This window comes from Paramormyrops kingsleyae, chromosome 11 (genome assembly GCF_048594095.1).
Source record: "Paramormyrops kingsleyae isolate MSU_618 chromosome 11, PKINGS_0.4, whole genome shotgun sequence".
In the NCBI taxonomy this organism is placed as follows: Eukaryota; Metazoa; Chordata; class Actinopteri; order Osteoglossiformes; family Mormyridae; genus Paramormyrops; species Paramormyrops kingsleyae.
Genome location: NC_132807.1, coordinates 22,826,477 through 22,898,565, shown reverse-complemented (window position 1 = coordinate 22,898,565; position 72,089 = coordinate 22,826,477). Strand labels below are relative to the sequence as shown.

General features: G+C 42.2%; 2 protein-coding genes across 2 annotated transcripts in view; both read left to right on the top strand.

Annotated features, from left to right (window-relative positions):
* The window catches only part of gcshb (glycine cleavage system protein H (aminomethyl carrier), b), a 7,546-nt gene extending 2,223 nt beyond the window's left edge, over positions 1-5,323 (top strand). The window contains exons 3-5 of the mRNA XM_023790881.2: positions 3,254-3,317; positions 3,401-3,532; positions 4,786-5,323. Coding sequence (XP_023646649.1) covers positions 3,254-3,317; positions 3,401-3,532; positions 4,786-4,883 — 294 coding nt within the window. The 3' untranslated portion in view covers positions 4,884-5,323. The remainder of the gene's footprint in view (positions 1-3,253; positions 3,318-3,400; positions 3,533-4,785) is intronic.
* Positions 5,324-14,493: 9,170 nt separating this feature from the next.
* cpne7 (copine VII) lies at positions 14,494-53,224 on the top strand. The gene is made up of 16 exons (XM_072718251.1): positions 14,494-15,107; positions 17,305-17,866; positions 29,638-29,820; positions 30,129-30,203; positions 31,696-31,770; positions 33,894-33,977; positions 34,192-34,281; positions 34,862-34,960; positions 35,408-35,494; positions 35,990-36,049; positions 36,734-36,867; positions 44,183-44,237; positions 47,693-47,744; positions 47,984-48,117; positions 49,517-49,753; positions 52,947-53,224. Exons 2-16 carry the CDS (start codon positions 17,681-17,683, stop codon positions 53,082-53,084), a joined length of 1,689 nt encoding a protein of 562 aa, XP_072574352.1. The 5' UTR covers positions 14,494-15,107; positions 17,305-17,680; the 3' UTR covers positions 53,085-53,224.
* Positions 53,225-72,089: the final 18,865 nt, after the last annotated feature.

Below are 72,089 nucleotides of genomic sequence, written 5' to 3'. Positions count from 1 at the left end.
TGTGATCAGGCTAACGATCAGAGCTGGGAGGAGCTGAGAAGAATCAGAAAGTCTTTTTATGTACAGCTCCGATATTACCCAGTCTGGTTTACATAGACTGTAACATAATCACAGGGACATGCATGACTCTACACATGTACTTTGGTGTATGTGTTCATGTTTGTGCATGTCCATATATACCCTGCTTGCTCTTCACATTGCACACCTTGTTTGTTCAACTCTTTAGCACCTGGGCCTTCTTCCCATCTCGTAGGCCATCCTGTCACTGGGATTTTTGGCGCTTTTTCACTGCCACCTAGAATCATGCTGTGCCCGAGCAGTACTGTGAAGAGACGGTTTTCCATTGTAAATTATGTGAGTCGTACCCGAGCCGCGCCACGGCCCTGCGCACCAGCAGCGTCGAAAGCGTGACCGAGCCGAGCTGGTTGGTCGAAATACAGGGTGACACTGGTGATCTGTGTCAATATGCATGGATTATCTGAAGAAAAATGGGCATATTCTATATGTCATTCATTATTAGTAGTATTTTAAATTCCGATTTATTGCTGCATTCCCGATAACTCGGAACATGAAAATTTCCAACCTTCTGTTTAAAGAAGTATTATAGAACGAACAGAATTTACTCAAGCGGAAGCTAATTCTGCTAGAGTTTGATACTAACATGACATGGAACCTTTCAAAAACATGCTAGCGGAAATTAGCAGATAAGTAAATCATGATGTACTCTGTGTGAACAGTAAATAAGCATCTTTTTGGTTTTATGTCACTGTTGCTCTCCAAACCCAGCAATGCCTGTAGCCCGCCGACCCAAAGAGGGCTGGAACCATGCTGTACCTAGTCTCTTTGCGGTACGGGTCAGGTTCCTGTATGTCAGTGGAAAAGTGCCAATTGGATTCACCTCCCTGGTCAGGTTGTCTCCAGACGCATAGAATCCCTGTCTCCCCACTGCCTCTACTGAGTGAGCTGATTAAATGTCTATTTAAAGCTCACTGGGCCACACTATACACTCACAACAGATCTGCTCACCATTCACGATGGTAACACCTAGTTCAAAGCTCTCTAGTCTTATTTGCCGCCTTAGAAAAGGTGCAGCGTAGAGCCACAAGAATGATTCCTGGTCTTAGAGGAATGTCATACGAGGAAAGGTTATTTGAGCTAAATCTGTTCAGCCTCAAGCAAAGGAGACTGAGGGGGTACATGATCCAGGTCTATAAGATTCTAACAGGTTTGGATGCTGTTCAACCAAATAGTTACTTCAGCATTAGTTCAAATACAAGAACTTGTGGCCATAGGTGGAAATTAGCGGGAGAACATTTCAAACTGGATTTAAGGAAGCATATCTTTACACAGCGTGTAGTCAGAGTATGGAATAGTCTTCCTGATAACGTAGTGCAAGCTGAATCCTTGGGTTCCTTTAAATCAGAGCTAGATAAGATTTTAACAACTCTGAGCTATTAGTTAAGTTCTCCCCAAGCGAGCTCGATGGGCCAAATGGCCTCCTCTCGTTTGTATAGTTCTTATGTTCTTATAGTGAGAGCTACTTCTGCCAAGCAAAATATTGCCAACAGAACTACTTCCAAGAGTGAAAGAGTAGAAAAGTTTGCAGAAAAGCCCTGTTCACACCTGGTATTAACACAATGTAATCACAAGGTCGCCGGTTCAAGCCCAGCCTCAGCACATCTGCAGGTCCTTGAGCAAGACCCTCAATCCCCAGCTCCCTGGGCGCCGCTACGGGTGGCTGCCCTTCGCGGACAGCTTGCTCTACAAAGAGCAAGTTGAGGGAGGCATAAAAACAATTTCCCCACGGGGATCAATAAAGTATCAATTAATTAATTAATTAATTTAATTAAGTGACAGCGCTAAATACTATGCATAATCTCAAAATTGTGTTTCATAATAAAGCTGCGATTTTCCGTTGTTATAAAATATAATTTCACATAATGCAAACGTGATTTCTTAATTCAAACTATATTTCACAATCAAGTCCAACTTTTCACATTGTAGTCATGAATTTTTATACCACGTCAACACAATACAAATGTACGTGTTAAAAAGGTCTTGCAGTACTTAGGTTAATACTTTTCTATTCAAGGGCAAAGGGTTCAGTCTGTAGTGCATCATGTTGGTTGCCAAATGATAATATATCGAAAATTTCAACGAAGAGGTTCATTGTTTTGCCTGATATCCTCCTGAGACCCAAGGAAAAAAAATGTCCTTCAATTTTAAGTTATTTGTCTTTGGAGGAAATGACATCTTACAATTTAGATTTCTTCAAATGTATTTTTATTTTTAATTTCACAGCATGTCCTCTTTAGTGTACAACAGGAATAAATACTTTCCTTACATCAGTGAAAAGATAAATGCAAAAAGAAAATGTCCACTACAATGAACGTAAATGAATGGGTGGGGTCTCAGGAGGTTACGCTGAGTTACGTCTGACTCGGAACAAGTTAAGTAAAAGAAGCAAAATAGTCCGGGTCAGAGTGGGACTGAATTTTTGGCCCGGAGTTCAAGCCCCCGGACAGCCCAATATAAAACTATATAAACGATTACATTATTATATGTTTCTATTAACGCATCCATTATCTGGCCTGTTGAATGCGCATCCTTACTTACACGCTTTAATTTTGCATTTCATGTAATTCTTACCGTCACCAATATTAATGAAGCATGGAGCAGCTTTGACCTAAATAAGGAAGCTTGATCAAAGTGTGCATTAAATCTGTGATCTATGCAAACTTCAAAACATCTTTAATAAATCACTTCGTACACAATTTTTTTTGGCCGAGTAGGCGGTCCTTCTATGCGGCCCGAGACACGTTCGCGTTCACGCTGCTATCAGAATGTGGCCGAATGCATCCCAGACCATCTCCGTATGTGGTTTGAGCGCTCGGGTCTCGATGCGTTTTCAATCCGAGTTCACACCCGTATTTAGCGCTGTCCGCTTGCGATCGGATCATCTAGGACGCATGTTACTACCAGGTGTGAACAGGACCAAAGAGATGTCTTTCTGCACACCACAGTTGTGCTGAGCTGTTATTTCTGCACCTGTGAGGCTTTAACGAGTCTGGCCATTCTCTTCTGACTTGTCCCTTTTAAGAAAATGTTTTCACTTACAGAACTGCCACTAATTCAATGTTTTTTTGCATCCTTTTCCATAAGACATTTTTTGCTGGACTATATAATCAGTGTAATTTTGAGTAGAGGTGTAGGCCTGTTCCATTTTAATACTAATTATTGTACTGCATTCCAGGAGGCACTAGGAGATGTAGTGTACTGTGGGCTTCCAGAACCTGGGACAAAACTTAATCAAATGGGTGAGTTGTTCATTTAGAACATTTCCATGCACCTTGCGCTGTTTCACCAATTGCATTCCCTTTTTGTGTGTCCCGTATTTCAGATGAGTTTGGGGCCCTAGAAAGCGTAAAGGCTGCAAGTGAATTGTACTCTCCCCTTACGGGGGAAGTGACTGAAATCAACCAGGACCTGGCAGACAAACCGGGCCTTGTCAACAAATCCTGCTATAAGGACGGTGAGCTAATTCTTAAGCATCTTTCACAGGGTGTTAAAGATGGAAGAATTTAAAGGTTAAGCGACACCCAAAATTCTCAGAGAAAAACAAATGAGAAAATGAATAATCTTCATTAGGGCTGAATGATTTGGGGAAATTATCTAATCTCAATTTTTCTAACAGATATTGGGATTGCAATTTGATTTGCGATATTTTTTTTTAAGTCAAGCATCAGTTCAACACTATGTGAATTAGGTTTAAAACATATGACCCAGAATTACCACATGAGATAATATTTTGATTTTAACTGGTCTATATTCTAATGCAAGGATGAAACTTAAAGGTATGAATTGCTTAAAACATGTATTTATTACTTTTTTAAACACTTGTGTACATACCTCTTTGGGTTTAGTGACCTGGCATATACATATTCAATCAAGCCACAAGGAACTGCAAACTTTTATTGAATACCTCATTCCTGAACACTAAGAAGAGTTTCTAAACAAGCTGAACCTTTTACAGTGTCATATAATAGTGATGGTCATATTATTTGGTGTGGGCACTGTCATTTATTTGCCAAAAAAGTGCCGGGTCACTAGCGACCCGAACATGGTAAAGTGACTGTATTTTTACATGCACATTTTTTGCAAACAGCGTTTCCTGAAAGTCCCATGTACATAAGGGTTAAATTAGTAATTTAAATTAGTTAACTGATTTATGTTGAATTGTTCTAATTTATCACAAAATTACTGTGTTAAGCCAAATAAATTAATAATAATATAAATAAAACAATTTCAGTAAGAAAAAAAACAATATGGATCCTGTACCTAACACTGCTTGGACCCCTGATAATGGGACATTTCTGTAAACCATCGCTGACCATGAAGTAGGCAGGTAATTCAGTGGTAGCTCAGCAGCAGAGTCGACATTTCACACGTTAGCTATTTGTGGGCGTATATGCAGTCACCTTGGGTCACGTCTGTTTGGTGGGCGTGACAGGCACGCGAGGAGCATGGTGAGAATCAGTGTCACACGAGGAGGACGGCACAAATTTGTTAAACTACTTTGAGTTTTAAACCCTGGACGAGCCATATATTACACATTACAAATTGCAGCCTTTGTGATTTGCCTGTTGTGTTTTTCCAAATCGCGATCTCAGTTTGAAATTGATATTGTTCAGCCCTAATGTTCATTAATGGACACCTGTGCCAACATGACCCTATTTTGTGAAATATCACCAGCATGGATTTTTGTGTTCTGATTTTTTTTTGTAGGCTGGCTGATCAAGATGACTATTGACAAGCCATCGGAGTTAGATGCCCTAATGGATGAGGCAGCCTATGAGAGATATATAAAATCAATTGAAAACTAGGAGCACCGCTGGAGTCTGCTGCATTTCTAACAATAACGATGCCTGAAAGTCTTGCACTAATCCTTACCCTATTTTAACCTCTTATCACGTCAGCGATGGGAACCTCCTTTGTAGAAAGCTCCAGCAAAATGAATTCTGGGGTTTTTGTAGCTGGGTTGCCACGTATGCCATTTATTTTTATTTTTTTTTTAATTTTTGTGGATTAGTTTCAGAGAACAGAAATTGTAAAGCCTTAGAGGTTTAACAAGTGTCAAAAATAGTTCGTAGGAAGTTATGTGGGATGGAAACTGGAAGCCCCCAAATTTTCCTTGGGTCTTTCCCAAAGAGAAGAAGACTGAGACATTTCCAATCTGTTCAGAGGTTCTGCTGGAGCTGGAGAAAGCCGTATTCTGGCATGTTAGACTGTAATGGCTGGGATAATAAAATTCCAGAAGTCATAACTGTCTTTATTTCAAAGTGCATCATGTTGTGTTTGTTTGGACAGGATCAACTGGGGAAAGCAGCCTACAACTAGCCTTATCATGGAAGGTAGCTAGGATGGCGTGGTTTCAAGTACTGTCTTCCTCAGAACTATTTTCATACCCTTGCAAACCTGACGGGTGAGAATGTCTACAGTTCTGGTTAACAGTAACCTTGACACATGCAGACACAATTGTACACTGTGGGCACCCTAGCGATGCCATTTGTGCTGCCCACTGAGTCACTGTGCCTCTTATAGTCTCCATATGGTCTCAGGTTTTTGTTTGTTAAAGAAAGTAAAGGTTAAAAAAAATACTGTGACACAGCATCTCACTGAATTTGAAAAAGGCACCACCTGACACATATACCTGTAGGGTTTTTCTTCCTTCGGGTTTCTCTTCGGCAGGCAAGATCACAGAAACTGTCAGCTTCTAGGTTTGTGCAGTCAGACCTTAGAAGATAAATCTATTTATAGTAATATGTAGCATTCGTTACATACGTGCATGTTGGATGTTTGACGTAATTTTAATTGATTTAGTTTGTGTCTTGCACTGTATGTAGTATAAGGAAATACTTAACCATCACTATACTAGGTGCTGTACTACAGTTATAGTAAGAACTTAACACCAATTACGACTTTGCCTGACTTGAAATTGTGTAAAGGATTCTTTTTACGATGGGCTCTGGCGAATTCAGTTGTTATGGTGTTTGTGATGTTTAGTTAAAACGCATTCAAATCGTTTAGTGATTTATAAAATTCCATACACCTGGAGAACAACAGAAACTAGATTTTTGGTTGATGTCCATCTACTTCTTTGTACATTACCTCCGTTGTTATACATTAAGCCGAAAAAAAACATTCTGCAAAACCTATACTGGAACGTGCCGTGCCTTTCTTTCGTCCGCGAGTGCGGGTGGATTTTGCTAACTGTATAGTCCCTTGCTCACGATAAAAACGGTTTATTGATATTTACTGCCACCTTGTGGTCGGAAATGCTCATTGTTTTGGGAAGACATACATTTTCTTAGTGAAAAGTTAACTTGTGTTGGTAATATGTGAACGCGAGCAGTGAATATTGGAGGTACAGAAACTAAAAATCCCGACGACGTCTAACCTCTAAAATGTAAGTACTTCGTATAATAAAGGAAAAATATTTACAACGATTCTTCAATTTCAACTTTCAAAAATTATTTATTAAGCAATAAATAATTTTAGTGCCTTTGTCACACTCAAGTATGTTTTTAACACAGGCCGATATAATACAATACAAAAGCAGTGCACACACAACAGCAATGAAACTAGACATATAGGTCTACGTATTACATACGCCATTGCAAACATCTGTACGAGACTTCAATTAAATTACAATTGGTTATGCACATGTGTTGCAGACTTTGCAGACCATGCACCTCCTATGGAAGGTGTCCATTTAATCTCAGCACTCATTGTCGTGGTAATGCAAATGAATCATCGCAGCTGTATAAAATAAATATATAAAACGGTTTTTAATATTGGGTGTGTGCCCTAGCAATACAGTTTAGCAAAGGATTACAACAATAACACCATCAAAGCGATTATCCTGACACGGAAAAGTGCCGCCTATATGGTCGCTAATTATAAAATGCACTTCCTGACGGTACTAATCAATGGCGCGCCACACTCCTCCACACTACGCAGTATAGTCCGTTTTTAAAGATTCGTGTAATTATTTCACCCATCAGCGGAGCACTGGATTTGTCAGGCTTCATGGAAGGTCATATATCTTTTGTGACTGCTGCTATAAGGATTAGCCGTTAAGGGCTTGTATATACATTTTCTTTTTAAAAAGAGCAATCTTTATTACTAAATCGTAAATACATTGCATGAGGTGGGATGAAACAGGGGCCACCATCACAAAGCAGGATTTCTTATTTAGCCGGATAAGTACCTGGTAAGGTAATCTGGGGTAGATGCAAGGTGATGAATGATATGGACAATGATCGCTGCTGATAACAAGTCTGCCATTTTTAAGTACCATAGGCCTAAATACAGTACCGGCGCTGTTTTTAATTGTTGAGAGACGCGCAAATTAATGTACTGATGCCTGTACTGGACTATGTGTTATTTTTGCACACATGTTGATAAATTGTTGGCCGAAACGCCTGATTTACTGAAAACAGGGGAGGGCTACTGGGTGTAGCAACCAATAATGTAAATGTACATAAACCATCAATCATTTCCCACAATTACATCAACGACACTGGTAATCTGGTTCTTAATTCAATTCAACATTAAAGTGCAGGGTCTTAGGAAATAAAGTGGCTTTGCTACTGCAGAAGATGACATTTAATGGAAAAATAGTATTTTTATAGATTTCATGGCACAGTTTTAGGGCCAGTCGTTTAGTCTATTTATCAACTGCTTACCCTGTTCACGGTCGTAGGAGCTCTGGAACGTAACGCAGGCAGCCTGCTGTACGAGGCAGTGGTGTAGACTGCAAAGGGTGCCAGTCTTGTTACAAAGAAAATGAGAGGAGACTGAAAAGATTATACCAAGGACAGCTGGGATGGGAATCAGGACAGGATTGACGAGGCTCAGTCCACTTCCAGTGCAGGGTAGCCCAGTCCAGAAAACACAAGATCAATTTTCCATGAATCTGGATTCAAAAACTGTAAATTGAAAAGTAAACAAATGATTACAATAACCACCACCTAAAATACTTTCAATTTAGAATGAAATGATTTGTCAAACACAAAACAACAGACATACATCTCCAGTGTATCCTGTAATAATGGTTTGCATTCTGCTGAACACATTTAAAATTGGTTCTGGAACCAAAGATGCATAAACCAAGTAAGACCACATAACTACTGCAGGGGCCTGAACACTGACCCAGTGATCTGATCCCAAACCTTCCTTCACTGTCTTGTGCAGAAACTCTTCATGGTTTATGTATGTAAAATGGATAAAGGGACATGAGTTAACTGCATGGGTGCATGCACCATGTTGAGGGGGGAGGGGCTAGAGCTCCATAAAGACTGCAGACAGATGCTATGGAAGGTTTTTGGGTCACGAGTGTTCGAGCCCCAATCGCAACATAATGAAAATATATCTGAGTGCCTGAAAAGACCGAATCCATTTCAGGCCTGTAGCCAGAAATGATAAGTCCATCTTGTCTTGGTGCGCTCTGCTGATGGGGGGGGGGGGGGGCTGCATAGATTTCCCGACCAGAGGGCTGAAGATAATTTTAAGTGGATTTTAAATGCTTAATTAGTGAATTGTGACAATGGCATTACTGGAATTAACACGGCGTCAGTTGTAATTGCATGGTTTTGAATACCCGCTTCCAAAAACACTGACAAAGAACCACTATGTTTGGTTTATCTCCTAAAACAGAAAATGGACTAAAATTACACCTTTCTCAGACTTGTTGTACCACACAATCAGTGCCGTATCCAGAACAAAATCAGTATGTGCATCTGAAATTAGTGAGGGGGTATGATCCCCACAGGTATGTCACAGTCATGCGCTGTTTGCCTTCCACCTGAGGGGACATGTTATTAAGCTGAGGGTGCTATGCACCCCCATGAACCTTAGTAAACCCTGTGCACAATCAGATACAGTACAAAATGTTATTATGAAGTACATTTGAGACTGGGGTGTGGGCTGGTGTTTTACATAATAAAATAGCTAACATCTGAAAACACTAACAAAGTTTGGAGTTTCCAAAGAACTATGTAAACATGTTCGTGAAAGCTGCCTTGATTATCCTCTTTCCTAAAATGTGGTTAGTGAAAATCAGAGTAATGGCCCAATTAACTAATGTAGCTGGTGACCCCTATTTTCTAAAAGATGAGAGTCTTCAGTGAAGGACTTGCTGAATTGGGCCTAGTCCTGCATATAGTGATCAGTATGATCCTGGGTGAGGTGATTCCATCAGGTACAAAATTACAGTTTATCTCGCTCGCGACTTGACTCCTAAGGAGGTAAAGGTGCCTCGATACTCATTCAGTAATATCTGTTTTTCAGATTTTACTAATTTATTCAGATGGAGCTTCAGGCTTGAGCTGAATATTCTGGACTTCAGGAACTGGCATACAGCTGCTACTGACGCAGAGGAATAATATATTAATCTCAGGAATCAAATGCTGCCATAATTCTACGGAAGTTTAACATGAAGAGCTTCTGCATGTATTTGTGAATATTTAGATGATTGCTAAAAAGCTAAACCGATAAAAATATTCTCAGAGATTCATATCCCAGGAAATGCAGCCATAAAAACTCTGTATAAAGTAATTTGCTATACAAAGGAATCTGCCCCTTTCAAGAGGCCGCTATTGAAACTGTAAGATAATATTTCAGTCTGATGGAAAGTATCACTTAGTCTCCCTGTTGGGGTCTCAAAGTAAATTATCAAAGGTTTCTTCGATATCTGATGGGTTATTGCCAGGAAAATTACATTATGTTATATTTTTATGGTGATTGTCTGAATTGGTTTGAATGTTCAGCGAAATGCGATAGTTGAAGAGTTGGGGCCAAAGAAGTTCTCAATCTGACTTAAAGAGCAGGACTGAACTTTCAGTTACAATGGTAAGGCTGTGCACCGTAATGTTATCACCTGCTTGCTGTTTTCCAGTTTTGAAGGAACATTACACATCACATGGGTCAAAACAGCATACTAGCCGTGGATCAGCGTTTCTCAACCCAGTCCTTGGGGATCATGTTTTTGCTCCCTCCCAACTGACAGCAAAAATGTGGACCATACAGCATAAATAAAGAAAAGTTTCAGTCTGCTTGCAAGAGTCAAGACAGTGTTTGAAGAATGCATGGCTAATAATAATGGTCATCGTACTCGCTGGTGGGGTGGAGCAGCGGGCATGCCACTCTGGGACTGGGGTTCAAATCTCCGCCATGGCTCTAGGTGTGTGGAGTTGACATGGTCTCCCCATGTTGCTATGGGGTTTCCTCCAGGTACTCCAGTGTCCCCCTCCCAGCCCAAAAACATGCTAAGGCGAACTGGAGTTACCAAATTGTCTGTAGGTGTGAATGGTGTGTGCGCCCAGCAATGGGTTGGTGCCCCATTATGGATTAATCCCAACCTACCGCCTGCACTTCCAGGATAGGCTTGGATTGCCCATAACCCTGAATAGATCAAGGGTACAAAAAACAGATGGTTATTCAGATGGTTTAACAACAGCAGCCTTTACATTGAGAGGATATCTGCTTCATTAATCTTAAGTTGTTTCTCTTCGTTGATTTTTTGGTCATTTTAGTTTTGTGTGTTGCATAGTATATAAATCACAAAATGGCTGCTTGCTTTTTAAATGTTGTTAATTTCTTTTATTTTGCAGCTGCATAATAACTATGATGATCACTGCACCTGTCCTGTGCTGCCCTGTGCTGCCCTGTGCTGCCCTGTGCTGTCCTGTGCTGCCCTGTGCTGTCCTGTGCTGTCCTGTGCTGCCCTGTGCTGTCCTGTGCCGCGTAAATAGAGGCTGATTAACCTGAGATGATTGAGTGGTTGGCAGCCGCCGTTAGCCTGCCTGTGCCGCTGAAGAGCACCGAGGAACAGAATGAGCCGTGTTTGAACTTCATTCTGAAAGTTGGAGTGAGTGTGGATTTTGAGTCAGATGCTGTAGAGCTCGCTGGTCTCGCTGGTTGAGTGGCATCCTTGACTTTCTCTGATTGCCATGGTAACGTCAGAGCCCTCGGGCTTCCTGGGAAAATGTCAGGGTGTTGCGAAATGTGCCAAGAAATGAATCATTTTCGGTGGAGATGGTCAGGTGGCACTTTAGAGATCTGAAGTAAAGCACGCACACCCTTGAGAGTCAAAGTTGGAGAGAGAAGTGACACTGAATCGCTGCATTCCCAGCTTTTTTAGATAGATTATCCAGCAGTTATGTCATCCAAGTGTCACTGCACTGGCTGGCTCTCAGTCAATCACTCCCATCCTCTAAATGTAGTTACCATGTAGCATCATCTTCAAAGGGTTCTCATACGAGAGGCTGTGGGACGTGTGCTTTTCCCCTAAAACAGACAGCATGCCATGGAGTCTGGGTACTGTCACTCTCCATATCAGTGGACAGTCTCACAGCTCATGGAGGCAGCATTTACTACATTCCCTGTTCAGTACATTGTACCTCAGTTGGAGCTCATATTGGTTGTGCGGCATTTGTTAGTAACTTGAAAACCTTGAGCTGTGTGGCTATGCCTTGCAATATGAAAATCCTCAGGTCGATCTTATCAATGACTCCAGAATGGATCCGTCATCAGCTGTCAGCGTTTCCTGGTGGAATAATTCGATTCTCACTATCCCAGAAAAACAAATCAAAATCAGGCAAAAGGAAGAGAGAAAATGATCAGTACTGATGCAATAAACTGCAGCCTGGTTCTTCTCTGTTTCTAATTAATGAAGGGCTTCTTCCTTGCTTTATGGGACTTCAAGTCCTGCTTCTAGGAGCCTAATACAAACTGTCCACTTCATATCTGCACTTAATATATCAAGGTCACTTGATTTCATTCTCTGATTCAACTGTTGGATAAGCTGACGGTCCATCTCTGGCATTAGAACGTTGCTTCCGCCTTCTGCCTGGCTGGTTTCTGGTCGTTCCCAGTGTCTCCTGCTTCACCTTGTTCTTGTGTACTGCTGTTTTAGAAATTTTGAACCTGGAAGCAACCTGCTGCTCAGGATTAAACCAAGATTTAAAAAATGCAGATTTGTTTAAAAATATGGAGGGGTCCCTTAATTTTTTCCACGACTGTAAGCCTGGAGAGCAGGGAGTAATAAATTATCGAATAACTTCAACGCTGCGGATTTGTTTTGGAGTTTGCATCTGTTGAGGTGTGAAGTGTATTTTGTACAAGGGACCGAGCTAAAGCTGTTCGAGATTAATAAGTCAGCACAAAGATGGTTTCCCGGGAGAGAAAAAAAACATAAAATTCCTGTTAGCACAGTAGCGGATGAGCTGAGTGGATCAAGGCGTAGTTCCACATTTCAGCAGTTGTTGTTTTAACTCCGGCTCCTGCTAGGCTCTCTTTGAGCTCAGCTATGATTAACCAAACCCTCCGGTGCTGCTCATTTGCATTAATGCCATGTCTTGTCTTTCCCCAACGCCTCTTCAGTAGTAACACAGCCTGCTAAAATCAGCATCATCGCTGAGTACATTCCCTAGACGAGTGGCTAGACCTATGTCAGAGCAGGTAGCTTTGACTCTTGATAAGCAGGCAAAACTCATTCTCCACTCTCAAAACATAGTTTCCTAATCCTGCATGTATAGATTTGTGGGTTCCTCAACTCATTGGGGCCATAAAGGAGAAAATTACATGGGTAAATTCAGGCTAAGACAGTTGTGTCACTGTTTTGGTCAAATGCAATTCGATGCATCACTCGTAGCATTGCCTACAGAGACCCATAAAACCTTCTGGAGCGTAGTGTGTAATTAACCCCCCCCCTCCGCCCAGTATGCCATTGACCATCCTGAGGGGTGATGTTCCCAGGACACATACCCATTTTAGCATTTCATGCAGCACACAAAAAGCAACTCACAAATTGAGCCTGGCAACCGGGAGAGTCATTCAGCCACATGAAATTCCGCATCCCAGCGTGCTCTCAAAAAGGTGAACTTGTGGGCAACCTGAAAAAGATAGCGCTGGCGAAAATGCGGCCTTCCTCCATTTGTGTAGGTGTGTTTTTAGACATTTAAAGTGAACTGAAGTATTTTGCACTTTGAGACCGGAGTGGTTAATAATGCATTTTTTTTTTCTTGTTTTTGTTTTTATATTTATTTTAGTTTTTCTCTTTGATTATGCAAAGCGCAGCCATGGAGATGGCTATTGCTAATAGGCTTTTTCCTCCTTTAAACACACTGCTTATTCTCTGTATCCCGACACCCAATTACTACCTTTGCTTTTCCCTCCACCTTTTATGTCTGCTGAGGTCTTCCTTTCAATACTTACCTCTCATCTACAAATACTTTTCTCACATTAGTTTTGTTACATTTTAGCTGTTGAAACTGCGTAGAACATGATAACAGTGTCAGGTTTTGTACGGGCTGTGAGTGTCATTATCTTACAGTAGTGGCCGCTTGCTCTTACTGCTGCCAGACTCTGTGACATCAAGACTTTTGTGCCAAAGGCTTGTTACACAAGTTTGGGATGATCTGTCTGATTGAATCTGAACTGTCTTCCAAGACAGCCCAACCATTCTGTTTTATTTGGCTGTTGTGTGGACTCAGTCTAGATATGTATTCTATATAAATAGATTTTTTGTTAGATTAATAATGGTCACAGTGACTATTACTGTGGAAAACTACCAGGGGAAAAAATGTAAATGGTCAGCATTTCAGTAAGAAGCCATTTGTTATTATAAAACTTGCTTTTCCAGTGTTTGCTTGGTTAACCCTAAAAAGTCCTGAATTCTATGAATTAGCTAGAACAACAAAGCATATAAGGCTAAACTAGAACATTCCAATTAAACACCGAATCCAGTGTGTTGGGGGATTATTAGCATATAAATGTTTTTTAAACAATACATTTACACAAGCTGCATGCCTTCAATTAATGTTTTATTTTTATTATCCATGGGGTAAACTATGCTAAATTATGCCTGATTTCATTTACTAACTGCAGAAAATTTCCCCAAATTTTTTTCTGAATATATTCATTTATAATAGAAGAATAATCCAAAAAGACAGCCCCAGCTACTGCAAGAAGCATGAATTATTGTTATTATAATAGTTACGTAGTACAGACGTCAGCGTGGATCCTCTGAGGTTGGGGGTTGGCCTCGTGCTCCTCCGCGTGGCCGGTGTCCTCCCGCAGTACAAAGACGAGCAGTTAAGCTAATCCGTGTCTCTAAAATGCCCATTGTGTGTGATAGTGTACAGTATGTGCCCTGTGATGGGCTGGTATTCACTCCAGGGTATTTTCCCCCAGGCCTTGTGCCCTGTACTGCTTGCATAGACGCCAGGCTCTCGCCACCATGAACTAGACCAGGAAAGGTGTTGGATGATGTCAGAAATGGCCCTATTGTTCTAGCACTTATTTACACTATCCCGATCTATGTGACGTTGCAACCACGTAATTAAGTTTGGTTAAACATTAATTCTATCAGTCATCTTTGACAGCAGTAACGTTTTATAAATTCCGTTTAATCGGAGAGACTGGCTGTAATCTCCCATATTTAAGGAAGTTTCTTCTGAAGCAGATTCTCTTTGAACGCGCCAAACTTTTTATTTTCCTTTTCACGGCTGTAGTGGCTCTAGCAAGGCAGCGGGAAGAGCCCAACAAAACAGTTACACTAACAGATTGCTTAAATAGTGTGTGATAGTGTGTTTGGACCGGTGTCCCATCCAGGGTATGACCCCACCCTGTGGTTATAACACAGGTGGACAGCAGTTGTTTCCGTCCATGTTTGAAGTGAACATTGCATCCCCGAGAACAGAAGAGTTATATTTTAATGCTACGCGAGTAAAACGTTATAAAAATTAATTGTTCCTTATTCTGAAGGGCAAATGCAAAAACGATGTTACATGGAATAGTAAAACATGCTGTTTCCAGTCGTTTTAAAGTTGTCCCAAATTAAATCCTGTTGCAGTTTTATTGCATTATTTTATTGCAAAGCCTTGGTGCCGCCCCCTAGCGGACAGCGGCGGCACTGCCAAGGCGGCGCTTTCTCATTGTCCATCGCACATCCCTTCCATCGCCACCTCCCTCCGACGGCGAGTTTAAAGAGGTGATGGGGGAAAGGCTTCAGCAACGGGCTCAAGTTGAAGGGGGCATCACAGGTAAGATCCATTGCTAAATAACGGAGGCATGGAAAATATTTCTGTATGATCATTTAATGTTAAGCATGTGCTGCCTTTTCATAATCAGGTTAAGACGGAGTAAATCAGAGTACATTTTTCTGTCGTATAAATTTTCCGTAAGCTTTTCCTTTATCAATTTAACAACCTGTTTCGCAAACATAAGTAAAATCGCACGGGATTGTCTCAGAGACACGACGGGGCGAAGTTACTTGAAAAGCTTTAAAAGCTCATAAGTTTCTCTCCTCTTATGAGCTTTTTCTTGCTCGTTAAGATGTTCTATATCCCATTTATTCGACACGTGTATTTTTACTATGTATTTTTAGCGTACCAATGTGCCACCATCATTTTAGGTGTTTAGTTTTTGGTGGCAAATCACAAAACAAGATTTCACGTTTACCTTTACTGTAGTTTCTCTATGTGGGAATAATGCTTGGGAAATCATGATTTATTACAGATTTTCTGACGATGTAATTTAGAAAGAGTAAAAACTACTTTTGGGTTACATCTTTTCTGGCGTTCATAAACAAATACACGTTTTTCCCACGACGTCGCAGTATGAAATATGTTTAAAAGCACATGTTCCATGTGCAGTATGCTCTGTTTTTAAATAATGAAGGCACAAAGGTGTCCCCTATCATTTTGAGATTATTATAATTTTACGTGTCATTCCCAAACAGCAATGAACAAGACAGAACGAGAGCGCTTCAAAACCAAACTTTGGTTTCATATTTTTCCAGTTTTGCTGTAAATTGGTACAATATGAAGTAGTCAATGTTATAAATATGAATTCATATAGTACCTTCCCAGCTTGACTATAATATTATATTCTAACTTTTAAACATTTGTTGAATCTTGTAGCTTGTACGTATTATTGAAATTACTATTACATATGTATATGATAACGTATTGTTATATAGTTTTGCATTTTGAATTTATAAGTATGAACGGAAACGTCAGAAAGCGAATTGTTTTATGTGCAATCTGGGGACTGCAATAGGGTTTCTGTACCCAGATCACTTTCGTGCAAGCTGCGCTGCTACCGCCAGTACAGGCTTGACTAGATATCAGTATTTTTTTGGAAATACGGTAATGGTGTTGGTGCTTTTTTTATTATTTATTGTGCTTAATAGGAAGTAAATGGCAAAACATATTTCATCACAAACGTGCTATGAATTAGGAAATGTAAGACTTATTTATCGTGAAGAAAATTCTCTTTTAATTATGAGTCATTCAAAAAGGCGTGCTAGCTATTAAACGGACATTTGGTAGAAATATATATACCCATAGGAAACAGATGAGCAAGAAATCGATGCCAATCCTTCCCGATGACTCATTGTTCAGCATTAACGCTTCCATCTGACTATCTGCTTTGAGGGGGTCTATATAGCGTTATATATACTGAGCCACGCCCTCTTTGTTCCACGTGTGCTCTAACACCGACGCCGATCAGTATTATGGACGTCAACCATTCTGAAAGACAGCGGCTAGCGTTGACTAACTAGTTGTTAATGTACATTCAGTTTGAATAAAACGAAGGAGTGTGAAATCCAGTCCTAGGGATTCTCACAACACCTTAGTCTAACTTATGAGAATGTGGTAAAACAAAACAGCATTTGACTTGGCTTCTCCTGTCAAATGTAGATAAATCCATGATTCATATAAGAAGAGCTAATCAAGTCCATTCAGTGAGACTCGGATGATACAGTTTGAATGTGTGAGTTCTTCTGTACGGCACACCCTGGGCTGGTTAGTTCCAGAAGCTGAACAATACGATTATATAGGAATTGGTTTTGTCAACAGGAAGGGCTTTTTATTCATTTGATAAATGACCCATTAATTGTTCATGTACACAGTAAAAATGGCTGCTAAGGGATCTGTGTCTGTGATAAGATGCGCTGTGGTGTTAAGATGATGAAGAGAATTCTTGAAGCTCAGTGATATTTCCAATCGGTATTTGCACTGTTTGCACTGAACATGTTTCATGTCTTTATGCATCAGAACTGGCTCAGCAAAACAGTCACAAACTATATATTAAATATCTCTTTTATTTAGTGTGCTGTTGATTGTGTTACATTTGTTGATGTTTTCACTAACATACAGTAATGGTAGGATAGTGATGCAATACAATTTGTGTGACTATGTATATTAATTTACACTTTATTTTGAATTTTTGTAGGGTGGGTGTTTTAGGGTGGATTTAAAGGAATAGGCCATCTATCACATGCATTATCTGGAATCTCTGCTAATTCAGGAGGGACTACACATCTGAGAAGACCTGCACCTGAAAAGACTGGCCCATCGTGTTGAAGGTTGCAGATACTGGGCCTTATCTTCACAACGTAGGATTTGAAAAAGCTGACAGAAGCCACCAGATTTTCGCTTTATCTCTTTAAGTCCTCGGACTATTCCTATGTAAGTTCTCTGGAGGTCCTGGAGCTCTCGCTATCAAGGCTGACTCACTGCTCTAAAAACAAAAAGGACCTCACAAGCAGGACCCAAACAGTAGACCTTCCATTTGCCTGTGGCCCGGTCCTCCCGCACCCCCAGCCGGGATGAATGACGCCCAGGAGCTGATGTCCGGGACCTCGCCGGCAGCCGCCCTCAGCACGGTGCCCTCAGCTTGTGTGTCCAAGGTAGAGCTACGCGTCTCCTGCAAATCCCTGCTGGACCGAGACACGCTGAATAAATCCGATCCCTGTGTCATCATCATGGTGCAGGCGCAAGGCCAGTGGACGGAGGTGAGCTCCTCATATCGCGTTAACCTGACTCGACCCAAAGACCTTGACCAATCACTGCTGTTTGTTGGGGGTACCACCCATCTTGTGGGGTTCACAATGTGAGGTTAGATACCAAGGCACTGTACATGAATGCATTTAAATATTATATATAGGCCTTTGTGTGTGTGTGTGTGTGTGTGTGTGTGTGTGTGTGGGGGTGGGGGGGGGGGGGGCATCCCATGAAAGGGGACAAGCACAAACAGGAGAGTCACTAGAGATTTGCAAAAGGGGAGCCTTTACTGGGGTATCTGATTTTAACTGAAATGAAAGAGAATATACTATTTAAACTAATTAATGTACATTTATGTGGCCGTGCTAAAGAGCCCCCCTAAAACAGCCCTAGCAACAACCTTGGGCTACAGGTCCAAGCACAACCCTCTTCAGAGGTTAGATGGAATGGATATGTATAATTTATGTTTAATTTTTACCCAATTCAGCCAATAAACAGGGCTGCATATCCCTGTTCAATGATTAAAATTTGAATCAGCTGAGAGATTGATTTGAACTGGTGTCTGAGATTTATTCATCTGGAATGTAAAATTATAATTACCTTCATGTTTAATGGCTCAAATGCTTCTTTAAATCATCCTGATTTGATCCAATTTATTACCTGCAAGAAGCAAGACACTGTGAAATACTGTTTTTATTTTATTTTACAATGGCTGGAACTTCCCGTACACAGAGCGAAACAAATCTTAGCCATTACTCAAAGATTATGATGATTATGGTAGTTAAGTTACACTTAACAGGATCTTACGTCTTTTTAAAAATATATTCTTTTACCAGTGCATGGAACTATAATGAGTTTTCTGCATGGAAAAAGTCATATATCTCTAAAAATCCGCTGATATGATTTCAGGAATGTAATAAAGTTTGACAAAGTATCTCAGGGTGTTAGCATGGGCAATCATGGACATCATTACTTCCTGCCAGTTCAACATCTTGTGTATGTGGCCATTATGCGGTAAAACAAATTCGCTTTTTGGTAGAGATGGCAAATGATTAGTTGTAGCGCTGCCCCAAGCTGAAGTGCAACATAATAACTTCGCATCTCTCTCCCAAGTGATGGTTTACTGTACTGAACAACACACTCCCACAAAATCGATTAAACATATATATTATTGGGTATGGCAAATGATACATTGTGTTGCAAACAATACATGGTCAATAAACACAAATAAAACATGGCACATGGGGAAAATTAATCAGAAAGTTCCATTTCACAAACAGCTTATGCAGTACAGCTGGGGTAGGGAACCTGTTCTATGGAGGACCGGTATGAGTGTGGGTTATTGGGATGACCTCTCAATCAGCCAGTAATAAAACAGTAGTTCTTAACTTTACACTTTGTATTTATTCTTTTGGGTCACTGGTGTGTTGTGTGGCTTAGTGGGTTAGGACAAAGCCCTCAAGTCCCATCTACAGAACATCAGTGTTTAACTCTCTTCAAATCTTTTAGAGCTGAGAGACAGTTACTAGTATTGAGAAAGACTGCATTCAGTTTGGTAAATAACTGAGAGGTAGAAAGAAAACTTCCCATCGAGACTAGGATTATTGAGCTAGCCGCTAGATTGCTTTTCTACTGCAGGAGTCCAGAATATTGAGGTGCTTTTCTCTCTCTTTGCTGGTTACTAGGTGGGTACCCTGATAAAACTTTATCATCACTTCATCAGGAAAAAAATCCCCACTAACAGCACAATGTTGAGATGTCTAATTTTGCATAGTGCCTTAATTTTGTTACAAAGTGCTTTGTGGGGTTTTTGCTATTTGAGATAAAAATGATGATGCAATAATGAAGCATAATACAGAACTTGGCATTATTAGTCCAAGGAAATGATGTGTTAGAAAGAAATAATGACAGGAAAAAAACAAATTTAGCGAAAAGTATCAATTAATTGAATTGCATCTCTAGATTTCCATTCCAAGCAATTGTATTACTCAATTCTGACATTTGCGGCAAACTGAATAATTCAGATGACTTACTGAGTGTAAAAGTCCATTTTACATAAATAAGATTAAATAGCAATGAGATGCTTTGCTTGCAATATGACAGGCATCATTGAATTGAGAGGACTGGAGAGAGAGTTTTTCCAGGTCATGCGATTTGTTCATTGAAATAAATACTGCTTCCCTGATTTTCTCCACTGGAACACCTGAGGTTTGTTTTGAATACTGTGTAAGGTCTTCCATAACCTTCTGCTGGCTCAGAAACAATCTGAAACATAAGGAAGAGAGGCTACACGTCTATTAGAACATCACAGGCTTTCAGCTTCACCAAAGGATATACCCATAGCCATGACAGATGGCATAGAAATGTATGCTGTGATAGAGAATGTAGGATCTAACGTTAGACTGGCATTTTCCCAGATCACAAGCAGCGTGGCAATGTTTTTCTGTCTGAAACCCACAAAGTCTGATTTTTACTTCCGGTTGTGGTGCAATGCTGCTCTAAGTGATATTTTACACAACTGTGCTACTTTTTCATTAGGGATTTGTATAAACATATTTTTAAACACTCCAATAGAGAAGCATATTATTCAGGAGTAACAAGTCAGTTGTGATGAAATTACATAATTGTCTGTATTGAACTTGACTTTTTTTGCATGTAATTTTGTTTTTACACTCATTTGGCCTTGTTTTCCTCAATGTCTTTCTCTCATTTGCATGCTTCATTTTGGGATGCATTTTTAACACAATTTTGCTCAGTATTTGGCAGGAATCCCACTTTATACTCTCTTTTTTTTACCCACGTTTCCATCCATTTTAGACAAATCTTCCTGTTTTTGAGAACTTACTTTGTCTGTCAGACTAAACACTGATGTAAAGGAACATGCATCACCGTTTCGCATAAAGATGAGGATCTGTCCTTAGATAATAAAGATCGTAAAAAAGGGTCCCTATGACCATCTGACCCTGGAAGCCTAATAATGATCCTACTTCAATAAGACGTTTGTAGATGAATAGTGGGTTTTGCTGCTGTTTGCCTCAGAGTCACCACAGATGAAACAATATCTGTTTTTAGAGCTCTTTCCAACTAGACTTACCCATAGTGTGTCACATAGATTCCGGAATCATTACAAGTCAGCTTGTAACAGAACTGACCTCCACTTCTTCATCTGGAATGTATATAATCTGCTGCATGGATGGAAAAGCAGTCATGTGACTCCCCATGTTACATCCCAGCATACTCATCTATTCCTTTTAGATCCCCCCCCCCTCCCCCCCCGCCCCTCCCTGTAGTACCAATCTAACCAAACGTAGTGCTGATCTGTTTTGTTAATGTCACCATCCCGGAGTTGGGGCTGCAGTTCCCAGCCTAAATCTGTGTGTGGAGTCTATTCGCATGTTTGCACATTCCCCTTTGTCCACATTTCCCCTGAATACCTCAGTTTGGCATCTCTAAATGTGTGGGTGTGCACCCTGACGATGCACTGACCTCCCATTGAGGGTATTCCTTACCCTGTGTTTCCTGGTAAATGCTCAGTGCAACTCTGCTTTAGCTTATGTGCTTATGGGAGACAGGTGGCTGGATGATTTCTATTGTGTTGATAAAAAAATGAGGACATTCACCAATCTATGCTCTGAATAATACATTTTATTAACATTGCTGTAATATGCAGAAAGGCATCTATCAAATGTGATGCACCTTTCCAAGAAAACAGGTAATTGAATGAGCAATGTTTCAGTCCTCATTTACTGTCAGTGTATGTGGCAATATGACCTTCCATAAATTATGAAATCAGAGGCAAATCTGGTGAAATCGTTAAGCAATTTTAATTGTACTAAAGATATACAGTACCTAAATATATAGTTTCTCTGTAAAGGTAGATTGGAGAATCATCTGTGAGCTCTTCTGTGGTTCTTGTTTGGCACTTTGCAACCCTCGTAAGCAGACGGGTCCAAAGCAATGAACTATTTAGAGACGATTCCCCTCCTTTCGATGTCAGGAAACACTGCTAGCGCTTCATCTCGCAGCACAGACAGCACGGTGCCAGCCGCGTGAGCCTTTTTCACACTCCACTCTGGGAAAAGGTGATTTTTTTTCTTCTTTTTTCCTCTTTTTTTTGTTGCTGCCAGTCAAAATGAAACTAAAACAGACCCTGCTCAGTAGTCAGAAATGAAATCACTTTCTCCCTAGATGCTGTCATCATTTGTCATCTTAACTCCTTATGTTTATTTGGATTGGCTTCTACACAGGTGCAGTACTCTTTGTTTTTGCATTAGTCAGATTTCGTGTTGTGTAGGCCTCACGGGCAATAGATATGTTCGACTCAAGGTGTCATGTGGCGCTGAGCTGCACACCTTAGTAAATTAACATTTTTGCATGGAAATTTTTTTACAAATTGCTAATTAGTGAGCTGGAGCATATGAAATTTTAACATAAGTATGTTTATGAACCCGTATTACCTCACATTAGTGCTGTTCATGCAGTTATTAACGTCTAGTGTATTTATTTCAAAATCAATCTATCTATCTATCTATCTGTCTATCTATCTATCTATCTATCTATCTGTCTATCTATCTATCTATCTGTCTATCTATCTATCTATCACATTAGGAATGATGTACTACAATACGTTGTCAATGGTGTTGCAGTAAGCTTTAACAGGTGTGCGGGGCCCCAAATTTGGACGTATGCCTAAAATACTGAAAGACGGCTGCATTCTGTTGCATTTGGCAGCAAATCTCAATACATGCTGTCTGCTGCTGTTTGTGTCATGCATTCAGTTACAGTACTGTATGACTATATTAAAGGGTAGACGCAGAATCTCAGCAGGAATGCATAGAGGAATTTATATCAAGCTTAAAGAAAAATGTGTTAAATTTCATTCCTGCTTGAATCTTTGCCCTTTTTCTCCAAAGGAGGATATTTAGAAAGACAGTTTTGCTCTTGAACAGTGTTTCTCAGCCCAGACCTTGGGGACTCTCAGACAGTCCATATTATTGTTCCCACTTCGCAGGTTAGAATGTTACGTGACTAAGGCTAAGGGGCATGAAATATTTTACATACCCAAAAAAAGAAGGAATCAAATGTCAAATTTCACTCTAAGCATTATGTTGTTAATGTTCTCAGTGTTTGCAAAAAAGAATAAAAACCCACTGCAAACTGCACCAAAGCAGAATACAGTGTTAGTTACATTCATCTCTGAATGATCTGAGGAGAAACCTGTCACTGTCTGCTCTCTTAGCTACAGTAAGTCTCCCTTCAACCGACACTATAGTTTTGCCTCAATGAATGTCTCATAAGAGCAAAAATGGCATTATTTCACGTAGGGGCTCTAAGCCTTTTGATGTTCGCAGTAGGGGTCTTCACCAGGGGGAATTCTGACATTTTGATGTAAATGCAATTTTATATATATATATATATATTTTCCCCCTCAAAACTTAATATTTTGCCACGGACAGGTTTGTCCGTGTTGGGACCTGAGACGATCCCTGGTGCTGGCGGTCCGTGGCGGATCGATAGGCTAGTTACCCAAACACAACGCACGAACATGAGGGTGTCGTAAAACATTGAAAATATATAGTTTGCATTTGTAAGCAACCCCTCCGCAAAACCCCCAGCGGAATACTGATCACGGACCGGGGATGGGAATGCCCAAGCTGGAAGACTGTATTGCTTCGTATTCACATTACCTAGCTAGCAAGTTAGCGTAGATCCAGAGCGCAACGGACTAAAACTATAAAAGACGCAAAATAAACATTAATAAAACAATTACTAATTGGTAATGCACGTTAGCATTGCTTTAGGTACAAAGTGCCAACTGACAACTTTGCCTGTTACTTCACAGAGTACCAGCCTATATAACGTTTCTAACGCAGCGGCGCGCGAGCGGAGGTCCGTTAGCCGAACACCGCAGGCACGAGGCGGCGTGTTTTTCAGAAATACATCTGTGTTACATTTACTCCCAACACTGCTTACGGCTATTAAACTCTTAGTAAAACTGAAATGACTCTTTCTGCATTAAAATAAGGTTAACATTGTGATTTTGACACATTATTTTGTTTACTTAACAGTTCTCTCCTGCCATTCCTGTTCCTGCTTATTGATGTTAAGGAGAGTGCCAAATAAAAATTAGCAATGCTAAATTTTCAAATCAAGACAGATACAACACTAATAAGATATTACCAAGACACTGTTTGGATAATAAGTGTATTTTTTATTATAATGCACTTTTCTTATCCTATCTTTTCTCAGCTTAGCTTGTCTTCGTCTATCTTATCTTATCTAATTGGCTTATCTCTATATTAATGCTTAAACAATATCTCTACTACTTGACTCCCGCTCGAAGTGGGGCCTCCTCCTCGTGGCTCCTGCTTCCTCCCGTTCCTTGGGGGAGCCCTTTGGCCACAGTAATTTCCTTATGCTTCATTGTGGGACAGCTGATTGGTAGTGTGATTGGTATCAGTCTCTTTTTCAAACTGGCCAGCCTTATCAGAATTCTGTTTTAAGACAACGAACGACTGTTGATTTAGCACACATTATACTCAAATTCAAGCCTTCTACTAAGATATTTTAATACTGGGCTTTACCTTTGGCATGTCCCACACCCTTGGTGTAGAATGGGGCAGGTCTGTATCATCTATCCTCTTCACCACGTGTTTCATCATCATAACTTTCTCCATCTTCTTCTAAAATAGTGTCAGTTTCCTTAGTTATTTAAACTTTGATTTTAATCTTGATTAATTTCTTTGCTCCCCATTTTTTAAGATGTTCATTAGAGATCTATCTACAGTACATGTGCTTCAAAAGTAAACAAGATATGTTGTCTCACTCACCGTAACAGACCATAAAATCCTATACAGGTTGTAAGTCGATTTGGTTGTAAGTCGACCATTTTTTAATCTATACATGCAAAAATGATCATATGCAGGGGTGCACATAACTGGTACACAACTACACATTTACCCGTATAAAGTGATACACGCTGTAATTTGGTGTCGTAGCAGCGCAAATACATATTTATTTTAAGGCATTCGCTCTTTTATGACAAGAAATTACTGTGCATTTTACTCTTTATACCGTTAAAGAAGTACAAATTACCCACATAAAGGTTAAAATGCACAGTAATTTCGTCATAACAGTGCGAATGCACATAAAATATAAATACTCGTTTGCGCTGTTACAAGAAATTGCAGCGCATACCGCTTTACCAGTTACGTGAATCGATCCTGATCATATGTATAGTGTACTATATAATAAAATTAAATAATCTTTAAGTCATATTGTTTGTTTTTTCTTAGTTCAATGCTGCCGGCAGAGGCGGAAACTGTCTTAAGCTTGGTGCATGATCGCGCTGTTACAATCAGAGTTGATTATTATATGATTAGCTCTTTATTTTATTATATTCCCTCGTTTTGAAACCTAACAGTGAATAATAGCAGTAAAGATTTCACATAAATAATATTCAGATAGTATATTGTACACAAAAGTGGAATATTGCACATGTTTGTTAGGCTATTGCACTAAAAGAGTTATTTGACTACCTAAGAGGAAGACACAGAATGAGAGTGCGGTTGTAGTCCTCTGATGTGTCTGATTGCCTCTTTGGAGTGCTAACTGTACAGGTAATGTCCTTGGGGGGAGTGGGGGGCTGTATTTCTTACCACCTTAATGTCCTTAACCGTCAGTCTGACTGTGGGTGGGAAAAAGCTGTTGTACAATCGTGCTGTAGGTGGTGATGCTCTCTGGTCTGTGGTGTCTTAGACTGTATCCTAAGTTCTTCCTCCTAAACAGGCAGAATGCTGGGTGATGTTGATCACTGAGTATGCCCTGAGTATACCCTGAGTATGTCCTGGGCTTTCCTCCTACAGCGCTGTGTATATAATGTGTCCAAAGAGGGGAGGTTGGAGCGTATGATCCTCTCTGCAGTTTTTACTGAGATTTCCTCTCAGCCTGCGTGGTATTTCCAAACCACACAGTGATGCCGCTGGTAAGGATACTTTCAACGAGTCCTCTATAGGCCTGTGTGAGGGGCTGACGTCTGAGTCCTCTATAGGCCTGTGTGAGGGGCTGACGTCTGAGTCCTCTATAGGCCTGTGTGAGGGGCTGACGTCTGAGTCCTCTATAGGCCTGTGTGAGGGGCTGACGTCTGAGTCCTCTATAGGCCTGTGTGAGGGGCTGACGTCTGAGTCCTCTATAGGCCTGTGTGAGGGGCTGACGTCTGAGTCCTCTATAGACCTGTGTGAGGGGCTGACGTCCGAGTCCTCTATAGGCCTGTGTGAGGGGCTGACGTCCGAGTCCTCTATAGGCCTGTGTGAGGGGCTGACGTCCCAATCCTCTATAGGTCTGTGTGAGGGGCTGACGTCCGAGTCCTCTATAGGTCTGTGTGAGGGGCTGACGTCCGAGTCCTCTATAGGCCTGTGTGAGGGGCTGACGTCCGAGTCCTCTATAGGCCTGTGTGAGGGGCTGACGTCCGAGTCCTCTATAGGCCTGTGTGAGGGGCTGACGTCCGAGTCCTCTATAGGCCTGTGTGAGGGGCTGACGTCCGAGTCCTCTATAGGCCTGTGTGAGGGGCTGACGTCCGAGTCCTCTATAGGCCTGTGTGAGGGGCTGACGTCTGAGTCCTCTATAGGCCTGTGTGAGGGGCTGACGTCCGAGTCCTCTATAGGCCTGTGTGAGGGGCTGACGTCCGAGTCCTCTATAGGCCTGTGTGAGGGGCTGACGTCCGAGTCCTCTATAGGCCTGTGTGAGGGGCTGACGTCTGAGTCCTCTATAGGCCTGTGTGAGGGGCTGACGTCTGAGTCCTCTATAGGCCTGTGTGAGGGGCTGACGTCTGAGTCCTCTATGGGCCTGTGTGAGGGGCTGACGTCCGAGTCCTCTATAGGCCTGTGTGAGGGGCTGACGTCTGAGTCCTCTATAGGCCTGTGTGAGGGGCTGACGTCTGAGTCCTCCATGGGTCTGTGTGAGGGGCTGACGTCTGAGTCCTCCATGGGTCTGTGTGAGGGGCTGACGTCTGAGTCCTCTATAGGCCTGTGTGAGGGGCTGACGTCTGAGTCCGGCCTTCTTCAGCAGCCTGCTGAAGTTCAGCCGCTGCTCTGCCTCCTTCACAGTTGCCCCAGTGTTTTTAGCCCAGCTTAGGTTTTCAGAGATGTGAAGACCTAGACACTTGTAATTGTCAGTCCGCTGCACATGAATCCCCTTGATGGTAAGAGGATGCAGGGGAGGTGCCCTCCTACTGAAGGCCAGAATCAGTTCCTTGGCTTTATCTATGTTAAGCAGAAGGTCGTTGTCCTCACCATAGACAATGACTCTGTTCACCAGTTCCCCGTAAGACGACTCGTCCCCATTCTTGATGAGGCTAAGAATTCTTGTGTCATCCGCATATTTGATTATTATATTGCTGTCCTGATTTAAGGCACAATCATATGTGTATAGTGAGAAGAGTTTTGGGCTGAGGCAGCAGCCTTGAGGGGTTCCTGTGCTGACTGTGAGCTCAGCCGAGACCTTGTTTCCCATCCTCACCACCTGTGGTCTCTCTGTAAGGAAGTCCATTATCCAGTTACAGGTGGGTGATGCTACTCCCAGGTCTGCCAGCTTAGCAATCAGCTTCATTGGCTTGATTGCATGAAAAGCTGAACTGAAATCTTTGAAGAGCATGTGCACATATGTTCCGTTTGTGTCCAAGTGTTGCAGTGTGTAATGAAGCACCAGAGCCACTGCATCATCCACTGATCTGTTTGGGCGGTAGGCAAACTGCAGAGGGTCAGCTGTGTCTGCGATGACAGAGTTTATAGAACTTAGCACCAGTTTTTCCAGGCACTTCATGGCAACTGAAGTGAGAGCCACCGGCCTGAAGTCATTCATTGTGGTGACGGAAAGCAATAAAGGGAAAGCAAATTAGCAAGACAAGGGAAAACCAGAGTAACAACCTAAATTCACTTTGAGACTGTTCATGTAGATGACAACACGTACACACTCCCTCCCAGCACACCTAAACCAAACATTCAAGAACACCAAATAGCTGGAGTGTGTTGGGAACTGAGAGGGGGCACAAATGTGGACTGCATTCAGAATATTTCACTTTGTAACACTGTCTACCATAACCCTGTACTGGATAACAGGTTGGGAGGATGTTTTATATTCCTTTAAAAAGAGGCAGAATCGACATAAATGCTATCTTGACTGAATAGTCAATGAATCCCTTGGAGGAAACTGACTCTGCTCATTAGCAAAGAAAAATAATCAAACGTCAAACCTATCAAAATGCAGCACAAACACTGACAATGAGAAATGCAGTCACTGATTTTATAGAAGACACAAACCTATGTGTAAGTCCTGTATTAGATAAAAATACTGGGAAAACTATAAGCTCTAATGACTAATAAACAGTACAGAAATATAACCCCCCCACACACCTACCCTGAAATAATTCTTTTTTGGAGACATTTCCCATGTTGTCTGCTTGCCATAATTTTCACGTGCTGCTACTTGTTTTACATCCATCACACTCATGAACAAAACGTTGTTCGCGGAACTGCCTAGACAGATGACGGATCAAGAATGAATATTTCAGTAATCTTTATGCTAACGCATTTCTCATGGAATCAGCCATTGTATATGAGGAGCTTCTTGTCAATCATGACTCACCCTGCAAATGGTCCAGAACATGTTCTGCTTTCGTCTGTAGAGGTGAAAGACACTGCATCTACTGGCCCTGGATTCTGAAGGACTAGAAGGAGCTTGATGTGCTAATGATGTTGTGGCTATCAGTGTTTTTAGGGCACGGCAGTGCTGATTTAAATTTTTCTTCTTCAAGAACACAGGTATTTGTTAAAAATGCCGGGAGTAATTGGCCCTGCATGTCCCATACATTTGTATTTTTTAGCTCCAGATCCACCTAGAGCAGTGTTTCCCAAATCCAGTCCTCAGGGTTGCTGGGAGGAGTAAAAATCTGGACCAGGTCTGAATCCACAAGGACCAGACTGGGAAACACTGTCCTAGAGTGATAACAGGAAATTGTGTTTTTAGAAATGCTCACAGCTCACAGATTATCTTGCTCATTTCTTTATCTTCTTGCCACAATGTCATCCGTGTTCATTGAGCCGAGACACACAAAGGCAATTCCTGCCATGCGCTGATTTGTGATTGACGGTTGAAAAACAGTCAATATATTTTTAATATTATGTTCACTGTTGAACAGCCCTCATTGCTTATTAATGAGTGTCAATGTGTTTGTTGCCTTAAGCTATTCATATGATGCTTAATTGATATCTCTGAGCAGAGATCGGATATAACTTTATGAAGGGGGAAACGGTCACCAGAATAAAACAATGAAAAGTGCTACGAAGAACCAATAGAATGTAATACAAGTCTAGAGTTTTGCTGCTTTAAAACAGCAATGTAAACATGGATTTGCTTGGTTTTTTATTTGCTACTTTACTTCCCAAGGCTCTTTGGAGCTACAAGGCTGTGACGTGTGGTGTCAAGCTCAGAAGGATAGGACTTTGAAAGTTGCTGGTTCAAATCTCAGGGTCAGCGGAGAGATTTCACCATTGGGCACATGACTTGTGACAACCTTATCCCCGAATTGCTCCAAGGAGCTGTTTGACCCTGCTTTCTCAAAAAAATATGCTGCTTCTCATTTGCTAATTCAGCAAATGAGAACCTTCCCACCGATGTTCCATGTGTAATCAGTGGGCTGGTCAGTGTCCACACATGCACCATGAACTGATTGCTGTGCATCCAGAAGAACCCACTGTGATCGTTACGTTATGTCTTCCTGAATCAGCTGGACAGGACAGAAGTCATCAAGAGCAACTTGCATCCTGTGTTCTCGAAGGTCTTCACGCTGGATTATTATTTTGAAGAGGTACAGAAGCTGCGCTTCGAGGTCTATGACATCCATGGCACGCACAGCATCGGCACCCGTGACGACGACTTCTTGGGGGGTGTGGAGTGCACCCTGGGGCAGGTAAGACGGCACCTCAACCCCTCCGCACCTTCCAGTGACATGTCACCAAAATGAATCACACAGTGATGCACAACATTGCAGAAATCATTCCGTCGTAGAACAGCTGCCTTGAGGTAAACACAATAAGAAATAAATTAGTGTAATGAATCACAAAACCTGCTTATTGTTAAATGCACAACTGAATGAATTGTTGTCAAAAATACGCTGTTCTGGAAGTGTTACCAAACCATTACTTGGGACATTGCAATGCAGGAAACTGATGACTGATGTTTGTGGAAAGACTGTGATGAATCCCTCATGTTCCCCAGATTGTGGCCCAGAAGAAGATGGTAAAGCCTCTGTTGCTGAAATACGGGAAGTATGCTGGAAAGTCCACTATCACTGTAGGTTCCCAAACCGGACAGCTGCATCATTGTGGTTTGTCCTTTTGCCTAAATGACCAGCTAGTGGAAATACAGACGCTTGCGAACTTTCAACTTACGTACTTTCAGACATACGAACGAAGAGGACTGTAAGTCCGAATTGTGTTAATTGGGCTCCCGTTTCCTGTCCGCAACATCAGTTTTTTTCTGTGCGCTAATTCCGCCTAGTACGACTTCTGGCCGCTACTCCCACCGCACAGCAGCGTAGCGTGCGTACTCCCAGCATCCTAGTTCTTTGTACTTGCGTATACCCTTAAAATGATGTTGAATAATGACTTACGAACATTTCAAGTTACGAATGTATCTCATTCGTAAGTAGAGGAACATCTGTATGTGGTCACTTGATGCAACAAATCAGAATTAAGATGCTGAATTGAGAGGATGGCTTGAGAAAGGAGAGGAGTACCAGAACACGACTGTGTGCGAACTCCTGCCCATAGGTGGCGTACAGCTTCTAAGCAGTATTCTGATGGGAATAACCCAGGGGAAGCCTGTGCTCTCAGCCTGAAGCATGGATGTGAAAGAGCTTGTTAATGTAGCTGTAGAAAAGGTGTGTGGAGGTGGACTGAAACCACAAAGGTTACCTGTCAGAGCACAGGAACAGCCGGTGGAGTGCAGGTGGTCGGGGGGGGGGGGTGAAACAGGATTACAGGGGCAGAGTGGTGGGGGAGTGTGTCACATCAAGGGACTTTCTTGGGGGGTGAAGTGTCAGACTACCCATGTAGCTGTCTGGACTTGTTGTGTAGTACAGTTCAAGGTCACCGCCACTGTGGTTTTCTAAAAATGCTAATATATGGTAGTGTGTTTAACTTATTTTGTTAAAGTATAAACATTTCAGACTCATATTTTAACAAACCCCAAAGATGCCTGAGTTGTTAGTATTTGAACTGGGGGGAACAAATATTCTATATCTGGCGCTGAGAAGCCATTTTGGATGTAAAAAAAAGAACAGAAGAGTTGAAAAATGTCCATTGAGTGCTGGTGACTCAAAGGACTGAAAAGAATAACTCAGTGAGATTTTGTGTGGATGGGCTGCTGATGGGGACTGATTTTGATGGCACTGTGATGGGAGTTCGTGGGGCCCTCTGGTGTGGACATAATATTCCAGGGAACCTAGGTGTGGGGTTTGCACTCAGCGATTTGCTGTTTTGCTAATGGATTGAAATCTCTCAGAGCCATTATGACTAATCTTGAAGGTTATTTTTATGCATCTGCAAGCTACATGTTTAAAATTCTTCCACAGTTTCTAACAAATGTCAAGTCTGCTGTGAATAATAATAAAAAAACAGGTAAACAAGAACCTAAAATAGCCATGAACTTAATGTGACGTGCTGATGTTATGGGACTTGAATAAAAATATTGTTATTACACCAAGCACTTAATTTGTAAAGAAATAGTGCACTTAAGTCACTTTACAATTTACACATTCTTGCTCATGTGTTTGAACTCTAAGGTTCATGCAGAGGAGATCTCTGGAAACAATGGATATGTTGAGTTTTCCTTCAGTGCCAAGAAGCTTGATGACAAGGTAATGTTATACGCTTCTGCCTCCTGCATTCTAGCAACAAACATCAAAATGTTGTTGGAACTTGTCTGCCTGATGTACTTTCTCTTTCCCCTGAAATTAGCCTGTACATTCATAAAGTATGAAATCATCCATCCACCCATCTATCCATCCATCCATTGATTTTTCCGTAACACTCTATAAAATCTAGGGTCACAGTAAACCTGGAGTCTTTAAAATGAAATATATCTTTTGTTATAAAATGTATACCTTGAGACTGTCCAGGATAAGGGGTTGCAAGATGGATGCACGGACGGATGGACATAAAACATCTAAGGAAAGGTGTCCTCAGACCCTTTATCTTCTTATCTGAGGGATCATTTTGGTTGCAGTTCCTTTGTGAGTTACCTGCGCTCTGCTCCAAACATAAAACAGAGAATTCCATTTGTAGCCACCTGCTTTTAAGTTTCTCTGTGAGACGCTATAATGAGCAGACATCCACATTGCATGCGAGTAACCAGAGCTCCTACATCTCTGATGTAACTACGAGTCTTATGAGAGACACAGTGTGATGGGAGTAACTGTGTGTCGACAGTCTAATTGTCTTACAGAGCTTTCCGTGTGCTAATTAGGTGACTGATCTAAGTAGGTATCTCCGTGTGCTGATGGAATGAATTTCTATGTACTAATCTGGTGATTCTGTGAAAACCAGCTGATTCTGTATGCCAATTCTGTATACCAGTAGCTAATCTAGCTAGGCGACTCAGTGCACTGGCAGAATACCTTCTTGTGTACTAATCAGGTAGCTAACCTAGCTGGTCGACATTTTCCTATATGTGTCCACACAACTCCCGCGTGACTATTGTAGCATGATGAGCAGGTGTGACAGGTGTGTCGACAGCATCACCAATGTGTCTTAGGGAGTTTCTGGAATCAGCTTTGGGTTTGTGTGCCCATCCCGTGGCCACCCATTGTACACAAAGCTCCCCCAACCTACAGCCACACCTGCAGCCATGTTCCATTTCTCACATTTGTCAAGGTCCAAACCGCCCCATTACCCAAAACCACCTTTCACAAACAACAACAAACTTCTCATCTTCTTAGCTGCTGTTCCGGTGTTGGCCCTTTAAATTAACACATCTGATTCAGTACCTTCCAAATAACCCCACAAGGGAGAAATTCCCACCAGAAAAATACACACAACAATATTCCCAGATATACTGTCTGCCTGTAATCAAAATTGCAGTGATTAAATCGGTCCACATGAAAATGGTAGGAATCCACTGGAAATGGAAATGCGGGGCTTTGCAACTGTCAGAGTTATGCTAATGATAGCACTATAATGTGTTTGTGGTTGCCTCTAGTTTCTGTAAAAGGGTTAGAATGCTAAGGAAAAGAATTTATATTTTGAAGGTCATGGAAGATTATATTTTGAAGTGGTATTTTATAAGTCTTCATTGTTGTCTTTTCCTGATGCATAAATGACCTCATTAGTGAACAATGACATAGGCAACCATGTACTTCACGATGCACAAGAGAATTCGACAAGTAGAGACAATGTGAATTAAACAAGGGATTATGATGAGACAAAGATTGTGGTGTTGGTCAATGGTGTGCATTCAGCATGATGGATGATTACTATCCAGGGCTGTGACTAAGTGTTGACAGATCCACATGTAAGTTTATCTGACATGATTTTATAGGGGTTTTTACAGTAACAGCTTCTGCATTTGCCTCTGTGTCTGTGGGGATAGAGATTGTAATAAAAATTATTTAAAAAAACAGGTTGCAAAAAAAAAAAGGATATTAAATGTGTTCTTCTACAACATCCACACAGATTGTGGAGTACGTGCCCTGGATGGTAAAGAGGTTGAATTAAATTACTAGCCTGAAATTCTTAACTTCTTAAAAGACACTGACATTTTGCATTGACTTCCAGATTAGATTTGTCACAGCAATCAACAAACATTGCAGAGTCAAACTGGCTGTAGACTCATTTAATAGAGCCATTTAATAGAGCAGAAAGATTCATTGTTTTTCTTTCTTAAAAGCTGTTAGAACCTTTAATCTGGTCAGGATGGTCTTGTACATTGCCTCAATTATTCCATTACCCTTCGTCACTGATGACATGTTTTTCTCTTTTGAAGGACCTCTTCAGTAAATCTGACCCATTCCTTGAGATTTATCGTATCAACGATGACAACACAGAGCAGCTGGTGCACAGGACAGAGGTAAGAATGCTCCAGAATGCCAAGAATCAGTCAAGTTCCTCACTTGGTGTAAATTCCCTGTTGCTTACCTGGATTTGATCCAACTTCCAATCCCTGCACTGCAGACTGGCTCCATATTCCATGTTCCCCTTCATACGTGTACACTGCTAGACGTTTGGTACATAGGGCTGTTGTAGGGCTCTTGAGAACCTCGTGTGTCCTTGAATTTCGGCAGGTGATCAAGAACAACCTGAATCCCATATGGGAGCCCTTCAAGGTGTCCCTAAGCTCTCTCTGCAGCTGCGATGAGGACAAGAAGCTGAAGGTGAGCAAGTTTACTAGAAAGCCTGCTGTCTTTGGTTCCCTTAATGAGCTCTCGCCTTGGGCGTTCAGTGACCTCACCCCACTCTCTGTCAACACATCCCTAGCCCAGAAGTAGCCTGCTTCCAAGTATGATGCCAAGCTTTGATTAATAGCTTGCTGGATAATACTAAAAATAACAAGATAAAGATGCTCCACAATGCCTCTGGCTTTTTATATTGAGCTTTTGCAGGTCCCTAGACTCAAGAACTTATTTTCCAACTTATTTTTTAAGATTGTTTTGACTTCGCACCTTCATAATCATGAGTTTCAGTTCAACACCTGTGCTATGTGCGTGGAAACCTAGACATCCTGCTATTTGTCCTTAGTTATTTGTGTGCGATTATATATCTGTATGTTTACCATTCATCTTCCCACCTATGAACCCATCCATCTTCCATACCTTGCTCTTAGTCATACTTAAGTTTTAATACTGACTTTCTTCAGGCACGTAAATAAGATGTTATTTCTGAGTTCAGTGAAAGTATGCACTCAAAGAATGAATGAGATATTTATGAGTAATGGTTTTTTTTTGCATGCCCAAGTGCTTGGTGTGGGACTATGATTCGAGGGGGAAACATGACTTCATCGGGGAATTCTACACCACCTTCAGAGAAATGCAGAAAACGACAGAGGAAGAAAAGGTGGGTAGGGTGAGAGAGAGAGTTCCTGTGTTACATCTATATTGGCCATGCGGTAACGCTTTGCTTAAAGCGCTCATGTGTAATGCATTATAGATAACATCATAATGCATTATAATGCATTCATCAAGTATTATAAACACGGCTAGAACTATTTATAACAAGACATAACATGTTTATCATGCATTATGAATGATCTATGAAGCTAATTTGTAATGCACTATAAATACTTTCATAATGCATTATAATGGGCTATACTGACCATGAAGGGATCTATAATGTATTTATATGGACGCTTTAAGTAAAGCCTTACCCAATATGCAATCTCAGTATTTTTTTGTCTTTTTTAGGAAAATGCTTTCTCTTTTGGCATTGTTTGGACAAATTCATGTCCTCTCTTCTGGGGCTGATATGGCTCCATATGCTCTCTTGTCTTCTCTGTGCTCCAAGGTCACATGGGACTGTGTAAACCCAAAGTACAAGAGCAAAAAGAGGAACTATAAAAATTCTGGCTTGGTCATCCTGAATGAACTCAAGGTAAGTGCCATTACTAGGATAAGGCAAGAGCGAAGCGAGGTGGTCCTGGCACACATTTCATCCATTTTGTGTGTTTTATTGTTTATCTGTGCTTTTCAAGCAGCTCTATCTGATGCCCTTTGTGGGAATAGAAATGCCTGCATGGACAGAAACCTATTATTGCTTTGGATTTGACTGACATGAAAAGGACAGTATGGTGATTTAGGCAGCATACTTGGATTAATCCTCATATATAATCTTTAGCTTTTCATGGCGACACTTGTGATTTCTCTTTCTTTTTTCACTTCATGTTTTTCCAAGAAAAAGTCTTATAAAATACCTCTTACCTAACTGTACCTGTAATTTTTATCAAACTTTTTTTTAGGTTTTGTTTAACTATACCGACGTCTTTGTTCACACTGCAGTTGGACAAGGACCACAATCTTCTCTCTGACACCAAAGCGGCATATGTGTGATAAACATCTCCTTGTCTTTTCTCACCGCTTCCTCCTGGAGCTGCACAGAGTCTACTCCTTCCTGGACTACATCATGGGGGGGTGCCAAATACACTTTACGGTGTGTTGAGCGCCTAGTGTGATGTGGCAAAATATTCGCATGCCGCGGCGATTTGGGATTAATGTAAAAGTTTTACACCGATTTATGGTTTCCTGGTTTAGCAAAGGTGCATCACTTTTTTTTTTAACTCCCAGATCTGTGGGTAATGTTAAACTTGCTTGCTGCCCAACTAGAACTTCTCTGGAATCACATTTTCATGAGCAGTACCTGCTTTTTGAAAGCCTTATCCCTTTTCATGCTGTCTGTCAGAACCCATTTCCTTTTTAAAACGTTTTTCTTCTCGGATTGAGGACTTCTGTTCCATTGAAGGATATAAATGGTGATGATCATATTTGAGGCTATCTAGACCATTAGATAAAATCAATTCTAATTGCCTCCAGACTCTTTTCGCCACTTTCCCTTGTGTTCCTGCTGCTGTAGAAAATGCATATTTATACAGTATATTTCGGGAACATCTAGGAACATCTTGTCTGACACAACTGCCACAAACATCCGATGTCTTTTCTTGTACACCCGAGGCTATAGAATCCCTCCCATGGCAACTGATAACATGAAGATGTTCAGTCGCTGTAGCTCCATCAGGGCAAAAACCAACACGTTGTCCTCCAAATGGTATGATACACGTAGCTATGCAACTTGACCGAAATCACCTCTTGATCCTCTGTCCCTTCTCATTTGTTATAGGTCGCAATAGACTTCACAGCGTCCAATGGGGATCCTCGGAACAGCTGCTCCCTGCATTATATCAACCCATATCAGCCAAACGAGTATCTGAAGGCCTTGATAGCAGTGGGGGAGATCTGCCAAGATTATGACAGGTAGTTATCAGCCATTTGTCTGCGTGTCGATAAATAGATCCTGATATCTGCCATTGAGACCAGTTGCCATTCTTAGTAGGCTGTCTGCCTTTGATCTTAGAATATTTGACTTGTTCTCCTGTGGTGGGAAATGTTCAGCATCTTGTATGTAATGACAGTGATTAGCTGTATCCGGTCAAGGCTAAACGCAAGTGTGCTAACCTGGGTGCGCAAGCATGGTATTGAGTAAGTCATAGCTGGGTGTGTGTTGGTCTCGTTGGACATTAATCACAACACAGTGCTACCCACTGCTGCCTTGGTATGTGTGCATGGTTGTAGCTTAACAGCTCTCTGGTGGGAGATCCCTGTTGTTCACTTGAGCTAATTATTTGACAGATGTTACAGAGATGTTAGCTATGTAAATAAGCAGATAATGATAGCATCATCCAGGACAGCTTACGCATTTCTCACTGTTTTTGGCTTAGATTGGGACTGTTGCAGACAGTACAGGAAAGATTGATAATAATAATAATCATAATAATTGATAATCATAATAATAGTACAATAGCATAGCTTCTCCTGGGAATGTATCCCACAACCGCCTGGTGCTGAGTCCTTGTCATTATGCAGTATGCTGACCTGGTCTGTCCTGTCCAGAATTGATGTAACGTGGTTAATTATGGCAGCCGTGTTGGGGCTCCCATCCGACCCAGGAAAGTATAACATGCAAGTGGAAAGCTGCAAGGTGTCCTTTCATTAAAGACACCACCATTGTAAAAGGAGAAGAAGTGGACTTGACATATGTCAAGGAGGGATCTAAGGAATGGCTCACAGGAGCCTCTGGCATGGGCTGGATCAGAACCGACACCTCTCATATTGCCCACAGAGGAAACGACACAGCAGTTGGTCTTAGGTTTGCTATTTTCTAGCAATAAGAAATAAAGGACGCCACCCCCCATGACAATAAAATTTTGGGGAGATGGGGGGGATCAATCATGCGATCCAAATTGAAATGTATTTGGGTTGGGGGACCCTGATCTAGTGTATGTATGAAATAATGAAACAAATTTCATCCCTTATTGGTTCAAAACGGGACACAGCATTTTATCTTTGATATGGGACAATCCTGTAATTTATGGGATGGGTGGTAACTCTAACTGGCCTTCCGTTAGCTAGGGCAAAGCACGGCAACAGCTACGTTTGGCACCGCCTTCACTGTGCCACTTCCCCTGCTACCCGGCCTTGCTCTCTGGGCTGGGTTCCACTCCCAGGCTCGTGCCCTGGGCCCGACCCTCCTGCCACAGCCCGAGCTCTCCGGGGAATGGGTGCCAGGCCCTGTTAGCTGGCACGGGTGAGGAGGCTGGGAGAAGGCTCTATAATTAAACATGGGGGCTGGGGCTGTCGTGCAGCCTGTGGGCACTCAAACCGCGCCAGGGGAGGTACCCGCCCGCACTCCAGCTTTTAACCCCCCCTGCTTGTAGTGGGTTCCTCTCTACCTGCTCATTAAACCTTCTGAGGTGTTGCATTGCTCGCCAAATGCTTCATAAGAACATAAGAACATCAGAAATTTACAAACGAGAGGAGGCCATTCGGCCCATCAAGCTCGTTTGGGGAGAACTTAGCTAATAGCTCAGAGTTGTTCAAATCTTATCTAGCTCTGATTTAAAGGAACCCATGGTTTTAACTTCCACTACAATAGCAGGAAGACTATTCCATACTCTGACTACACGCTGTGTAAAGAAGTGCTTCCTCAAATTTGTTTTAAAATGTTCTCCCGCTAATTTCCACTTATGGCCACGAGTTCTAGTATTTAGACTAATATTGAAATAGTCATTTGGCTGAACAGCATCCAGACCCGTTAGAATGTTATAGACCTGAATCATATCCCCCCTTAGTCTCCTTTGCTCAAGGCTGAACAGATTCAGTTCCGTTAACCTCTCCTCGTTGTCTACTAGGCAGCTTGATCCCGCAACCCGTGTACCTCGCGGTTCCACCCATTTAATTAGCTGGATGTTGCGCTGAAGGTTAGGCGGCTCGGCCTGGAGCGCCGCGCTGGCATCCCGTTCAGATCCTTAACCCCCCCCAGGCTCCCAGCCGCTGTGTAATTTCTTTGGTCACGGCTGAGTAACCGAGAATTCTGCTTCTTCTTGGAGTCGGTTACAGACCCATTGAGTCGCCTGACACGTGTAGCTGTGTATTTCTTCGAAGCCCAGTCTGCTTATTTGTCCACTGTTTAATTGGCCGTTTGCATCCGTGTGAGTGACCCAAAGACACCTTAATAATAATAATCGCTTACATACGCATAATTAATTTAATATTTCTGTCTATCTTTCAGCCGCTTAGCCAGTCCTGGGTCATGGGGCAGCTGCCCTCGATAGAATGAGGCACCCACACAAAATTTCATGCTATAGGCAATTTAGAGATTCCAGTTTGCTTAATCATGCCGTAATTGTGTCTTTGGTCTGCGGGGGGAATCTGGATTCCCATTAAACAAAAAAAGCAGCTGTCCCATCTCCCTCAGACGTTCCAGAGTTCCAGATTTACAGCATCTCCCTGACACCCGACAATGATGCCCAGTGCCACGGGAATATGTTGTTCTGCTGTTCAGTGGTGGTACAATGAAGTTTCATTACCACAACATCCCCCAAACCCAGTAAATTGCCCCTCCCCCCCCAAGTTTGGCCAGTATCCAGTTTTTAATATGTCATAGCGTCCAGGCATTATACTGCATTATATGGTATTTTGACGGTAATTTAAAAAGCAACACTACTCTGGTATTTGCCAACAACATTTGCCGAGGGGAATATTGCCGTAATACCCAGCCAGTACTCCCCGCCAGTTGTCCCTTATCTGCCTCCCTGAAATCAGTATGCCTAAGGTAGAATGACTGGTGAAGGGGAGCTCCACACAGAAAGCAGTCGTTGGGGGGGGGCACACTGGGGCCAAACCCAGGCAGCACAAGACACACCCTAAATGGGATTCCAGTCCCATGCAATACTTTAATATGTGTTTAATTTGTATGATATGGACTGGTATTTGTGTAATATAGATTATCCATAGTAGCACCATTAGGGTTAAATATTAACTCCATTAGAGTTAAATTATAAATTATATCAATTAATTTAATTTATTAATTGGTAATGACATTTAAAATGGCTCTCATTTAAGGGTTTAATCCCAAATGAGCAATTCACACATGAAGTGTAGATCCCTTGTGGTAAATATCAAGGTATTGCTTCTGTCCTGATTAATGATACATGAGGTGAAAAACTGCATGAAAAACTGGCAAATGTGATGAAAGTGTGAAATTTATGGAGAAAAGTATTCCGACATTGCAATGTGTGTGACTGTGATAGATCGTTGTGGCTGCAGAGTCTGCTGTATGGCTGATTTCACCTGTGTGCTTTTTTACGGTGGTCAGAGTCACACAACTCGTTATAGGCGATAAAGTCATTGATAGGGGTATCCAGGATGGTTTATGCTCTTAATATTGATCATTCGGGAATTAGCTTCATGTCTTGCTGCTGAAAATGGACAGAAGCATCACCCCAGCGACACTGAATTAAGCCTTAATAGTGTCTCTGCTATCTTAAACGGTGCCTGGAAGACTAGGCCTGATTTTTTTCTTTTTCATAGTTTTGACGTTGCACTATGACTATGTCAGAAAATCAGGAGTGCGCCATGCTTCGGATATTATTCTAATATCAGAGGAATGACAGAAACATAAAGAAGAAATAGATGTTTTATCTCTGTTTACTGATTAATTTTTAATAAACCACCTTTAAACGCCTCAATGTTTTTGCAGTCATAATTTAATGCCAAAAACTGATAAGGAATTGATTGTGGGTTATATTGTGGAATATGATGGCAGGGTCTGCCAAAATTGTTGAATACTGAATGTCAGTTAGATGCTGATCAGCCGCATGTGAATCATCGTTAATATCCGTTCTCTCGTCCGGAAAATGGCTTTGTCCTGCATACCTGCGTCAGCTTGCTTCAGAGATGTCTGCGGCGCTTTTGTCGTGCGTCATTGAAGCGTTTTATTGGCCCTCTGTTCAGAAACTGGGGGGTGGGGGAGTGGGCTGTCTTTAGAACAAGATCACAAAACTCACATAAGGCCCCAAAGATTTAGTCCTAACCTGTACAGTCAGGAAAGACTTAAATGCGGAAATTCTGTTAAGCATTTTTGTCATCGCGTTAGCTTGTAATCGATACTTGTAGCCTAACAAAAGCATGGTCTAGTGGTGTGATGTGTTGGTGTTCTAGATGAGACATATAAGGGGGAATGTCTCACTGTGGCTTTGTAAAGACTTCGTTGTCTTTCATTGCCCCCCCCGTTTGGATATGGGGACTCTTTGTTCACTGTAACTCACTTCCTTCACCTACCTGCTCATCCCTAAAGCACAGTGGATGAGTTAATAGAGGAGGAGAGACCCGGTTGCTTAGCTGCGGCCCCACCGGCAAACGAGCTCCAACAGTGAAGGGGCACGTTGGGGGGGAGGGGGTGGCTTGGGGTGGGGGTTGGTCACTAAGCAGTGTGTTTGGTGCTTTTTGAAGAGGGGCTGGGCGTACTGTATGCGAGGACATATTACTGTGCAGGAAGGTGTAGGAGGGCCGCTGGCACAGGTCAGTGACAATGACATCCTGCATCCTAACATTTTTTCCCTCCGAAAAAATTGTGCAGGCTGATTAGCGTAATGGCTGGATTGTTTAAGATGTACTTCTGTATGTTGACTCTGTGAGTAAGCAGGGACCAAATAAAAGCCATTGCCCTCGGCTCATTTCTATATTTGGCGGAGCGTACATAACGCATTTACATATTCCTCGCGTGAAACGGCTTTGGCTGGATCAGATTACGGAGCGTAGCTGTTTTAGCAGCGTAAGGATGCACTGCGTCTCGCCGCCCTGTCGAAGTGGAGATTAAGCAGCCAAAAGCTCCTCCTGCACTGTGATTAGCAGTAGGATGTTTCAGGTCTCTCTGCTGCCAGTGCAGGTTGTTTTTATTTTTTCCGTTTTTTTCTTGGCCTCTACGTAGGGTCTTGTCTGAGTTTGCACAGCCCTGTCTCGAAGCTGCCAGCGGCCGTCCCTGTTCCGTTCCGGAACTCGACGGCAATGCCGGTGTGTTTGAATCGCAGCTCTATTTGCAGCAGGGTTTGCGCTCCCGCATATCATTTTCTCATCCCGTTGACCAGAGTGATACTGGAGCCTCCTTTTCACCTGCTTTTGACTCATTCAGCTCTTAGGTGGTGTGAGCAGTCCCAGACTGCCCCCCCCCCCACCCTCACTGGATTGATGTCATCTTTCTCTCCCTCATTTACCAAAGTTAGTTTCCATGTTCATGTGCCTCGGTCCATATATCTGATGCTGACAGTCTATAAAGCGAGTCTTTGCTGTGTTTGCAGAAATTGGGGAGGTGATATTTCACAGCCGTCCCCCTAATGTCCTCGGCCGAGCGGTGAGTGGTGTTGCCCATGCCCCCCCCCCCCCCCCCGCCCCCCACCACGGTACAGGAACTAAAGGGCCGATTGGAAGCATTGACAGGTACCAAACCCGGAGTTGCCGTCAGGAGGATGCTGTTCAAGATTGTGCCGCTCAGCCTGAGGAGGAGCGTGGAGCAGCAATGACAGCGGGAGACGGGTCGACAGGGCGACGGGGAGACGGGGCGATGAAGCGGGAGACGTGGGAGATAGGGCGGTGAAGCGGGAGACGGGGCGACGGGGAGACGGGGCGGTGAAGCGGGAGACGTGGGAGACGGGGCGATGGGGAGACGGGGCGGTGGGGAGACGGGGCGGGGGGGCCGGGGAGACGGGGCGATGTGGAGACGGGGCGGGGGGGCCGGGGAGACGGGGCGATGGGGAGACGGGGAGTCGGGGCGGTGAAGCTGGAGATGGGGAGATGGGGCGGTGAAGCGGGAGACGGGGAGTCGGGGCGGTGAAGCTGGAGACGGGGAGATGGGGCGGTGAAGCGGGAGACGGGGAGACGGGGCGGTGAAGCGGGAGACGGGGCGACGGGGCAACAGGGAGTGGGGGCGGTGAAGCGGGAGACGGGGAGACGGGGTGGTGAAGCGGGAGACGGGGAGACGGGCGGTGAAGCGGGAGACGGGGAGACGGGGCGGGGGGGCTGGGGAGACGGGGCGATGGGGAGACGGGGCGATGGGGAGTCGGGGCGGTGAAGCTGGAGACGGGGAGATGGGGCGGTGAAGCGGGAGACGGGGAGACGGGCGGTGAAGCGGGAGACGGGGTGACGGGGAGACGGGGCGACGGGGCGACAGGGAGTCGGGGCGGTGAAGCGGGAATCGAGGCGACGGGGAGATGGGGCGGTGAAGCGGGAGACGGGGAGACGGTGCGGGGGGGCCGGGGTGACAGGGAGACGGGGCGATGGGGAGACGGGGCGCTGATGTTTGGTGAAGCGGGAGATCCTGCACGACTGCTCAGGATCCAGGAATGGGGGGTGGGGTGTGGGAGGGAATACAAGGTATGTCAGTATCTCACTAGTAGATTCATCAGCCGCTCCTAAGCCAGAGGTTCATAATCTCTACTCTTCCATGAGCTAACCTATGAGTTCTGGTTGCTATCTTGGGCTCCTGTTAAGCTTCCAGGTTTCTTTTATTCATTGAGAATTTAATTTAAATCCCATCGTGACTTGGTGCATGAATGCTTTTGCAGTACTGTACAGCCTAAAGATGTTGGGCAAAGACACAGATGACTGTGTAGTGGTCTAATGTGATGCACTGAGGGAACCGAAAGCATTTTCACCCCAGAATGTTCTCTCTAACTCTTAGGAGCCCTGCCAGGGCAGATCTGGCTTTCTGGGGAAAGTTTATTTGTTTTCCTCACTTCTGATCGGGCACCTTGCTTGGCACCTAATGGTCATGTGACGGTTGTGTGATCTGATCTGTCTCTCTCCCCTTTGGGTCCCTCAAGGTTTGACGAGTTGTTGGCCATTCGTCTGTTTTTTTTTTTTTGTGATTGTCCCTCGGTCTTCTCCCCTTTCCCTCTGCATTACTGTATTACTCCTTTGTATTTTATTCACTACATTCCACAGGGAATCATTTCATTCTTTCTGCATTCGTGTAGCTCCTTTACATCTTTGTCTTACTGTGACTCCATTATCTTTTTTCTTTTTGCATAACTATATCTTTCCCCATATGCTCTCGCCGTTCCCTCTCTCCTAATTCTGAATTTCTGTCTCGCTCTATGGTTCCTCTCTCTCCATCAGAATATAGTGTCTTGGTTCTGATTGCCAGAAAGTTCTATGTCTGAGATAAAACTGCTATATAAAATGTGCCAAATATACCTGCGAGGAAAATGTGAACTTTCTTTCCTTTTTCCTCCAGTGACAAAAGATTTTCTGCCCTAGGATTTGGTGCAAGAATTCCCCCAAATTATGAGGTAAGCAATTAATCTCAGAGATTGATACAGTATTTCAGACTTGAGCTACATGGTTAATGCACTGCTTCACTTTTTTTCACCATCTCTGTTAGGAAGGTATTTCCATCCCTGTGACACGGACCCTAATGTTTGCGCGTTGCTTCTGATTTTAATGACCGTACCTGTATATAGTGATTGACTAATTGTTAACCTCCAGCCTACAATTTCATCCATTCATTTCTCATATTCTCAGAACTACTCACTGCAATTTTGCTTGAGAGGTTGTCAAACTACTTTTGTCTTCCTGTCTAGAAGAAACAATACTTACTATAGTCCTAGTCATGGATTTGAATGTTAGTATTGTCTAGCTTTGTCTAGACTAAAATGTCAGTAGGATACTGACAAGAATATGTATATAATGTAGTCATATACAGTGGTACCTCAGAACTCGAATTTAATCCATTCAGAACTCCGGATCGAATCTTAAAAAGTTTGAGTTGTGATCGAATTTTCCCCATAAGAAATAATGGAAAACCAATTAATTGGTTCCCGGCCCCAAAAAAATACATCTAAATATGTTTTTTTTTTTTTTTTTGCATTTTAACACAAAATGAACCGGATAAAACAAGAAGAGCATATACTGTACTAAACACATCTAAGCACACTTATCAAAACAGTAATTTGTAAAGTAAGAAAATAAATGTATCCAAACAATGTGTAAAATTAAAAAAAACAATGTCATGCCCCGATCGTCCGCTCCTTCCGTGTGTCACGCCCCCTCGTTAACCCCATGTGAATCCCCATGTGATCAGCTGTTTCTGGTTGTTGTCGTTAGTCCTCTGTATTTCGTCTGCGTTTCAGTTTGTTTCCCCAGTCCCGTCATTGTATTGTCCGTCTGCGTTTTGCCTGCCTTACCTGTAATTAAACCCCGTATTCCCCGATACCCTGACGTCTGTGTCTTTGTCTCCATTCCGTCCCGCTCGGCAGGACAATATTATTATAATGAAATGTATTAATGGTTTATTATTAATATTAGAATAGTTAATAAGAAATCTTTATTTTAAAATGTATTTTATTGTATAATAATAATTACTGTTACTGTCTATCATTGTCTAAATGTATTTTTACTGTTAAATATATGTATTCAGCTAGTGTAAACATGTACGATGCTATCACAGCGAATGCGAGGCTGAGACTGAAGCGTTGCCCTATGTTTCCGCCAAGAGACATGCCGCATGACTCATTTCCCCGCGTGTACAAGTTATCTTAGGTCTGCGTTCACGGTTTGACTTCTGAGATTCAGATCGAGTTCTAGGTAATTTTTTTTCGAACTGGTTGGTTCGACTTTTAAGAAATTCGAGTTCTAATGAGTTCGAGAACTGAGGTACCACTGTATAATGATTACATTATTAGGTTTTCCTTTTTGGTAATGCATGCAAAATGGCTGCAACTGAATACATAAAGACAGGATTAAGAGGTTTGTTTACCGTTCATCTAAGCATTACAGTGGTTGATGCCTGATTTAAGTCATTTTGAACGCTGGTGTCATACGTGGCTAGAATGTCAGAAGAAACTGCCACCCCCCCAGGGATTTTCATGGATACAGTATCTACAGATAATGATGTGATGGATAAAAAGGTCTCTGGGGCTGAAAACAAGGTCAGAGGACAAGGACCAGACTTTGTGTGACTTGGTTTGTGTTTGTCAATTAGGTTTATATTACATTGTGGGGACATTTGGTCCCCACAATTTGATAAAAACTTATTTTAATGTTGTGGGAACCATTTTTTCAGTCCCCACATGAGGAAATTGAATTTTTATAAAAATCTGTGACTGCAATCAAAAACTAAAAATGCCAAAAGACTTGTATTTTGTTTGGTTACTTGTTGTTAAGGTTAGGGCTGGGTAGGGATTAAGGCTGCCATTGTTACAATTAGGGTTTTGCCCATAGAAATGAATGGATGGTCCTTACAAAGATATTTGTAAAGTTTGTATGTGTGTGTGCACGTTTTTGTAATTATTATTACATTGTGGAGACCAGATTTCCCCACCTTGTGAAAAAAAAAAAAAAAAAAAATTTTTTTACCTTGTGGGGACGTTTTTTTCAGTCCCCACAAAAATAGCCTCAGTTTTTAAAAAATCTGTGAATGCAATAAAAAAAACTAGTAGTTAAGGTAGGGGTTATGGTTGTCATAGTTACGGTTCTGCCCATACAAATGAATGGAGAGTCCCCATAAAGATAAGAATTAGTGGACTGTGGGTGTGTGCACGTGTGCGTGTGTGTGTGTGTGTGTGTGGGCGTGTTTGCCTTGCAGTGGACTGGTATCCTGTCCTGGGTGATCTTGGCATTGTGCCCTCGCTGACTGCAATCCACTATTCCAAAAATAAAAAAATGTGCAGCATTTCTGCATTTTGGTTAACTTTGCAGCCCTTCATGCCGACATCTGATCGTCTGACCCTTATTTCCCAAAAGCCCTGCTCACTGTCTAGCTGGAACACTTTTAGGTCAAGTCACACGTCAGAATAACCCCGTACCAGGGCATACTGTCCATTGATTTTAGCAAATCTACATTTGTTCTTAGGTGGATTTGCAGTCCATAAGCAAACTTCCTGAGCATTTTGTTCTCAATTCTGCTGCTTAACATTTCACAATGTTGTGAAAGCTCTGATGTGCTATGCTATGTATATAATCCATAAATATAGTGCAGCTGCTCGCTCCTCAAAACTAGCGTGGAAATAACAGGACGCCTGTCTCCCTTGATCGTTAAATATTAAAATACGGCTGCACATGTAAACCGTTTCAAAGGAACTGCAGTTATTTGGCTTAATGGGTTAAATACGGCTCAGTGTATAACTGCGGGCATTTACCTTATAACTAAACTGCACCCAGGAAGACTTTGGGCATCTTCTTATATACTGTGACTGGCAGCATTGCCTGGTTGCTCGAATTGTACTTGGCATTACGGGTTACACCTTTATCCTTGTTGCAGCTTGTATATTTTATGTATTCTGCAAACATGAAGGATTTATTGGCGGTGAATTTTTTCTGCTTGTGGTCCCCAAACAGGCCCTAATGCGCCCTAGAGGAGGCTTGCTGGATTATTGTAGTATTATTATTTTGCCCAAATTCAGTAATGGCGGTTCATAACCAGAGACTTCAGTACTGGCACTATAGACGCAGGTCAAAATGATGAAAGCTAGCTTCAGTTTGTGCTAAATTTGCCCAGTTATGGCTGTGTGGATCGCATTGCATTATGGGAAAGATGCTTGGTCATTCAGCTTGCTTGAGTTCTCCCCGCAGCAGACATGGGCAAGGGATGTACTGGGATTAAAAACTGACCCTGGGCATTGGGATCCCCCATGAAAAATACTGCTGGCTTGCATACCCATAGGCTCACCCAAAGAATACCAGATGGGCAGATCTGCCATGGGGTGGGTCACCGCAGCCTGACCCTGCTTCTCCTTTTTATGCCCAGGTTTCTCACGACTTTGCCATCAACTTCAACCCGGATGACGACGAATGTGAGGGTATGATACTGTTTGCTCAAGCTCTGCTGTACATTACCCTTAACCAGTACATCGCCTCCATTAACTAGTCCTGCCAGAGTTCCAGTGGTCAAAATGATGCAGCAAAGCGATGTTATCCAGTTTCATTCATGGCGTAAAGCAGCTGTACCAAAAGGCTCTTGGATGCCACTTGCGAGAACGTTACCATGCATTGGCTTCTGCTGGGATGCTAAATGCTGCTTTCGTTTCTCACTGGCCAGAGATCCAGGGTGTCGTGGAGGCATACCAGACCTGCCTCCCCAAGATCCAGCTCTACGGCCCCACCAACGTGGCCCCCATCATCAGTCGGCTAGCCAAGGTGGCGGCAAGGGAGGAGACAACCAAGGATGCATCAGTGAGTCCCATCTGCCTTACGCACCTGCAAAGATCTCCGGTGAAGGACAGGAGCTGTGTTCATTCTAATTTCTTTTCGTTTTGATATCTTGGGGAAGTTAAAATATCAAAAGAAAGCTGTCTTAGATCCCCATTTAGTCTAAATTTAGAGGTGTATCTAATGTTGTGTTCTTCAAATGTTTTCTGGCTGTTAATGTAAGCTCTTTAGCCTTTAAACGGGAAGCAGGGCTGCTCAGCTACGCTGAAAATTCATCTGAGAGGTGAACTTTGTGCAGCTGGTTCTTGTGTTCAACAGCCACTCTTGGCTGCAATTCATTACAGCTGGGGTTTGGGGGAAATTAGCAGACTGCCCACTCCACTACTGTGCCCTTGGGGTCACCTTCATTAATAATGTATCCGCTGTTACCTCCTCCATCCTATCATATCAAGTCACAGTACAACGTTTCAAGTGATCAATGAGCAAGACTTCTTCGCATGACTTGTGCGTAAAAAATGTGGTGTAGTGGAAGCCTAATTGGTATGTGTGAGCTGATTATCTACAGGGAGACTTCTAGCTGAAATGAACAGATTCAGAGTGGTGTTATTGGTAGTGCTGTACGCTAGCATAGCGCAGAGGCTTACTGCTTAGTACTGTAGCCTTAAATCTCCGAGGTTGTGTGTGTGAAGCATGTCTCCCTTCCTCTGGGTATCCCAGTTTCACAGACCAGGTAGGTGAACTGATATTTCTCTCAATATCTAATCATGTGCGTCAGTTCGTGCTCCGGCATCCAATTCAAGGAATTCCCTGTCTTATACCCTGAGATTCCTGGGATAGACTCCATGCTCACCTGTTCCGGAAAAGTGGTTATGGTTAGATTTAGCTGAACTTGCCCCCCACACCCCCCATGCCATTGCTGATCAGGGGGCTGAAGGAAAATGAAGGAGGGGCGGTGCGGGGGTTCCAACTCTTAACTTTTTCACCTGGCTGCGTACGTGATCAGAAGCAGCTTCGAGGGTCCAGTGGGCTAAGCCTCTGTGTCTGAGATGGGAAGGTTGCTGGTTCAAGCCCTGGCCTCGGCAGAATAGTCACATGTCTGTGGGGCCTTGGGAACCTTCCACCGCTGTAGGGGTGCCGCAAGTCAGCTGACCCACTGCTGTGGCACCCAAACTTACTCTCATTCACATATACACTGTATGTCATGTGTTTCATGGAGAGCAAAAGGGCCACATTTTACTATGTGGCCACAAGCCTGGGCATATAGTGTCAGGTGCCGCCACTGGAGGGTCCCTTGGCATGTGTTCCAATAAGGTTTCTTAACAGCAGTCTGAACACTGGAAGGAAAGTTCAATGCAAAAGAACGCTCTGAGACAACAATGACTCACCCCTCCTGCCCCCCCCCCCCACTCCCTCTGCCAACCAGCGCTACCACATCCTGCTGATCCTGACAGACGGCGTGGTGACCGACATGGCAGACACTCGCGAGGCCATCGTGCGCGCCTCCTACCAGCCCCTGTCCATCATCATCGTGGGGGTGGGGAACGCCGACTTCACGGACATGCAGATCCTGGACGGTGATGACGGAGTCCTGAGGTCACCCAAGGGGGAGCCTGTGCTGCGGGACATCGTGCAGTTTGTCCCCTTCAGGGACTTCAAAACGGTCAGTCTGTCTCACTCACCCTAACTGCCAATAACATTAAATATCAATTTACTATAGTCTTTACCATACCATACCATACCATACCATACCACACCATACCATGCCATACCATACCACACCATACCATGCCACACCATACCATACCATGCTATACCATACCATACCATGGTACCGTACCATACCATACCATGCCATACCATGCCATACCATACCATGCCACACCATACCATGCCATACCATGCCATACCATACCATGCCACACCATACCATGCCATACCATGGTACCGTACCATACCATACTATACCATACCACACCATACCATGCCATACCATACCACACCATACCATACCATGCCACACCATACCATGCCACACCATACCATGCCATACCATACCATGGTACCATACCATACCGTACCATACCATACCATGCTATACCATACCATACCATACCATACCATGGTACCGTACCATACCATGCCATACCATACCATGCCACACCATACCATGCCATACCATACCATACCATACCATACCATGGTACCGTACCATACCATACTATACCTTACCACACCATACCATGCCATACCATACCACACCATACCATACCATGCCACACCGTACCATGCCATACCACACCATACCATGCCATACCATACCACACCATACCATACCATGCCACACCATACCATGCCACACCATACCATGCCATACCATGGTACCATACCATATCGTACCATACCACACCATACCATACCATACCACACCATACCATACCATGCCACACCATACCATGCCATACCATACCACGCCATACCATGCCACGCCATACCATGCCACACCATACCACACCATACCATGCCACACCATACCATGCCATACCATACCATACCATGCCACACCATACCATACCATGCCACACCATGCCATACCATACCATGCCACACCATACCATGCCACACCATACCATGCCACACCATACCATGCCATACCATATCACTCCATAACATCTGAGGTATATTGATTTCAAGGAGGCAAATGTGGGACAGTTGGGACTAGGGGGGTGGATGCTGGCTAGGTGGTATAATAGTAATGCTGTATACCGTAGTATATTTGGCATTTTTATTATGGGGTGCTGGCAGTAAATTTTGCCAACCGGGGGGGCGGTGCTGGCGACAAGACTTGTCAACTGGGGGCTGGTGGTGCCAGTAAAATTTGCCAACCGGGGGTAGAGGGGGGTGGTAAAATTCGCTGACCAGTTTGGGTGGGACTGTAGCGGTGAAACTTTCTACTGGCTAATTTTACTGCCGCTGGATAGTGGGATGACAGATTTCCGGGACATTGTGCATCATTCACGGGTGTCAGGGAGCTGTTGTCACTTTGCAGAGACGCCCGGACTCCTGCCGTATTTACGAACGCTGCCATAAAGCCATAAAGCCTATTATACTAAAAATTTGGGCTAAACAAAATGGTTTGTGTTAATAAACGCATGTATTACTTTGTGACACTCATAAAAATTTTGCATGGCTTCAGCAGTTCATTGGCTCGAGGTACTGTACAGTACTGAACCGTATGTAGTTACATTTATTATTACTGTATAATAATAGTTATTATTATATGCTATATTGGGGTTATTCCAATGGGGCGGTGTGGTGGTGCAGTGGTTAGCACTGTTGCCTCAACTCTAGGACCGGGGTTCCAGTCTCTGTCATGGCTCCATGTGTGGAGTGTGCAGGTTCTCCCCATGTCATCACGGTTTATTTTCTGGATACTCCAGTTTCCCTCCACAGTCCAAAAGCATGCTGAGGTTAATTGGAGTCATCAAATTGCCCATAGGTTAGGTGTGAGTGTTCCCTGCGATGGGTTTGCACCCCATCCTGGGTTGTTCCCTGCTTTGTTCCTATAGGTTCCAGATCCCCTACGACCCTGAATAGGACAAGTGGTTAGAGAATATGGACAGAGGGGTATTTTTTTCGACTTACCTGCAAATTTGACTTAAAAACTGGCTTGGGGAACAGATCTTGTTTGTAACCTGGAGTCTGTACTATAATATTCAATAATATGCTATACTGTACACGTGAAGACAAAACATTACAAATTATTTTACATTAATAATAAGCTGCAGTTTCATTCTGACCCTGAAATAATTTGTATGTCTAAATATTCATGACTTAAATCTCTCTTTTTGTGTTAGTCTGAATGTTCTCATACTCTCTTCTGTGTTTCCTTGTGCTGGTCCTTAAGTCGGTACTATACATGCCTTGCTGAGCCACAGAATTATTATTATGATTATTGAATCATCTGAAAGTGCCTAAAAACTCTGTGGACTTCAGTTGGCCACCATTAATTCCAGCTGCATGACTCAGAATCGTCCCAGAGGAATTTGCTGCGGACCTCGGATGGTGCTGCAGCACAGCAGCCTTGTCACCCATGATGTGGATGGTTCAGGCCGTTTTAAGGCGGCCTCTCAGTCTCACAGAATGAGACTTTCATGCTGAGCACAGCAGAGGTGTTCAATCATTTTTTTTTTTTAAAGTATAAATACACAGAAATATTCCTCCAGGCCAATTTCTCGTCTTTCAATTTTGAAAGATACAAAATAGAAAATGCTCATTATACTATGTTTGCTTAAAAAAAAAAACCTTTAAAACCAAATTGCCGCCCATACTGATGTATACATCCGGATATTTAGGGAAGAAATTGGTTCCCAAGGGCTCAGCCCAGGGGCCTCATGCAGCCTCATCCTGCCCATCCCTTAACCACCACGCCTAATTATTTCCTTGGAGCAAATGGATAGGGGCTGTCTAGGCTTTTACTGAACTCCTGCTGCGGACCGTTGTGGTTATCACTGGCTGGCCTTGTGCTGCCTCAATAATCAGGGCGTGGAGCTTGTGCTGACTCATGTTTCTATTATAACCAGGGCTGGGCTGAGGTTTTTAATATAGCTTCGCATCTGATATGATTTTGCCTCTGATAGGATTCGGCATGTGTCCCACCTGACCAGTTGCTTTTTATCTTATAGTATGATGTTTTTGTTCTTTACTAGGCACTTTAATGTAAAGGGCCTTACATGGATTATACATAATGCTTATTACTGAAGCTGTTCTGTTTACAGTAGCTGTTATTGTTTGATTTTGGGATGTGAACCAACAACCCTCCCCCTCCCACCCAGCTGATGGTGTTCTTGCTTTAGGCCTCTCCTGCTGCCCTGGCAAAGTGTGTCCTCGCCGAGGTGCCCAAGCAGGTGGTGGAGTACTACAGCCACAAGGGCTTTGCCCCCATGTGCCCCATCGCCGACCCGTCGTACTCCATTTCTGGCACCCCAGAATAGCACTGAAACACGGACGCGCCTCCTACAGACTGCTCTGCGAACTGCATGCCGGGGCCCTTCACAGACTTGGCCGGTAAGGGGAGGGAGGCCTATCGCTCCACATATAATACCTTTAAACAGCTACCTTGACACGCCCCACAATATACTGATCTACAGATGTTTTCCTCTTTTCTTTTTTTTAATCCGATTCTTGTTTTCTCTTTTTTCTTGGTATAGCTTGGTATTTTTAATTTTTTTTTTCTTGGTATTGCCTTTTTTTACTCTTAAACTTCCCAAGTGATTGCGAGGTGATACTCTCAGAGAGATCGCCTGCGGGACGGGACTGAAAGAAATATCCGAATGGCAATTATTTCATTTTATTTTTAATTAATTACAGAAAATACTACTTGCTTTGTAAAGAAGAATACACAGTATATAAGGATGCCTCCTTATAAATGACCTCCTGCCCACAGTCACCAAAAGACCTCTGAGAATGTTCATTAGACAGATCCCAGTTTCATCTTCTTGTATGGAATGTTTTATTGGGTAATGCTCTTCCCAGAGGACAAATAGTTATTGAAAAGATGGAAATGAACTCAGAAAAAAATATGTATTTAATGTTTAAAAATACCCCAAGATACTGTACGGGATGAGTGGTTGAAAGATAGGTGAATGGATGCATGTTTAAAAATATGTTTAAATGTCATGTACATTGTTTCTACATATGCTTCTTGAAATGATCATTTTTAAAGAAGTTTTATGCTCATTAATAAGTGATTATAAACTCTTGTAATGTTATTCCCATTCAATGAATACTGTAGCTGTTCTCTGAAGCTAAGTTAATATACAATTCAGTGTTTGTTAAAATGAATGATGGTTCTGAAATATACGCAGATGTTTGAGTTCTGACAGCCAAGAACTGTGCAGCTATATACAGACGCTCCTCTACTTGCGAACGAGATACGTTCCGAACGGCCATTCGTAACTTGAAATGTTCGTAAGTCGTTATTCAACATCATTTTAAGGTTATACACAAATACAAAGAAGTAGGATGCTGGGAGTACGCACGCTACGCTGCTGCGCGGCGGGAGTAGCGGCCAGAAGTTGTACTAGGCGGAATTGACTCACAGAAAAAAAACTTGATATTACGCACAGGAAACGGGAGCCCAAGAAACACAATTTGGACTTGCAGTCCTCTTCGTTCGTATGTCTGAAAGTTCGTAAGTTGAAAGTTCATAAGTATAGGAGCGTCTGTATTCTCTTAGACCTCTGAGCTCCTTCTACAAACGGACCCGTCTCACAACTGCAAGGTGTAGCTGAGTGTGGGAATCTTAGTCTACATTTATAAAACCTCACAATCAGTGTATTTGCTGCCGTAGCACAGATTTGCTTTGCATGTGTTTGATCTTTTTAAAGGCTCCATATCGTCATACACTTTGGTTGGATGTGTGAACTTCAGGAAGCACTTCAATTCGTATTGGGCAAGTGTGTGTGTGTGTGTGTTTGTGTTGGGGGGCGGGGGGGGGTTTAGGATTATATTATGTTGTGGGGACCAAATGGCCCCCACAATGTAATAAAAAGCAATGTAAGAAAGATTTGCAAGTGCAATCAAAAAAGTAAAAATGGCAAAAGTCTTGTATTTTGTTTGGTTGCTTATGGTTAAGGTTAGGGCTGAGTAGGGGTTAAGGTCGTCATGTTGGGATTAAAGTTTTCCCCATAGAAATGAATGGGGAGTTCCCACAAAGATATAATTACAAACCTGTGTGTGTGTACTTATAGTCCTTCCAGAAGATTCAGTCTTGTATAGATGCAGCACAGGCTGGTTAGGATTTAGGAGTTTATGTTCTTATTAGACATTCAGAGCCATACAAGCCTTGATCCTTATTAAGGTTTTCTTTCGCTTCTTAAACTTGGTAGTGAAAATAAATAGAAAATTTATCCAGGGTGGGTTTTCCAAAGTAATGGACTGATGGTCAACTCTTAATTGGAAACTGAGAATGAGGATTATGCCCTGTGCTATTGGAATTTGATTATCACCCTCCATGAGCTTAGCAGCATTTACTGGCCATAATTTGACTTTGTTGGAAATGTTTATAATGACTTAAATTCAGACAAATTTTTTTGTTCTAGCCTATTGCAGTGGTACGTCCTTAAAGACCATACTCTTTACTGATGTAGAATTCCAGTTACAAAGCCCTCAATTGTTATTTGTGTTCTTGAAAAAACATATTCAAAATAACCAGTGTTCTATTTGCTCAGTTCAGGACACTGAGAAAGTTATGCCAATATGCTGTTTTTTACATCAGTCAACCGTTTCTTGGTTGATGCTGATGTGTTTGCAATCCATCTCCTGGCAGTGAAAATGTTTTTTTGGCAAAATGTCTTGTTACTTTGTGGAGTTCATGATTCCGCCCGTCAGATTTATCCTTTCCTGGGCATGCACCACTGTGTCTCATCAGAACAGAACACCGTTCCAGCCGCAAACCTAATTTCAGTTGCATTTTATGTTGCGGCCCTTCTGTAAAAGCTATTTTTATGGAGGTGACATTGAATAGCGGTGTTAGAAAGTCTGTGACCTGAAAATGCCAGATTGTTTCAGAGATTTCCGACTGTCCAACCTGGAAAGTACATCAGGGCAAGATGAGTCCTTGTTAGCAGCCTGGGAGCGTCGCCGTTGCTACAGGACCCTTAAACTCGCTAGCAATTGGCAAAGTAGAACAAAGTTACAGCGTCAGTCAAAAGTTTGGACACATATGTCCATAGAAAGGCTTATTTGTACTAATTTCTACATTTTAGAACAATTATAAAGGCATCAAAACTATAAAATAACATATATGGAATTATACACTGACCAAAAAAGTTCATTTGTTGGTGGGGGGGCTCTGTGAGTTGGGACTCAGAGGGGTGCAGATTCAAATCCTTGGGTTGGCAGAGTGATATGACCATTGGGCTCTTGAGTAAGGCTCTAAACCCCAATTGCTCCAGGGACTGGCTGACCCTCCTGTCTCCTCTAAGCCAGTTCCATGAGGCGGCCTCCTGGGATGCTCTTCCAGCCGTCCTGAAGGAGGTCCCACATATGCCGTGCACTCACTGGCTGCTTTTCCTTCACTCGCTGGTCAAACTCAAAACTATCTCCACTGTGTTTAGGTCAGGTGACCAGGTCATGTGATGTGGAACTATCACTCTTCTTTGTAGGTGGCTTGGTTTGTCCAAACTTTTGACTGGTACTGAATGTGGTTAGTTTTTCCTGGATTTATATATACCCACACACACATCTGTACACATCTACATATCTCAGGTCGATAACGTTTTGTCTGCTGATTTTACATTATGTTACCACACTGATGCTGATATTGTTTTTGAAAATATGTAGATGATTTTCAGGACCCCAGAGACACAGCGAATCACTGGTGGTGAACAGACAATTTCCTAAGCTTCCAGTTAACTTCAAAACATGGCATTTTATTGCAAATATATTTCACTTAAATACTATTAAAATAGATACTTTTCAGGTGTGAATATTTTGCTGCAGCTTTTCTTAGAGGGGACAAAATTATTAATTAAACCAGAAAATCAGGAAATGACTCATACCAAATGTATTATACCAAATGTGTTGAACCAAGATTTTCTGAACCAAAATTGTTCCTTTTTATACTGTCTGTAGAATAAATGAATATTCTGAACAACATAAAAATGGAGGTCACTGTATACAGTAGTATGAACAAAACTGAGGGCGTTGTAATTTAATATAGTTTCAGGATGTCACCTTGAATGCATGTTCAAGGCTGCGGAAGAGTTTATAATCAAAATAAGAAAAGATATATATATATATATATATATATATATATATATATATATATATATAGATATATATATATATATAAGGGAAAGTAATTGAAAAAAAATCCATTGTGCATGCATACAGCAGAGTTTGGGCCTAGTAATTTGCACACTTGGAAAAAAATAATAATAATAATCTTCCCTGCATTCAGATAGCCTCCAGCTGTGCTTAAAAATGCTGACGGGTGGGGGGTGGGAGTTCTCCTAAGCGTCAGTCGCTCTGGGCATCAGGAGGCAGCTTTGTCCATTTCAGCGGGCGTGATCTCACGGGTTCGAGTAGCTGTGGCTCACAAGCTGTGACTCTCGACACAGTCGCAGCTTTTACAGTGACTAAAGCCAGCTGTGTTCCACTTGAATGTGTTGACAGCAATTGTCCTCTTACGAAATACTCATCCTGAATTAGCGCTCTGTTCTTATTATCTGTCTTACAGACGTCTATTATGCATACAAGAATTTGTCCTTAGAGAAAATTAATTTGAACACTAGTTTGGAGTCATAATAAATGCAAAGAGGAGTGTTTGTTCTGAATGTCTATTATAAATCAATGTCACAAGTCCCGGTGAAATTCACAAAAAAATGGAGAGTGGAAAAGAATGGTTTTTCATCTTTCAATTAATATGTCACACTGTAAAGTGGAGGGCCGACCTTTACCAGAGACTGTGACTATGGAGCAGACCTAAACAGATATGAGCTCCCACAGATACAGATAATCCTCTGCAGAATCTTTACCCTGGTGTCTGACATGCAGTGGCTGTGTTTACATCACTCAAATCATGCATTTGCATTTGGGGGCGGGGGGGGGGGGGGGGACTCCTGCTGGCCACCAAACACTCACTACACTAAATATGAAATAAACATCTCATTTAGGAGATGTTCCGCGAACCAGCTAGCCAGCTACAATCTTCTGACTACTTCTAGCTATTTATTTCGTTTTTGAAACATCTGAGGGGGGAGCCCCGAAGTGACTTTTTGAGTGGGGCCCCAGGAACAGCAAAGCTGCCTCTGGTGACATGTCCCCAGCAGAAAGTCCACTGACGCCTTTCAGGGTTCAATGACATGGCTGCCCTCCAAACTCCAGACTTGCTCCCCAGTTACTGTCTGGATCTGCAATGAGGGAAGGCACTGAGTTTCATGATGGGAAGATGGGAAGTGGTCAGTACAGAAACTGATGTCACTGAATCTCTCACCACCTGCCATTCAGATGAGAAGACATTACATTTCTTTCATTAATTTTAGAGTAATGGGGATTTTGGCACTATGGTTGGACTTGAAACTACATTTGGATGCAACAAGTATATTTATGTATATATATATAGTTTTGTCTTGCTTGTACTCCAAACTGCCTTGATACCTTGAAGTACAATGCTGTATATTATTGACATAAGTGTATTTATTTTGAGTTTGGGAATGGGGAATGGAAAAAAACACCAATAGTATATGAATGCAAAGAAAATATTTTATTGCATGCTTACTTTGTGTGTGTTGAAGCTGTGCTGTCTGTGTTTTCATGTATGGTATGGTGCATTATGTATAAAACATAAGCCAACCTTTGCACTCAATCTTAAAATGTATTATCTTTATGTTATATTGAGTTAAATAAACCTTTCAGCCAGCTGATAGTGTTTTCCGTGTTGTATTTGTAGAAAATAAAGGAACACAGTTTGTCTGTTTTTACCTGCCCAATAAATAAATTTTAAATTGCCCCTCGGGGACAAATAAAGTTTTTTGAATTTGAATTTGAATACTATTCCTAGACTTTTTCTTATGTTTTTATTGACTATTTGATTGATTGTTTTACCAACGTGATTTCAGTCCATATGAGGTAAACACTGTACTAAGGAAAAGTAGTAGCATGGAATTGAGTTAAACTAATCAGTTAATCACAGGCCAGTAAGGGCTTCAAGGAACCAACACCTGGTGAGCCTAATAAAATTCCTGTCTGTATTACCATGCCTTCCCCCATGGATAAACACCGAGAGCATTCCCGGAGGAGAAATAAATTCAATTGGGATGGAATTTGTCCGGCTGACTTTTGTTCCCCTTTCATTCCCACTGCCCTCAATTTTATTCGTATGTTTATCCTTAAAAATACCCCTGCTGTTTCAACCATATGGCAGCCCTCTTCCTGGGACCTGCAGAGTATGATATGTGGACTGTGCAGATGGATGCATGCTTGGTAGGAAGTGGGAATGTGGGAGAAGGCGTTCCCACTTTGGCCCCCTGGTATTTACGTCGTGGTGCTTCATGCCGAGGTTTGCTATTGACGGCTATAGCCGGTGAAAGGTCCCCCCCCCCCCACACGGCTGAGGCAAACCACACTGTCAGGCATTACCGAGGCTACAGCACTCTGGATTTGAACATGTGTGTTAGATTGCTAATCTCAGTTTATCCACTTTGTGCATTTGCATAAGCACTTTATACGTTACCTGTGTAATGCACTGTGGCGTTTCATCTGATGAAGAGGAATTCCCAGCTGCAGGTACTTTTATGCTCTAAGTACTTAAATCATGTGTCCATTTTATAATTTAATAATTATGGCTAGTGCAGTGGATGCTGAGGTGAATATCAATGTAGGTAACACAGAAGAATAGGAGACACCCTGACTACTGGATAGACCATCTATTTTTAAATAGATACGGTCCGCGGATATATTTCTTTGTAGGTTTTGAATCACCCATGGGCCTTTGTTCTGTGACCTCACACTGCTCATCAACATAAGACTTTGCACAGAAATAGATCCCCTCATGCCGAATTTCATTTGGTACTGTGTATATTATTTTTTTTACTTGTTCCTTAGAGGCATAACATCATGTGATTGTGTTGGTAAGGTTGTCTTTCTGTAGGAACAAAGTCAGTGTAACCCCCCTCCCCCCCCAGAATCCCAAGGAAAATACACCATAGGTTCCAGTAATGACTCAGTGATGGTTAGATCATTTTGGAGCCCAGCTGTCACTCCCGCCTGTCACTGGAGACAAATCATTTGCCCTGAGTTTGTTTCTGTTGACCCTACATTGTTAAGATCTTCTGGTTTGATGAAGGTCATTATTTTATTAGAAGAACTGCATGTACCATGTTACTCACACTGGAATATGAAATCATCTTTCATAATGTGACAGCTAGTATTAATGATAATAATAACAACAACAATAATGATGATGATGACAATGATAATACTGATGTAGAGTGTTACTATTTCACTGATTGACAGTGTGGGCCTGTGTCGTTATCCTAATTATTTCATTATAATTTTGTGATTGATTCTCGATGGCTGGAATTGTGTACAACAGTGACCTTGTACTGGATAAGTTCTGGATGATGGATGGGTTGATGTAATTACAAAGGCAATCAAAGTAACTTGTCAGAACACCACCGGTTGCAATTATGTCTGTAAATAAATCTTTCACAGGACAGAACAGTTTGACATGTAACCTTTTTACATACCATTCATGTGGACGTAAATTTCTAATGCCTTTGTGGTCAGATAGAACTACTTGGAGGTATGACTGAAGAGAGCCAGTCAATCCCTACCATTGCTGACATTTCCTTACTTTGAGAAGAATGGTTAAAAGACAGTGAAGGCCGAAATTGCTTAATTGGCTAATCACTGGAATCAGTCCTAAAGAAGACACCTTCATGGCAAAAAAAAAAAAAAAAGCTGGAGAGAACAAACTATTAGAAAAGTGCTTGAATTGGCAAGTACACTTTCATTATGACATTGTGAAGACAGAGATGTTTCCATGGTGACCGAGCATCAGAAAGCAGAAACTATAGAGACCCAGAATCACATGGAGTTTTGCTTTGCAGTTGGTTTGAAGGAATAAAGAGCTTTTGATTGTTTGACTCAATTCATGTACAAGGCCAAAGGAGGGTAGGGGTTAGACATGCTGCCTTACTGCAGAATGAAGCTTGGTCTGATATTTGCTACTTGATTGTATAACAGCCTAACACCCCTGCCCAACACTGGGGAACTGATGGACTGATCATTGACAGGAGCGCGCTGTCCTAGTGATCATACAGTTGCAGATAGAGATTGTTATCCTAATAAAACATTTTTTTTCCACAGTAAAATTCAATATCTAACAGGTAACCTTGCCTCAGGGTTGAAGGAGTTAATTTTGTACAGCTGGAGTCAATGGAGTGAGAGAGGAAGTAATTGGATGTTTTCTTTGTCTTTGGGGAAACGGTAAACAAGGAGTAGCTGGCAAGGCGGAGACTCATTGATTTACCAGCGCAATTAGACGGTGTTGTACACAGACCTTATGGGCACCTCTGGTGGATTTATTGACAGTAAAATCACAAGTAAGTTGCATTGTGAGTCTACACCGGTGCTCTCAGACGTAATGGAAGGAACAAGTGGACTCGTTGGTTGAATTAAGTTTGTTTTGGCTTCAGGGACCCCTCTACTCCAGGAGCACCAAATTAGCTCAATCTAAATATTGACTGGAGATGCGCTTTTCAGGCCAGCAGAAGATTCTAATAAAGCAATCGGTAATAAGTGTGAGCCATAGATGTTATTTGGATGAATTATTTAAGCGTTGTATTTTTTCTCTTGGAATACGGGGACCACCACATTCAGCAGGGCTAATTTGGATCTAAACATATCAAATACAGACACATTAAAAATTTAAATGAAATTAGCTTTGTTTGCTTCTGCGTTTTTTAGTCATAAAGGGTTTCTAAGTGGAAGACTCCTTGGTTCTGTAGTATTAGTCATGATTTATTTCTTTTGCTGAAATGAGTAATGAAGAACTGAAGCAAAGCTACCCAGTTGTGCAGGGATGGGTACAGCTATCTTTGGCTTTTAATTCTTCCTGCGGCTCTTGTATCCTCCCCCATGTAAAAAGCGCCCCAATTCCTTCATCTTATTCCTGGGTTCCCATGTACCTGCTTGCCACCCCGCACTGAGTAAACCTTAATAAGCTGTAAAAATATTATAGTCATTATTGCCTCCAGTGTCAGGAAATCATAAGTAGATTTGTTTGGCTCGGCATAGCAGGCTGCTTGCACTTAGAATTCCGGTATGTTCCGCAAAACTCACACTCGCTCGTTCATTTGACACACAAGTGGTTTCGAGAGTTTTCCCTTGAAAGCCACATTGTCCCAGCTCGCACAGAACACGTTAATTATGTTTTACACTAAGTCACTAGGGACGGAAAGTCTCTTCTCCTCCAACTCTCTCTCACAGACGGTGTTTCTATCTACCAAAAAGTAGAAAACATCTATTGACGAATGGTCATGGAATGAGTTTCCCAGAACACTCTCTGTGTTTTGGGGTGAAAAAATGTTTCTTCAAATTGTGATCACTATCTATGACACTAAATGTTTTTTTTTCGAAACTTCATTGCCTTCTGGAACATTCATCTGGGAGCAGGCTGATAGTCTTTAGAGTCCATATTCTCTCCATCAAATCCACATTCTTTTTTTAGACGTACAGTACTGTGATGTGCCCTGTTATCTGTAATTCCAGCACTATGACTAGTTTCACAGAAAACAGCTTTTGCCTCTGGCGTTGTTTGTGGGTGGTTCTGGGTAATCTAACCCCGATAAAAGAAAATCATTTACATTCACATTTGTTTATGCGGTGGGCACCTTTCACTAAAGAGAAACAATAAGCTCATTAGACAACAGGACGAGGGTGTCAGCATGCGGAATGTTATACAATAAATGAGGAATATTTGGTGCAGCATTGCTACCCATTTGTGATAAAGCAGAGTACATGAAGAAATTGAGGAGGGACACAACACATGAATAGGCTTTTAGTTCCCACGGTTCCCAACGCTCATATAAACCGTATACACAGAAGTGCAAGGAATTTGTTTTGCACAAATGCACAGGTACACAAAACAATAAATAGAATGAAAATACCGAGAGATGTGGAATTAATAAATAAATAAATGTAAGCATATAGAAAAGGGTGAGACGCCAAGATGTGGCGTACAGACAGTGTGGCGGATATGCAAATGAGCCTAAGAGTATGGAAACGGTGATGATTTTACATCAGTAATTCATAATTGTAGAATTGCGTCAGCATTTTTGACCCCGTGTTCAGTATATCTAAATGAGTGGTTGATTGAATGCATTTTTAAGTCTAACCAAATTCTCAATTACACAAGCAGCACAGTGAAACCTCACCAACATTTATGGATAAGTTTCCATTTTTAAGATCTGCTAGTCCCTGTTTATGAAGTGATATTTTTTTTTCTGTTTCGGAACAGTATATCATACCCCGGAATCAAACTGTGAATCGTTTAAAGATGGGATCGATATCAGTAGCTGCTTTAAAAATGGGTGCGGTATGGAACTCCATGTATGCTCAGTTGTATGGTTGCCAAACCACAACAATGAATGGTCACATTTACCACCCAATGTCCCTTTTATAATGAGCAGAAGCCCTGCAGCTCAAAACATTTTCCTCATAGCCCCAACCCCGAACTATCCCCCCCCCCACTGCACTTCCTCATTACAGATTGCAGATCTGCAGGAACGGAGTGAACCCCTACCTACAGTACAAGCAGGCTCTAGTACATAATAATGGCACAACTGAAACCCGACTGAGCACTTCTGATCAATCGTGCAGAACTTCTATCACGTCCGGTCTGCATCCCACCCGCTGCGGGTAATCTGTGCGCCTGGATTTAACCCAGACACTGCAGCCTCCAAAGATAAGTCTCAAAGTCAGCGAATTTATGAAACGATACTTCATAAAACGGTGCTGAGTATCAGAACACGGACCCCCAGCTTCCCACAGGCTGAGTCAGAATCAACGTACGAAAGGAGGACAAAGATCCAAGAGCGCAGTTGATATACGGGGTGAGAAATTATTCTATTCATATACTGTGTATCACAACAAACATTCTCATCTCAAAATTTCCACCTTCACATATAACCATGCTGCTGAGGTAGAGGCAATAAAAAGGATCAAAACATCAAAAGTACTTGTGCAGGAAGGTGAAAATGCATCATAATTAAATTGGCGCATTAGCCCTTGAAATGCTAGAAACCAGTACTCTTACATTTAAATTTTAAATTAAATCAGTGCCGTTTTGAACATCCAAACTGGCAAAGTACATTTTTCACACCACTAGAGCAGAATCGGTATTTACAAAGCTTTCCAGATTAACAATTTAAAGACATTTGAACACCAACACATTACAAAACTCATAAGGTGGTGCTCCGTGCAGTGAGCATGGCCTATTTACAGTGCTACTGTATGCAGCAATATTCTATACTTTCTTGAGCTTGTCAGAGCGTTTAATAATGACTTTATAAACGTGATTTTACTAGTTTTGTTAACTCTGATGTGGGATAAAACAACAGATTTTTATGATTTTATTCCATTTTATTTTATTATGGTTCTTTGCATTAATGGCAGGGTAATATATACAGATGAAAGCAGCAGGAAGCTGAAGCCTAGCAAAGGGGCCAAGGCTTGGTGGGCGATCTGTGGGAACTGCAGCAAGAAGCTAAAAGCCTACAGCTTCAGCTCCCAGCCAAGGAGGGAGATGCAGAGTTGCTCTGCTGCTTGTAACCCTGCACGTGGCTCAGGTCTTCCACCTCACGTCAAATCAGAGTGCTTAACACCTCCAAAACACAACTAGAGTGCAATCTAGGAAATGCAGCGTGTTAACATGTCCTCACTATAATGGTATCTCACAGACATCTTAAGGCTACACAAGAAGAATTTGAAGTAAGTGACTGTTTTTCTCTATTTTCCTCTCAACAAGGGAGAATCTCTCTTACTTTTTTTGCGGCAACTTTTAATTGCAATAGTTTACAAGTTCACTGTCTCTTCCTTTTTATGCCAACTTTTAATTGCAATAGTTACAAGTCCACTACCAATGGTGATGAGCTAAGCATGGACTCGCACATGTATGTTCTGTGACCTTCATTTGGCATTTGTTAGCTAAAACAAGAGAATGCTAGAATTGTCATTTTGTTTGAATTATGATTCTATTCGGTGGTGGCCTGGTGACTCACCCCACTATGGTTATGGGTTCGAATCCCACCTCTGCATGTTTTTCCCGCACTACATGAAATGCAGTTAGGCTAACTGGTGTCTCAAAATTGTTCATAGAGTATGATTGTATGTGTGAACTGTGATGCACTGGCATTCGATATGGTGTTCTCCAGGTCCACGTGAAGCCTCACCCAAGATAAGCGGTTAGTAGATGGATGGGTAACAATTTACTTGAGGGTGCACAAATACTTATTAGTTACTCAGTTACTACTGAAAGACAAATAATGAACAAATATAGTTGCTAATTGAGATAAAAGATGTGTCAATTAATAAATGATAAACAAACATGAGATCAGTATTTCACTTTTGTTATTCATTATCTCTTCCTTCGGTAGTTCACAAAGGTTTACAAAATGAACAGATATAGTAACAAATATAGTAACTGCTCGAGATAAAAGATGTATCATGATTCAATAACGATGAATGAACATGAGATCAATATGTAACTAAGACATAGTTTAAGGTTAATTACTACATAGCTAATGGCTTAATACTCCATTATTTCTGTCCCCTCAAGTAAAGTGTTATCGATGGATGGATAATCCTGTTTACCAGCATTAATCTAGTGACCTAAGAAAAAAAAAATCTCAAAGAAAGTGAAGAGCTGGTATTAAAGTATGCACATTTAATATCAAAACAGTCAAAAGGTTAAGGGGAGATTTTTTTCCCTGTCTCTATTGACATTGTTATATTGCATTTACAATTCTATGTCTCCAGGTCATTGGAGGATATAAAGGTTTAGACCAGGCTGTGTGTGGCATTAATACATTGCAGCTTGGCCTCATCTATAGTCCAGTGAGGCGACAATCAGCAGCCCAGCCACCTCATGAATCCCTCCAGCCGCGGGTGGGTTTAAAGGCTAATGGAACGGAAAAGCTCCCAGGCCGGGCTTCATTGATATGCACCTGCCTGATTGGCTGCTGTGAGCAGTGGTGTGGTCATCCTCACGGTCCTAGTGCTAATTGGTTTTTGAGGTATAAGTCTGAAAATCTGCTTAAAAACCACAACCCAATGCGATGAGTTTTTCGCCCTACGGCAGTCTGGGTCCAGTGATCAGCGTAGAGTTTTGGAACGCCTAAGTAGGAGCTGAAAGCGTGTCCTGAACGCGGCACCACTGAAGGATGCCTCACACTTTATCCAAGGGCCGCAATAGCACAATTACCTGAAACGGTCAAGCTGGGACCGCTTACATGCATGAAAGTGTCCCTTATTCCAGCCCCTGTCATGTATACCTACTCCAACACCCATTCAGCTTTTATTGTAATTATTGTAATTATAGCTATTTGGAATTATGGAACAGTGTACTACAGTGGTTTAGTGGTTCATAGCCTCACACCTCCTGTGGGTTTGAATCCCACAACCTGCTCTGTCCATGTGCATTTGTTCCCAGTCTTTAGCTTCTGATTCAAGTTTATTGTCACATCTAAACTATAAACTATAAAAAGTGAGTGAAATTCCAAACACAATGCAGAATATACTATAGTAGTACTCTTATTTAATACTTTTCAGTAACACATATGAGTAAGCAGGAGTACTGCTAGAGATTTTGGGTCCCATGAAGGTGGATTTGCTCCCCAATCCAGACCAATCCAAATATGCTCCAAAATTTTTGGGACCCCTGTCAACCTGGGGCTCTTGAAATCATCCTAACCACCACCCCCCCCCCCCTGAGAGTAAGAATAAATACAGATTAATGCAGGTATCAGGAGTCCATGCGACAACCCCACTGGGGGGTCGATACCATTGATCAGAGCCTTGTGTGACAGCAGGGGCCTGGTGGAAGAGGTGGGGGGGGGTGGGAGGTTTACTGCAAACTGAGGAGTAAATTTCTCATTCATATGACAGCTTGACTGCCGTCACATGTCGTGCCAGAGGACATGGCCGTTGAGCTGTAATCTTAAAAGCGGCTGCTCCGGGGGGGGGGTCCACTCCCTGGCCAATGGCGGCCTGTCAGTGGTGCGACAGCACAGAAAAGCCACAGGCCGAGTCACCGGGGCCCCACCGGGGCCCCCACTAACAGTGTGCACGGAATGTGCTAATTAAAGCTGTCACTTTTTCGGGTTTGTTGTTCCTCTTTAAGAGGATATTAATTGTGGTATTATACAGTATATTACCAGGCCAGGCCAGAGAGCAGGGCAACTCGAAGGGGCTGAGTTACACTGATCATCTCTGTCGCCATAGTGATTGATCACCAGCCCTGGGCCAAGACTTGTCTCAGGTAATCAAACCCAACACAGTGTGATTAGGCTGTCCTTGTTGGGTTTAAAAATGGGTCAGCTGGGTGGGGAGATTGAGGAATGAGGGATGGGAAGGAGAGGAGAGGCAGAATCTTTTGTTTCATTTTTTTTTAATTACCTAGTCTAACTAGTGCCTTTGTTCTGCCTTTGTGGGAACACTCTGCCCCACATGCAGGCATTTCAAATTTAGGATCATATTTTAAAAATAGCTTAAATTCATGTTTATGTTAAATTCATTCCTGTTTGTAGACCCAAATACTGGCCACACCCCAAAGCAGATCATCCCTCCAATCCGATTCGAGAGGTAGAGAAGAGAACCCGGAACGAAAAAACAAAACACTGCAGACTTTCATTACTGGGCTTGTAGCAGCGGTCATTTAAGTTTCTGAATGTTAAAGCCTTTCCTACAGGGCCCATGATCTGCTGCTCCCCCTCTGAAGCCGTGCCAGTGCGGTTCCCGAGCCCTTTTATTCAGAAGTTATCTCCTCCCAGCCATTTGCTGTGGAGGGTCTCAGCACCACTGAAGCAATATTCTGTGACGGCAGCTTAACTTTCAAGATCTCTGCTGGATCCCTTAATGCCTGAGAAGGCTGTACATTTCAATCAAAGGGGATAAGCCATGTATTTAATTTTAATTCACTCCAGGACAAAAATATCTGGTATAATATCAATAATTATACACTGAGTCTGTGCTACTTGGCACCAGGAATTAATGAGAACCTCTGTACTGTGCAAGTTATTAGAATTTAATGTTCTTATGGCAGTTGAATGGCTAAAATGTGATTATTATACATAAAATTTAATCTTATTGAAGTGGAAAAACAAAGCATACAGCACTCAATGAAGTGATATACATTTTAGTTCATATATGTAGGCGTGCAAGCACACACATTCTGAAAAATAAACCATAAGTGTCTTGTGGAGCTGTTTGGTCAAAGTTCTTTACCTGAGAAAAACACAGTACTATGTGTCTTATTAGATAAGTTTAGAAAGGAAAAGTCTGGAACATCTATGTGTCTCTGACTAAATCCCCTCTCCATAAAAAATTCACATCCAGGGTTTCCTTTGCCTGGTGCATTCTGGGATGCATTCCAGGCTCAACACAACCATGTAATTGAACAGCACTCATGGAAGATGGATGAATAAATATGATGATTCCTTAAGTAAAATTGAATAAGTAAATAAAATTTTTTATTTATTTTTTTTCGGATTGGCTGATGATTTGCCCTGTGATGCCCCATCCTGGGTTGTTCCCTGCCTCGGGGGGTAGGCTCCAGGTCCCCCCACTACCCTGAATAGGAATAGGATAAGTGGTTTCAGAAAATGGGTGGATGAATGGATGGATGGATGGCTGAACATGGATGGATGAAAGTTTCTTCCCTACCTCTCTGTGCCAAATAAGTTCTTAGAAGATGGAAGATGGAAGAATGCTTGGTGTGTTGGAGGTCCCCTGTCAGGCGAGGGATGTAAAGGGATCCAGCACACAGAAGGCACTACACTAGGAGCATTACGATTGAGCCGTCATTAAGCGTGAGGAGTAGCTTCAAGAGATGCTTATCAAATTAGAGCAGGTCTGTAACATAGCAAATGAGGCCAAATCAATCCTCCCTCTTGATGAGCTAATAGTTCAGTGCCACCCATTTGTGGTATTACCTACCACGGGGGAAATGGACTTCTGGGGTGTCCAGATGTAAGAGAGACCCAGGCAGCAGTGACTGTCCAATGGTCGGGACTGAATTCGACAAACTGCCATTGATTACTGTGCAATTACAGGCTATTCCCCCTGCCCTGAGAGACACGGGCCTCTAATTGAGCATCATTGCTGTTTTAATGAGATAAATTCCATCGATATTTACACCCAATGTGGGAAAGAGAAACACGTCTAAGCTCCACTGAGATGTTCCCTGTCAAAAAGTAGAATCTAAATCAGCAAAAACAGAGAAGTCAAATATTGCTTTTTGACTTGAAAGTTCATGACCTTTAGACTTTAGCCTTTGTATTCGTACTACAGCATCATTTTTCCTTAATGTGTTCCATCTTGCAAGCTTGCTTTCAGTGTTCATTAATGTTAACTCATGTTTTGCTGCTAAAACTATTCTTAATTGGTCCAACTAAACAAGTGGGTAATGAGCAAGCAACGTCACTCCTACCTGCTAACGTTCATGAAATGTGTTGAGGATAAAAGTCTTCCACCCCTGTACCTGACAGCCCCTTGAGAGCCAATCTCCTCCTTCCAGCTCCGTGTATCTTCCAGGCATATGGGCTGTCTCTCAGTATTATGGACCAGTCGCTTAACGTGACACAAGCGTGGGGGACTGTGCACCTCCTCTGACAGCTCTTATGTGTTCAATAAGCTGTATATTGCAAGATTCAAGCCTCAAATTCATGGTTTTTCCATGCAGAGAGCAAATCTGTGGGGTGCATTTGGCAGAAAGCCAATCCTAAATGTCTTGTGGGGCTACTTTATTTGTTTATTTTCTGGAGGGGGGAGGGGCAATGCATAGATTTTATTCGGGGATTCAGAGCTTTTCTGTACCATTTACTTGGGTGTGTGTATATAAAAGGAATAAATAGACTCAGTGGCCAGTTTGTTAGGTACCCCTGCTAGTTAACACAACAGCCTGCTCTGTGCAAACGGGGCATTGTGTAGCTACACCTGAATGCATACAGCACACAGACAGGGTCAAGAGGGTTAGTTGCTGCTTGCTTAAGCATTAGAATGGCTAAGATACGTAATCTAAGTAGTTTTGAATGTGGTGTAATTGTTACCAGACGTGGAGGTTCCAGCATCTCAGACAAAAGCCACGTTCTTTTGATTTCCACACAATACAGTGTCTAGAGTTTATAGAAAATCTTACAAAAAACAAAAAACATGAGCAAGTCCAGAGAAGCATGCTCAGGCTCATAGAAGGTACAGTGGTACCTTGGTATATGTCTGCTTTGGTATAAGTCCAACTTGGTATATGTCTGCTTAAGTCCAACTTGGTATATCTCCTGTTTGGACGCAAAAAATTTAGCTTGGTATACGACCTTTATTTGGAATACAACATTTATGGGTCAAAATGAGTCACGACGCCGCACGCTACCCTTGTTTACCTCTCGAGACAAAGCCACAACTGCCCACCAGCGTCAGTACGCCAGCTGCTACCATTCAGTGAACAACCCGCACTATAACTCTCTGTGAATTTTCACGTGATTTCGTGTTTTTTCGCGTAAATTTTTAATAAATTCATTAGCCATGAATTCTAAGATAGCAGGCACTCGACTCTTCTCACCAAGATAAAGTGAAGTTTTCATTTATTTCATCTAATCGCTTTTGTATTTATGTATTTTAGTATTAAGCAGAGTTTAAATTATTTTCTACAACCCCATCAATGTATAATATGCCAATAACAATAGGATTTTTTTTATGGGAACGGATTAATAATTTTCCCTTTATTTCTTATGGGAAAAATTCTTTTGGTATACGTCCTGTTTGGTATAAGTCCAAGGATCTGTAACGGATTAAGGACATATACTGAGGTACCACTGTAACTGGAAGGCCACAAGGTTAAAGCTCTGTATAAAAATGGTGTGGAGAAAGACTTTTCTGAATGCACTTGCATACCCTTGAAGTGGTTCTGGAGTTGGTCCCACCGGGTACTGGGTATACCTAATAAAGTAACCAGTAAGTGGGAATATGTTCTGCAGATTGTAACGATTGTGGCATTTCAGACGAAGGTCCTGTGAGATGAAGGTTAATCGCCAGGTCCTGACACTGGTCAGATGTTTGAAAATGGAAATCTATAGCCCCATTCATATTATGTATCCCAACAGACACATGGCGATGTCACAGGAAATAAAACATGATACGGTAGAACTGTGACATATTATGATCTGCGGTTTTTCCATGTCACGTGATATTAGCATTCCGCGCCATCCCAGGTAATCACCACATGACACGTTCTTCCGTTAGGAGACTCGCTTCCCCAGCCTGAAATTGATTCACTGCAGGTTGTTTACATTTTACAAAATAGATTTTTTTAAGCCTGAATTCTGACCAAAACTGCCACCTGAGATTGAGTAGTCAAGGTAGTACTGACGCTCCGGGCTGTCAGCCATATGTTGCCGGTAATGGGATCGAAAGCCAAGGCTTTATGAGCTTGGGGATCTTCAGAGGTGTTGATGGTGTTAAACCCTCTTTTAATTTGGGAAGATTTCCTCAACATTCCATGCTGTTTGCGGAATACTGATTGGCTTGTAAACAGACAATCATTTGTTGGGTTTGATTGCACTGTATTTGATTGTTTCACTGTGTCTTGATTCCTGCTGCTGGTCATCGTTCACTGTTACAGAAGATATTACAGCACGACTGTCTAGCACGTACAATCTATATGTATATATTTGAATACATATGAGCAATTATTCCACCCCCATGTATCTAGATGAACTGGCTGTCTTATTCCAATCCATAATGATATGGACAGGAATACAACACCCTTAATGGATTAGGTGTGTCCTAATAATTTCGAAATGTCCCTTCCTGTAAAAATGCACGATCATCAAACAATTCTCATCAAACGTAATTGTTTGCATATCAATTGTCAGCTTTTTATTTGTACAAAGTTATATTTCAACATTTTACAAGAGTCAGATGGATCAAATAGATCCTTGTAATGTCTAAGAGATTCCAGATTTCATGTCCAATCCATGCCCATCGCTATATTTTCACGTGATCTCTATTTATATATCTGTGTCTAAAACTTCTGATATCTTTCCTGTCGTTTCACAGTTTCATCCACTGAGGTTCATTTACCTGTGATCAGTCCACTGCCAACATTCCTTCATTATTTTTCATAAAGCCCCAGTTATTTCTGCAATCCTGGCCAGGATACGCGGTAAGAAGATGGATAGATAGGTGAAATTCCATTTATTTTAAATTAAGTTCCATAA

What these genes read in the sequence shown, in the direction of transcription:
- cpne7 (XM_072718251.1), top strand. Translation starts at nt 17,681, where the DNA reads ATGAATGACGCCCAGGAGCTGATGTCCGGGACCTCGCCGGCAGCCGCC. An exon ending in GGTGCCAAATACACTTTACG is followed by an intron (nt 36,050 to 36,733) that starts GTGTGTTGAGCG and finishes CATTTGTTATAG; the next exon opens with GTCGCAATAGACTTCACAGC. An exon ending in CCTTCAGGGACTTCAAAACG is followed by an intron (nt 49,754 to 52,946) that starts GTCAGTCTGTCT and finishes TTCTTGCTTTAG; the next exon opens with GCCTCTCCTGCTGCCCTGGC.